The following is a 72,089-nucleotide window of genomic DNA, read 5'->3' as shown; positions in this document are numbered from 1 at the left end:
AATGAGTATGGCTGTGTTTCAATCAATTTTGCTTATAGATATTGAAATTTTAATTTTGCATAAGTTTTATGTATCATGGAATATTATTCTTTTCTTCATTTTCTATTCAACTATTTTAAAAATCTAAAAATCTTGTTTAGCTTATGATTCATACAAAAACAGGTGGCAGATCAAAGTTAGCACACAGGTCAAAGTTTGAAAACCCTGCTCTATTCTGTTGTAGTCTGATTCCACCTAGCATTTAGTTCTGACACCTAACATTTAGATAGAGGTGGATACATTGTTAGGTCTTCAAATGGAGAGAATACCATGTGGATAAGACCAGAAGGCGTGTTACATGAAGAAAAGTAAAAAGAATATGGGATGTCTAGTTTGGAAGATAAAGGAATTTGAACCACATGGTTGTCACCTTTAAATATTTGAAAGTAATTAAAGAAACTATGAAATAAAGAAGCAGTGTATCACTGTGTCTTCTGGCATGAAATTTGGATTCAGAAAGACCTGGATTCAAATTCTATCTCTGCCATAGAATGTGTATGCTCTTTTGGACAATATACTAAATATTTGCCTGCCTCATTCTCCTCATTTATAAAATAAAATTATAACACCTACTCTTTGAATTAGCCTTTGTTATATAAAAAACACTCCAAAACTTCGTGGCTTAAAACAATAATATATTATTTCTCTAAGTTCTGTGGATGAGCAGGCCAGATTTTCTGGTGCCTTTGCCTGGTCTAACTCATGGTGTGGCATTTGGCTGGAGTGTTAGCTGGGCTGGAACATCCAAGCTGCATTGATCCATATGTCTGATAATTGGTGCTGGCTATAAGGTGAGGTGCCCTACATTTTTTCCACTTCACCTCTTATCTCTCAGTAAGCCTAGGTTGACTTCCTTATTTGGTGGCCTCAGGGCAGCATTCCAAGAAAGCAGAGAAAGATCTTTTAGGGACCTTAGAAGCCTAAGGATATAGACCACGCTCATTGTTACTTCTGCCATAGTCTGTTTCTCAAGATATGAGATTAGTCCCAATTTAAGTACATAGGAGAAGAAGTTCCCATATCTGAATAGGAGGAACAGAAAGGCAAAAAGCAAAGGGGTACGGCCAGAGGGATTAGTCATTAAATATTGTCATGAAACAATATATACCTACATACTGCACTGTTGTGAGGGTTGAAAAGGATAATGTGTAAAGCACTTAACATAGTCCCCCAACCACAGTAATCCTTTGATAAATGGTGGCTATATAGATTTTTGGATCAGATAGATTTTTGGATAAAGCAAGGAATAAAGAATAGAGTTAGAGATGGCCCCCTTTGGAATGAGCTGCCTAAGGATATAGTACCTTTGCCATCACGGCAGGTATTGAGACTGGCTGGATTTAAGATGAGAACTCAGAACTGGATATGCAGCTACATAAGGGAATATTCAAGATTAAGTATTCAAAATTAATTTTTTAAATTTTTTATTAAATGTGACAAATTATATATATTTATGGGATACAAAGTGATACTATCATATATGTATACATTGTGCAATAATTAAATGAAGCCAATATATATATCACCTCAAATACTTATCATGTGTTCCCCCTGTCTACCTGAAACTTTGTTCATTGATAACATTTTTTCATTTCTTCTGGCCCCCATCCCTTGGTAACCACCATCCAGCTCTCTGCTTCTATGAGTTCAGCCTTTTTAGATTCCACATATAAGTGAGATCGTGTTGTAATTGTAGTTCCATGGCTGGCTTATTTTACTTAACATAATGTTCTCCAGTTTAATCCATATTATCACAAATGGCAGGGCTTTTTGAAGACTGAATAATATTTCATTATGTATATGCCATGTTTTCTTTATCCATTCATCCATTGATGACCATTAGATTGATTCTGTATCTTGGCTATTGTGAATAATGCTGAAATAATCATGAGACTACAGATATATCTTTGACATACTGATTTCAGATGCTGCGTTAGTCCATTTCCATGCTGCTGATAAAGACATACATGAGACTGGGCAATTTACAAAGGAGAGAGGTCTAATGGAGATCCCACAGTTACACGTGGCTAGGAAACCCTCACAATAATGGCAGAAGGCAAGGGGCAAGGAGGAGCAAGTCACATCTTATGTGGTGGAGGCAGGCAAAGAGAGAGCTTGTGCAGAGAAACTCCCGTTTTCAAAGCCATCAGATCTCGTGAGACCCACTCACCAACAGGAGAACAGCATGGAAAAGACCCACCCCATGATTCAATCATCTAGCACCCGGTCCCTCCCACAACACATGGGAACCATGGAGCCACAAGATGAGGTTTGGGTGGGGACACAAAACCAAACCACATCATTCCACCCCGGCCCCTCCCAAATCTCATATCTTCACATTTCAAAAGCAATCATGCATTTCCAACAGCTCCCTAATGTCTCAACTCATTTTAGCATTAACTTAAAAGTCCACAGTCCAAACTTTCATCTGAGACAAGGCAGGTCCCTTCCACCTATGAGCCTGTAATATCAAAATCAAGTTAGTTACTTCCTAGATACAGTGGTCGTACAGGCATTGGGTAAATACAGCCATTCCAAATGGGAGAAATTGGCCAAAACAAATGGGCTGCAGGACCCATGCAAGTCCGAAATCCAGCAGGCCAGTCAAATATTAAAGCTCCAAAATTATCTCCTTTGACTTCATGCCTCAAATTCAGGTTACACTGATGCAAGAGGTAGGTTTCTGTCATCTTGGGCAGCTCCATCCCTGTGGCTTTGCAGGGTACAGCCTCCCTCCCAGCTGCCTTCCCAGGCTGTTATTGAGCATCTACGGCTTTTCCAGGTACACAGTGCAAGCCATCGGTGGATCTACCATTCTAGGGTCTGGAGGATGGTGGCATTCTTTTCACAGCTCCACTAAGCAGTGCCCCAGTAGGGACTCTGTGTGGGGGCTCTGACCCTGCATTTCCCTTCTGCACTTCCCTAGCAGAGGTTCTCCATGAGGGTCCCACCACTGCAGCAAACTTTTCCTGGGCATCTAGGCATTTCCATACATCTTCTGAAGTCTAGGTGGAGGTACCCAAACCTCAATTCTTGACTTCTGTACACTCACAGGCTCAACACCATGTGGATGCTGCCAAGGTTTGAGGCTTGCACCCTCCAAAGCCATGGCTTGCACTCTGCATTGGCCCCTTTCAGCCATGGCTGGAGTGACTGGGATGCAGGGCACCAAATCCCTAGGCTGAACACACCATGGTGATCCTGGGCCTGGCCCACGAAACCACTTTTTCCTACTAGGCCTCCAGACCTGTAATGGGAGGGGCTGTCACAAAGAACTCTGACATGCCTTGGAGAGATTTTCCCCGTTGTCTTGGGGATTAACATTAGGCTCCTCATTACTTATGCAAATTTCTGCAGCTGGCTTGAATTTCTCCTCAGAAAATGGGATTTTCTTTTGTATGGCGTTGTTAGGCTGCAAATTTTCCAAAATTTTATGCTCTGTTTCCTGTTTAAAACAGAATGCCTTTAACAGTACCCAAGTCACCTCTTGAATGCTTTGATGCTTAGAAATTTCTTCCACCAGAAACCCTAAATCATCTCTCTCAAGTTCAAAGTACCAAATCTCAAGGGCAGGGGCAAAATGTGGCCAATGTCTTTGCTAAAACATAACAAGTCACCTTTGTTCCATTTGCCAGCAAGTTCCTCATCTCCATCTGAGACCATCTCAGCCTGAACCTTATTGTTCATATCACTATCAGCATTTTTGTCAAAGTCATTCAGTAAGACTCTGGGAAGTTCCATACTTTCCCCCATTTTCCTGTCTTCTTCTGAGCCCTCCATACTGTTCCAACCTCTGCCTGTTATCAAGTTCCAAAGTCACTGCTACATTTTCAGATATCTTTTCAGCAATGCCCCACTCCCAGTACCAATTCACTGTATTAGTCTGTTTTCACACTGCTGATAAAGATATACCTGAGACTGGGCAATTTACAAAGGAAAGAGGTTTAATGGAGAATTTACAGTTCCTTGTGTGTGGGGAGACCTCATAATCATGGCAGAAGGCAAGGAGAAGCAAGTCAAATCTTACGTGGATGGCAGCAGGCAGAGAGGGAGCTTATGCAGAGAAACTCCTGTTTCAAAACCATCAGATCTCATGAGACCCACTCACCATCAGGAGAACGATGGGGGAAAGACCCTCCGCTATGATTCAGTCATCTCCCACTTGGTCCCTACCACAACATATGAGAGCCACAAGATGAGATTTGGTTGGGGACACAGAGCCAAACCATCAGATGCTTTGGATATACAGCCAGTAGTAGAATTTCTGGATCCAGTGGTAGTTCTATTTTTAGTTTTTTGAGGAACCTATATACAGTTTTCCATAAGGGCTGTATTTATTTATATTCCCACTAACAGTGTGCAAAGATTCCTTTTTCTCCATATACTCTCCAACATCTATGTTTTATCTTTTTGATAATAGCCATTTTGAGAGGTGTGAGGCAGTATCTCATTTAATTTGCATTTCTCTAATGATTCGTGATGTTGAACATTTTGTCGTATATCTTTTGGTCAATTACACATTTGTCCATTTGAGTATTTTCCCCATTAAAAAATTCTGTTATTTGTTTTTATTCTATTAAGTTGTATTAGTTTCTTATATATTTTGGATATTAACATCTTATCAAATGTATGGCTTGCAAATATTTTCTCTCCATCTGTATGTTGACTCTGTTAATTGTTTTCTTTGTTGTGCAGAAACTTCAGTTTTATGTAATACTATTTGTCTATTTTTATTTTTGTTGCCTGAGCTTTTGGAGTCAAATCCAAAAAATTATTGCCCAGACCAGTGTTGTGGAGCTTTTCCTTCAAAATTCTTAATTGGAGTTTTTTCTTGTTTGTTGTATGAAGATCAATATCAATGGGGCACAATTTAAGGCAAACTGTGTGAAGAAATATGTATGGATTTTATTGCCAGTCTTAAAAATGAAGTTTATAGGAGGATCATGCAGAACCATTGTGAACTTTTCCTAGAGATGGCAGTGAGCCATTCAGCCATTCAGTGTTGTATTAAGTGCTTTTGGTTTGTATTAGTCGTTTTGCCTTTTAAATTTCAAGAAGAAATAAGAAAGGATCAAGAAACCAAGAATAGAAATATTTTGAAAAATACCTGGTACACATAAGAAAAACAACTTTATCTAAGATATGAGAGTATAAGAGAGAGAAAAAATTTTTTTCTCATTCTCCTTGTTAGAGTTGTTTCCTCATTGCTGAGATGAGGAAAGGAAGAGTTCCCTGACGAGCAAGGTGATTACAAAGGAACATCTGAATCTTTCAGTCCCATAATGAATATGGAAGAATAGAGAAAACAAGGCCAAACAGATATCTTATTCACATAGCTGTACCTACTTTGAAAGGTAGATTTCTTAATATTTTTTTCAGTTTTTTGCATGTGTTTTTGGAGGCCAGAGTTCACACAGGAAAACATTACCTACTAAATAATAAACAAAAGGCAACTTCAGTCTTATACTAAATAAGTAAATAAAAATGAATGAAGAAGCAAACAAATGACTGTTCTAGGTGTCATCAGTTTTGTACAATGTAATGGAAATTTTCATTTGTTCCTTAAAATCCATTCTCTCAGTCTTTCTTTTTGCCCAAGGAAATTGTCTGTACAGTCTGTAACAACAGGCTCTCTTTTCTCTGTCTTCTGATTGGGTTTAGTAAATGAAGATCACAGTTAGCAAACTGACGGGAGGGAAGACAATGATCTCCCGTCCACTCTCACTGATATTACTATCTCTTGTGATTTCTCTATACTCGTCTCACTACTGTGTAAATCCTTTCTTATTAAAATATCTTCAAATTTACCCAGTTTTAATATGTCATCTCTTTTCTGCTGATGTACATAGAGTTCCTAAAATATCTTCTAGTCCATCCAAAAACTAAAAGTAATTTGTGACAGCAGACAGAAACTATAAAGGAATCAATCACTATAGCAAACATCAAACCCATAAAACATTTTATTCAAATATTTTCGATCATTTATCAAAAAGTATTTTTAAGTGTCTCCTATTTGCTCAATAGGCTAAGCTAAATAGGGTCTGTGAAAGCAGTTCATAGTCCAAATGTGTAGGTGGTCGTCAACCAATTAACCACACAAAGAAATGTATACAATTTATCAATATACTCTGGTAAATGTCACGCAGAGAAGATGTGCCATAGCAATCTAGGGGTGAGGGAAGGTAAGCCTGCACAGATTGTATTTTAGAGGAGATTTGATGGATTGTAGTCATTAACTACATGTGGAGGACTAGAAAGGAAATTCCAGGCAGGAAAAATATATGATTTTAGAGGTGAAGAGGTCACAGTCTGAGGATTGAAAGAAGGTTAGTATGGTCAGAGTTCAGAGAGCAAGTGAGATCATAGTGTTGAACAAGGCTAATGGAGTCAGGGCCAGATCATGGAGGACCTTGTTAATCATATTGAGGATTTTGGTTTGTATCCAAACAACAGCAGAGAGTCTTATGTCTAAGTAAAAGAATGATATGGTTTTTATCTTTAAAAGGTTGTTCTGGCTAAAATGTGGAAACAGACTGAAAGATGGCAAAGCGAACAGGAGCATTAATTAGGAATCTAGCCCAGAGGCCCAAATGAGAAAGGATAACAGCTTGAACTAGAGAAATAGTAGAAAAGGTAGAAGAAAGATGACAGATTTGAGAGGTATTTAGAGGTAAAGATGATAAGTATTGGTAATTGTCTTAGTCCATTGGGCTGCTATAACAAAATACCATAGACTGGATGGTGGATAAACAGCAAAAAACTATTTCTGACAGGTCTGGAGGCTAAGAAGTTCAAAATTAGGGAGATGACAGCTTCAGTGTCTGGTGAGGGTGTGCTTCCTGGTTTGTAGACAGAAACTTGCAGTTATGTGCTCACATGGTGGAAAGGGCAAGGCAGCTCTTTGGGGCTTCTTTTACAAGGGTACCTAATAATCACCCAAAAGGCCTCACCTCCTAATTCTATCACCTTGGGTGTTAGGACTTCAACATATGAACTTTGGGGTGTATAATCATTTAGATCATAGCAATGATTGATTAGATTTAGAGAGGTGAAAGACAGAAAGATGCCATGAAATGTCCTTAAGTGTGTGATTGGCTGAGCTAGAAGAGATGGTTGTGCCAAGTTATAGAAACTAGACGGAGGCCTAGAGCTCTTAGGAGAATTCTGTATTGGATATGCAAACTCATCTGTATGAAGGAATCTATCAGGTCCAGGTATATAATTTTGATGCTATAGGAAAAATAGAGTTAGAAGAGGACAGAACCCTGTGGTGTCGCAATGTATGGTGGCAGAGGAAATGAATATGAGCATGCAAATAAGACTGAAAAGGAGAATCCAGAGAGGTAGGAGAGAAACCAACAGTAACATCATGGAAGCTAAGAAAAGAGAGTGTCAACAATAATTAATATGCAAGGAAGCAAGTAAAATGGAGCAACAACAAACATTTTATTCTACTTACCAATATTAGGTAGTTGATAAGAGTATTAGTTCATTCTCATGCTGCTAATAAACACATACCCGAGACTGGGTAATTTATAAAGGAAAGAGATTTAATTGATTCACAGTTCCACAGGCCTGGGGAAGTCTCAGGAAACTTACAATCATGTCAGAAGGGGAAGCAAACACGTCATTCTTCACATGGCAGCAGCAAGAAGTGCAGAGTGAAGGAGGGGAAAGCCTCTTACAAAATCATCCCATCACATGAGAACTAACTCACTATCAGGAGAACAGCACAGAGGTAACTGACCCCATGATTCAATTACCTCCCACAGTGTCCCTCCCATGACAATGTGGGGATTATGGAAACTAGGATTCAAGATGAAATTTGGGTAGGGGCAAAACCAAACCATATCAATAAGGGAGCTGAAATCAGTTTGAAATTAATGAAAGGTGGAAAAGTAGATCATATACATATATAGAACATTCGTTCAATGGCTTTAGATATTGAAGAGAGAGATGAGGTTTGCATGATAAGTAATGTGTCATTGAAGGACGATTTTTTTTTAATTTAAATTTCTTTTCCAACTTTTAAGTTCAGGGGAGTATGTGTACAGATTTGTTCCATGGGTGGATTGTGTTACACCAAGGTAATGAACATAGTACCCGATAGGTAGTTTTTCAATCCTCACCCTGCTCTCACCTTCTACCCTCAAGTGGGCCTGGTGTCTATTGTTCCCTTCTTTGTGTCTATGTGTACTCAGTGTTTAGCTCCCACTCGTAAGTGACATTATGTGGTATTTGGTTTTCTGTTCCTGTGTTAATTCTCTTGGGATAATGGCCTCTAGCTCCAGCCATGTTGCTGCAAGGAACATAATATTTTTTAATGGCGCACAGTATTCCACAGTGTATTTGTACCATGTATTCTTTATCCAGTCCACCACTGATGGGCACTTAGGTTGATTCCACATCTTTGCTATTGTGAATAGTGCTGTGATGAACATATGTGTGCATGTGTCTTTATGGTAGAGCAATGTATATTCCTTTGGGTATATACCCAGTAATGGAATTGCTGGGTTGAATGGTAGTTCATTTTAAGTACTTTAAGAAATCTCCAAACTGCTTTTCACAGTGACTGAGTTAATTTACATTCCCACCCACAGTGTATAAGTGTTTCCTTTTCTTTACAACCTCACCAGCATCTGTTATTTTTTGGCTTTGTAATAATACCCGTTCTGACTGGTGTGAGAATTAGATGGTATCTCATTGTGATTTTGATTTGCATTTCTCTAATTACTAGCAATGTTGAGCATTTCTTCATATGCTTGTTCACCACATGGATGTCTTCTTTTGAGAAGTGTCTATTCATCTCCTTTGACCATTTTCTAACAGGGTTGTTTGTTTCTGTTTGGTAACTTAAGTTCCTTATAGATTCCAAAAGAATCAATATTGTTAAAATGGTCATACTGCCTGAAGCAATTTACAGATTCAGTGCTATTTCTATTGAGGTACCAATGACATTTTATAAAGAATTAGGAAACACCATTCTAAAATTCATATGGAACCAAACAAGAGCCTGAATAGCCAAAGAAATTCTAAGCAAAAAGAACAAAGCTATAGGCATCACACTACCCAATTTCAAACTATACTGCAAGGCTATCATAAGCAAAACATCATGGTACTGGTACAAAAACAGACACATAGACCAATGGAACAAGTTAGAGAACCCAGAAACAAAGTTGCACACCTACAACCATTTGGTCTTTGACAAACTCAGCAAGAGCAAGCAACAGAGAAAGTACTTCCTATTCAATAAAAGGTGCTGGGATAACCTGCTAGCTCTATATAGAAGACTGAAACCAGACCCCTTATTTGCCATATAAAAAATCAACGAAGGAGGGTTAAATACTTACATGAAAAATCTAAAACTATAAAAACCCTAGAATAAAACCTAGAAAATACCATTCTGGATATCAGCCCTGGCAAAGATTTTATAACAAAGACTCCAAAAGCAATTGCCACAAAAACAAAAATTGACTAACAGGACCTAATTAAACTAAAGAGCTTCTGCACAGCAAAATAAATTATCGACAAAGTAAACAGACCACATATACAGTGAGAGAAAATATTTGCAAACTGTGCATCCAACAAAAATATAATGTACAGAATCTATGAGATTTATTTTTTTAAGTGGAAAAATGAGCATCTTTAAATTGTGATGAGAAGAATAAAGGGAGAAACGTAAGGGTTGAATATAAAAAAATATATAAAATTCAGGGAAGGCAAATGTGACAAGATCTAAAATCTAAAATGTAAGTAGAAGAAATAGCTTCCTTAAAATATAAATGGAAGGATAATATTTTATATCATCTGATATATAACGAGAATGAGGAATTCACTTATATAATTTCAGAACAGAAGATATACATAAAAGATAGTTACAACATAAAAACAATTAGAGATCATGTAAATAAAAAAATCACAGCTGCAGTGAAACAGAAAACTGAAAAGTAGACTTGATCCAGTTAAATAGTAAACTAATGCTCTGAAAGATTGAGTTAACAATTCTCCCAGATAGCAGTGCAAAGAGAAAAATGGAAATTATGGAAGAAAAGTTAAACGCTAAGGAGGACAGATCCAGAATTTCTATATCCATCTATTTTAAGTTCCGCTAAGAAGGGGACAAAAAAAAAATGAAGGAGAATCAATATTTAAAGAAATAATGGCTGAGAATGTTCCAGAACATTAAAAGACATGAGCCTACAGACTTAAACACTCCAACAGTTCAAATAGTGCTGAACAAGTCCATATGCATGTGCACATGCACATAGACGACTGTGCATACATGCACATAGATGACTGTGAATGTTCACAATTCAGGGCATTTAGGAAACTAAACATGTACAGAAGGAGAAGACAGACTTAACAACAAATAAATACAAATTGTAGGCATTTGTCATTGATCTGGGTCCTAAGAGCAGAGTAAAATAAGGTACCTATCCTCTTGGCCTTTACTAGATACTAAGAGGTACTGACAAATTCATAAAAAAGCAGCATGTTAAACTGTGATGAGGGGAGAAAGATGCAAACCCAGGATATAGAAGTGCAATTTATTCAGTGCTTTAAATTTTAGAAAGTTGATTTTATTCACACATTAACAAATAGTTATGAAAACCTTTTTATCTGCAAAGAACTGCTCTTGATCCTCAGGTAAATGACAAAAGTAAAGAATGATATTTTCTGCGCTCATGGAAATAATATCTAGCATGGGTTCATTGTACACAACTTAGCCTGCTATAGGATATCTTCAAAAAACATGGTTAATGACTACTTTATAGAAAACAAAGCCACCTTTTAGTATTTACAACCAGGTAAAGGAGAAAGTAGCTCAGCTTTTGTCACTACTATCTCTAAATGCTCGCACACTGAGTTTGGACCACGCAGCCTGGCATTCTGAACATCTGTGTTTCACTTACCTGCTTTCTTATGTTAAGGGCACTTTTTCCGATGTGCTGAGGCCATCTCAGAGTATTGTGTGTTTATTTACATGGGTCTAGCACAGGGCAGTATTCAAACAACTGCAATCACATGACTAAAAACACAGATGCATTGAACAGTTCATTTAAGTTGTTTCTTTCAAATAACTGACATTTAAAACTTTTACCTAATAGACAACAAAAAGCATATTTCCCCTTATATGAATCTTCAATAAACATTACAAGTACCATTTATGGAGCACCCATAGCATACAGAGAATCTTGTTTACATATTATATGCATTATATTATTTAATTATCATAACTCCCGACATTGTTTATTTATTTGAGAAATAAAAATAATGTATTTAAGTTACACTACCCATTTTTGGCAGAACTAGAACCCAAGCCAACTTCCTCATGAAGATTCCCTTTGCTTTTTTTTTTAATACATTGCCTGTGCTCCCAACTTTGTACTTTTCAAAGTGCTTTTACAATAATTGGTTCTTATAATTTGCATGAAAATATTTTATGGTTGATATTGTTCATGTCATTTTGCCAAGACAAAAACTAATAATACATTTGGGAAGTAACATTTATTTAATACCAGTTGTTCAACATTTTGCTTTCGTTTTGTTGTTGTTATATTTTTGTTTCAAGGTCATTTACTATATTCTCACACTCCTCACTTTCTTAGGTATTATGGATACAAAAATTAGACCATGTTCCCTTTCCCAATTATTCAAATAAATATTATGTTAAGTACATACATTTTAAACATTCTTATTTCTATTTGTTTCAGAAAATATTTAAGCTCTATCTATCTATCTATCTATCTATCTATCTATGTATCTGCTATATCTCTGGAGTCATCCAAAAATGTATAATTCTTTCAAAGAATGAATGATTTTGCCTGCCAATTATTTTTTATATTATAGCTAGCAAAAATAAGAGATGTTATAGAAGGGGAAAAATAAACAAATATTAAAATCTGAGGCTCAGAAACGTATGGCTCAAACCTGTCATTCTTATTGCATGCTTCTTTAAACCAGGTAATAGCATCACTGAGTTCTGCCTTCTCTCTGGTCCTTTTCTCCATCTAAAAGAGATTATTCTGTAAGGCTTGAAGAACAGCAACTTAGAAAAGGATGTATAGACAGACTGCTCCACATTGAGCTCCTGTCTGGCTACAGTCAGTCCACTGTGGACAGGCACTGTGCCTTTGCTTTTCTCTCCAGAAGGGCCTCCTCCTCCTCTATCTTTTGACAGTGATTGACAGCTACAACAAGTTGTTGTGTCAAAGCTCCTGCAAGTCAATTAGGAAAATGATGTGCACTTGCTTAAAGATGATTGTAAATTGCTTCTGGCTGATCAGAATAATGAGTTGCAGCGATGCTAATCAACATTGGGCATATATAGTACCTTGTTCCCTCTATCAGGTTTGCAGCTGCAGCTAGTTCACCTAAATGAGAGGGTTTTCAAATTTCTCATGGGCTGAGGCAGGATGCTCACAATGAAGAAATCAGGAGAAGAGGTGAGGTTGGCCTCAAGAAAAAAAGGTAAAAGAAAGCAACAATCATTTTGCACAGTTGTATAAGCCCGTTTCTATCAGTCACTTATGACTCTGGTTTATGGAAGCAGGAAGGAAGCCAACATTAGATAAAGCCAGATCCTTTACATATATGTAATGATATGTGATGGGTTTTTTCATTGCACCTTCACGGAAGCTCTGTGAAGTGACTATTAATGAAATTGAAAATTTGTGCATCTATTCTATGAAACTGGCAGGTGTTACCAAGCCAATGGGTAAGCAAGGATTTAAATTTCACCTGTTTAATTTCAAAGCTCAGTCTATCCTACCAGTATTACCAAAAAATACTATCTATAGAACATCTGATTTAAACAATCCCCATGTACTTGTTTAAAGTGCAACTTGCTTGGCCCCACCCCACACATACTGGGTCAGAATCTCTGCGGGATGCATGTCACAAGTTCCAGGAATATCCAATTCTAACAAGTAAGTCCAGGTTGTATTCATATACACTAAAGCCTGATAATAATTTCACTTCACCTTGAGTATTCTTGCTCTCTCTCAAAATCTCAAAATTATATAAGACTCACCACAGTTAAGCATTTCAATTCATCACAAAGACTTACTAATTTGGCTTTATTCACTATATCTGAGAGGGTTTTTTCTTTAGAAAGTGGAGAAATATCATTTTAGTTTATTATTGCATAACCTGGAACTTTCTTATTCTGTCCTCTCTCTTACAAATTGCTTTGTGTATCATACTGGGTCCTTTTACGCAGTTTAAATGAGGCTTGGAACAAAATAAGGTGAAAAGACCTAAGCAACATCATCATACATTGCAATGTGCTTCTTTCAGAAAGTTATAGGTGGAAGAACACATGACTAGAGGTTAAAAAAATAAATTTTAACACTGGGCTTCTCACTGTTTCTGTAACCTGTTGTCAATCCCTCTGGTTCATCTTTTTCTAATAATAATAAAAACCATAATTTATTAAGCTTACAAAATTAACTTTCTTTTCTACTTCGAATGAGGCATTGGCTTGCAAAAGCCAATTCAGAAATTGTTTGGCATTTCCTCCAAATATTAAACATATATGCACTCAACAACTTGTACACGTTATTCATTATTTCAAAAAATGGAAACAAATGTACATGAACTGATGAATGAAAAAGTAAAGTGTGGTATATCTATACAATAGGATATTATTTGACACCACAAAAGAATGTAGTATGGATACATGATAAAACACGGATAAACATTTTGCTTAGTGAAAGAAGCCAGTTCTAAAAGATCACAAATTGTGTGTTTCCATTTATATGAAATATTCAGAATATGCAAAGCCATAGAGAATTAAAGTAGGTTAGTGGTTGTCTAGTTGGGAGGGGGATGACAGAGTGTGTGCTAATGGGTAGAGGGTTTCTTTTTGAGGTGATAAAAATCTAAAATGGACTCTAAAATGGTGGTGGCTGCACAACTCTACAAATATACTAAAACTAATTGTACATTTTAAACAGATGAATTGTAAGATATGTTAACTGTATCTCAATAAAGCTATTTTAAAAAGTAAGGTATTAGAAAATAATGTATTAGGCCAGGCGCAGCGGCTCACGTCTGTAATCCCAGCACTTTGGGAGGCCAAGGCAGGCGGGTCACAAGGTCAGGAGTTCAAGACCAGCCTGACCAATATGACGAAACCATGTCTCTACTAAAAATACAAAAATTAGCCTGGCATGGTGGCACGTGCCTGTAACCCCAGCTACTCAGGAAGCTGAGGCAGAAGAATCGCTTGAACTCGGGAGGTGGAGGTTGCAGTGAGCTGATATCGCGCCACTGTATTCCAGCTTAGGTGACACAGCAACGCTTCATCTCAAAAAAAAAAAAAAAAAATAGACTATACAGGAATTGTGCCTATGTTGTTTTTACTTGAAGCAGTTGTTCACAGCATCAGTAAGCTCTTTTATTATTTTTAGAACAGAAACTTATTAGAAGAGCAATTTACAGTTGTTCTGAGTGTTGACTAAGAAGTCTGGAAATTGGAAAATATGCTAATAAAAATATCAGGGTCATTATATATGGTTTTGGAATCTAGGCCAATCAGTATTGGTGTGATGTAAGTCAGTTCTGGAATGCCATGATAAAGGAAACTGAAGAAGGTCAATCTAGAATGATACTTGCTGGATGGATTGAAAAAGTGAAGCTTTAGCAGCAAGTAGAAAAACTGAAGCATCAGTTGCAGTAACTCATCCATTGAGTGAAAAGGTTCTTCCCATGTCCCTACTCTCAGAAATGCATTCTGAAATTTCGAAGAAACAAGACATTACACAAGTACATGGCTTCACTACCAAGGGGAAGGGCAAAAGACCATCTTTGATTTAATTCCAGGCTTCAGTGTCTAATTCTGTGGCAAAGATAGCTCATGAATTCTTTGTTCCTCTGCCAAGCGCAACAGGGATAAGTAGCCTTGCTCTGGGAATATGAGTTTGATGATTGGGTTGCATGAACCCTGGAAGCCTGGAATATTCATCTATTTTCACATTCTTCTGTCCCTCCTGACTGCAGCACTCCCCAAACCTACATGGAAGAGCTAAAATCAATTCTGGTAAATCTCATCAACTTCTAGGACACTGTGGTAGATTTCCTTCAGTTTAATCTCTAGCATTAACTGGAAGAAACATTTTCTTACTCAGTCACTACATTTGTCAAGAAATAATGCTATGGTTGAACACTGCACGAAATGATAGAGATTAACAGTAGCACAATACTAGACATTTCTTTTTTGCTATTCTACTTAATGCCTGATGTAACCTCATGAGGTGGATGTTGTACTCCTGACTTTAGAGATAAGAAAACTGAACTTTTGGGAGGCTAAATAACTTACTTACAGTTACATAGTCAAGAAATGGAGATGGCAAGAGTTCAGGCCTAGGTTTGTCTGATTGCAAATACTACATCCTTTCTATTGCTTCACTTTGTTTGGCTTTAAAGGTAAGCTTCATAAACAAGCTCATAACAACCTTAAACTTTCAGAAAGAGTCTTAGCAAATTATGGTTCAGATAGCAAGAAGGGCATGAATAAAAGTTTTGACACTGAAAAGAATGCTAACATGGACTAAACACTAATTAGGTGCCAGGTGATTTCACAACAATAACAATTGTGAAAGTTAATTTTTGTTTAGGCTACAGATGGGGAAAATGAGGCACAAGATAGCAAATTAACTTGGTAGTGTTTGCTTTTTTGCTTAATGGTATTCTGCCTGTCCCTAGAATCTATGTTCATTCTAATATTCATGCTGCATGTGTAGAAAAAGAATGAAAAGACTTGAGTTGGAAAAGAAAGAATTACAAATCTAAGTAAAGCCGCAACAGTTGATAGGGTACATATTGCTAACAGTATCAAAGGCCAATGTGAAGACCTTTAATTTTAATTTGTAAATACCTTTTCAAGAAATAAAGGGGTTTGATCTGCCAGAGTAGTTAATGTATTTGAGAGTGTAAAATTTATGTTGGATTCACTGCCTCCAGGAATTCTACAAATTTTGTGATTCCATGCTCCTTATTCTACACATTTCTTTGTAGCAGATACTGACGTGTTCAAGAGCTGAATTAAAAGCCACATACCATTCAGAACTATGTACCATAGTACCATAGGAGATAAGATTCTCATTCAACCTGAAGGGTAATGTGTTTCTGGGAGACCTTCTGGTGCAGACCATGTCTTGGCTATAACTTCAAGATCCAGTCAAAATTAGTAAGGTCCAAGACAGGGGATGGAGGGAAGATGATAAGGAAGGGGAGGAGTGTAAGGAGATAAGATTATTGTTTAGTTACAACTTTACTCATCTATCAATAGGAGCTTTCTGGTCAAAAAAGGGTGGCACCATTTCCATTAAGATAGGCTTTAGAAGGTGGAGTAATTAAGCAAGTCATATTCAGATAAAAAAGTAGACAATGGCAAGTCAAAGAGACTTATAATTATTGACTCAAGAGAAAAAAGTATGGCAATATTTTCCAAAGTGGGTGATGTATAAGGTAATTTACAGAGAATACATGAGTTTCCATGCTCAAATAAATTAGGAAAATTTATAGCTAATCAAAATTAAACTGGTTTCTTGACTGTATGCCTTTTTGTAACTTTTATTGCCCTAATATGCATTTTAAATCTCTAAGGGAAAAACATAATATGCAGTGTTTATTAAATTTATTTGATCTCAGATCACTTTTTTTTGTAGAGCAACCTAAGGAATTAATATTCAAAGGGACAGAAATTTGGGAATCACTCGTTAAAAGAAAGGTCTCTGATATCTAACAATATTGGGCTAAATCCCAACCTATTAGGCATGACTGTAAAATCATGGGACAGTTACTCATACCTTTACCTGATTCCCCAGCTGTTAAATGAGAATGACCATAATACCCCAGAGAACTTCTGTGAGGATTAAATGGATATGCAAAAGCTCTCGACATAATACCTGGCTCAAGGTAAGCACTCAATACATGGTTGCTGCTAGTATTATTGTTAACATATTTCAAAAAAAGAAACAGAAGCTTATTGTTATATTCAGTGAAGTGACATTAAGGAGAAGGGTATGAATCTTATAAATATTCATTTTGCACAGATGCTATACATCATTTTAATGCTAGCAAATTTAAGGTAGAGAAGTGAAGGAAATTGTGTTGAGATTCAGAAGGAAAAAAAGACAAAAAAAACAAAAAAACAGTCTCCCAGTAAGAGGCCAGCCAGTAGCTGCTTTCTTACCAGAAGTGCTGAGGTGGTTAAATAGTGTCCCTATTATTGCAGAACTTAGTGCAGTTGGTGAAAAGACATCTAGATAATTAAGATGTTATGTTTTAATCAAGAACAGGGTGAGTGCCAGAATCCACAACTTTAAGATGTCATTTCCAAAGGCTGACCAGTAACAGCTTATAGAAAGTGTGGCAGGAATTGCTGGTTTTCTCCTTACCAACACTCTTTCCTCTAACCCACCTCTACTTCTTTTCCTCACTTGGATTGGATGGCATTGAAGGCAGGGCTTTATGCCAGGGGATAACTCTTGGATGCGTTAATTATACTTTATCTTCTTGAAAAAAAAAGATGGATAGAGTTTGATGCAGCAAAGATAAAAAAATGATGGTTCTATATAGACTGAACATTTCTTTATGATTTCTGGATTCATTGCTTCTATAGTATTAAACAAATGAAATCAGTATTCTACCTTTAATGTGTGTTGATTACTAATTTGAAAATTACAATATTCTAACCTGAATAGTCTTCGATCCAGGAAATCTATTATCTGTTTAAAATTACTATTTACTGGTTCTCCAGTTTCATTGCATTAACTCTCTGACTTGTTCTCTGTTTTTTTTTCCTACCCCCATACTTTCAACTGAAAGTCACTGGATTAGTAGGCAATCTTTCAAGGACATACTATGTACATTTCCAATCCTATTAGTGCTCATATGATAATGCTGCAGTGTGTACAAGAGCTCTTTCAAACCAGAGGACACACATATTTTTGAGTGTTCAGATCTGTTCCAGGAGCTACCCCAAGAATGCTACATTTATATATCAACCATTATCAATATAAGTTCCTTTTAGATTACTGCTTATTTATTTTATTTTTTTATGCCTGTTACCATAGTTTCCTTTTTATTATAATAAAGATCGCTTCACCTTGGAAAGTTTCTTAGGATAGCCACTCTATGGGCTCAAATCCATTAGCGCTGTTTGTTAATTTGGAAATGGACCAAGTTCTTGGCCATAGTTTCAGCATTAAAAGTGCATCATCTTTGATGGGGAAGATAAAAGTAGTCATTGCTGTGGCTTTATAAAGTTGTTAGACTAGAATATCAAACTGTTTCACAGCTATTCTATTACAATCACAGACTAAAAATATCTTCTTCTTTCCTTGTTCTAAATGTTTTGATAGGCAGTGATGTTTTCACTAATGCACTCTTGTTTGATGGCTTTACTTTTACTTGTGTCAGTCTTGGAAACAGAAAAGGAGAATCAGCATATTTCTGTATGTATCATATGCCTGTCAACTTCTACACTATGACTCCTTTACAGACATACAGTTTAAGAATTTTAGAATTCATCTATTTCTGTCCCTTAATTTTTTCCTACTCATCACCAAAATAAAATTCAAAACCTTTAGTTCGAAATTTCAGCTTATTCACAATGTAGCCCTTCTTCTGCCCTCCATCTCCTCGTATTCCATGCTACAGACAAATAGAATACCCCCTGTTTTCAATACACACCATTTAGTAACAGCATGCCTTTACAACTCTGTTATTTTGGTCTGAAATGCCTTCTACTGCCTTCTTTTGTCTGACTAAAATCCTACTGAGCTTTCTTACTCGAGCTCATATAATAGTCTTACCCAAATGAGCTCAGTTGTTCCATCTTGTGTTTCTTTTCATGTGTGTGTTTACATACCTGACTCTTCAACTGGACTGTATTTTATTTGAAAATAAAGATCAAATCTTGTCAATTCTTCATGATCTGTCTCTAGTTCTAGGATGGAAATAAAATATTTCCAAATTTAAATCTCGGTTCCAATACTTATAACACTTATAACACTTATTCTATGTGCTTTTGAAAAGGATCACTGAACCTTCTCCTCCTCTGTAAAACTGAGGTAATATCTAAATTGCCAAGGAACCCTTTCAAAAACCAGACTTTCCAGTTCTCTTAGATTAAAAAAGACTCATTATTCCCTTATGTGTAGAGATCAACTGTCATAAATTCTATGATCTTCTCTGGTTATAAACCCCAGCTTTGTAAATGCTATCCTCCTGGTTCAGATCCTTAAAGAACTACATAATAACTGTGTTAAGGCTCTATAATAAATAAACTGATTATCAAATGGATTGGCTAAGTGTGAACTGTCTATTAGAGATTAATATTTATTAGCAAAACTACTAGTAAAACAAAGACATTTTAGAGTAATTAATAATTTACTGAAGATATCACTTTGTATCATTATCTAGATTGTTTTTACCATCATACACTAAGATGTTCCAATGGATTTAACTTATTTGGATTGATTGTTTTCAAGAGAGACAGTACTGTATACTAGATAAAATCATGGGTGCTGAAATTAGGCCTCGGTGCAAACTCTTGCTTAGCCACATTGTGGCTTCATGACTTTAGATGGGTGACTAAAACCCCTGAAACTTCAGTTTTTTCATTTGTAAAATAATAATCCTTATGATTTCTATTTTATAGTATGTTGTGAGGATTATAAAGAACATATAATTATAGAATTCAGAGTAAGTTGAGCACTCAATCCACTGTTAGATTTCCTGTAACAAAGTTCCTTCTCAAGCTCCACATTCATCAACTGAAGTTTACGTTGCACCAAACCAAAGATACATATGTGTGTGTGTGTGTGTGTGTATATATATATATATATATATATTTTTTTTTTATGGCAACCTTTATCTTTTGTTTTGTTTTGTTTTTTCTTTCTCTTTGAAGGACTCTGTTACACAGAAGGCAAAAGCATAAGATTAGATTTAGCCCATCCCTTTCCAGACCATAACTCAAGAGTTGCCAAGATCTGCCAGTTCTCCTTTGGCCAGCTCTGCTCCCGCGCAGTAAATCCAGCCTCTGTGAGCAGTACCATATCAGGACCACCTGTCATACCTCACTTCGATCATTCTCATACCATCAGCCTGACACTGCATTCTACTCCCTCCCTTTCAAATCAGCTTACATCCTACCATCAATTATATATATTCTGTCTCACAAACACATTTCTTCCTTTTTTTTTTTTTTGCCTTCTATGTTTTTACTTATTTTGTCCCTGGAGATTTCAATTTTGTCCTCCCATCCTCCATGCTGCTTATCAAAAATATGAATTCTCCTGTCTTAAGTTTTAATCTTTATTGAGTGTTTGCTTACTTTGTGTCAGCAGGTGTGCTAGGTGCTTTGACAAATGCTATCTAGCATATCTGCTTCTCACAACCACCGAAAACTCTCATTAGGTGAAAATATTATTATCCCTTTTTGACAGTGAAGAAATCAAGGCTGCAAGAGGTTAAGCACTTTGCTAACAGTCATAATAGCTGTAAAGCTAGGATAAGTCCAGGACACTCTAATTCAATAGTGCTGTCTCTCAAGCTCTAAGAGAAACTGCTGTATTGCTCAGGATTCTCTAAAGAAACAAAACCAATATGAGATACACACACACACACACACACACACACACACACACACACACACAGAGAAAGAGAGAGAGAGAAGAGAGAGAAAAATAATTATTTTTGGAACTCTAACAATTGGCTCATGTGATTACAGAGGCTGAGAAGTCTCATGATCTGACATCTTTAAACTGGAGAACAAAGAAAGCTAGTAGGGTAATTTAGTCCTAGTTCAAAGGCCCAAGAACCAGGAAGAACAATGTTCCAGGATAGGAGAAGATGGATATCCCCACTCAAACAGAAAGGAAATTTTCTCTTCCTCTGCCTTTCTGTTCTATTTAGACCCTCAAAGGATTGGATGCTGCCAACCTCATTGGTGAAGGTCTTCTTTACTTGTTTACCAATTCAAATTTTAATCTCTTCCACAAACACCCTCATAGACACACCCAGAAATAATGTTTTACCAGCTATCTGGACATTCTTTAGTCTAGTCAAGTTGACATTCAAAATTAACTATTAATACTCCCTTGCCTTGAGTGACTTGCTCAAATTTTCCTTTTCCTGATCTTCTCTGACAACTTTTCTTTTTTTCTGTATGTCTGTAACCAATTTATATATATTTTACAGGACTTGTCATATCTTGTTTTCCAGTGCAGCTTTTGCATGTATAGCTAATCTTTTTTACTGTGTTTTTAATTTGATGAGAACCTACACCATTTCCTTTTCAACTTTTATTTCTTGTGGCATCTTGCACAATCTTATATACAGCAGGTATTCAGTAAACGTAGAATTGAACTAAAATGAATTACATTGATTGCATTGATGCAGTGTTCACAGTTATTTAAAAGCAGAACCTGGAGTTGAACTCAGGTTTCTCCTAAAACACATTGTCCTTAAAACCTCATACTGTGCAGAGAAAACAGATGTGGATTTTGAATGTACCTCTGCCACTTAGCAGGACTGTGTCTTTGGGTGAGCCACTTCACCTTTCCTGATACATAAAATGGGAAAATAATACCTATATTGCAGGCGTGCTGTGGGAATTAAAATAGAAAGCATATGTAAAGCATTTAGCATATACTTGAACCCTCCTGGCAAACAATAAATGATAGTTGCATTCAGTCTCGCCTTTGTATTGCATAACTATATAAGAAGTAGAAACCACAGCCTTGTTTCCAGTGATTTTTTTTTTTGAGACATTGAAATGAGAATGAGAAACTCTGAGTGAACAAACAGAATTGCTTGTAACTAGAGTGACTGTCAAGTCTTCTGTGAAGCATCAGTGACCTTAGAAAGCTCTCCAGGTATATTGGAAGAACAGTGAGGCAGTTATAAATTACAACTAAGACTGATAATCCCCAGTTCAGTTTCATTCCAATTAAGCTTTAAGTAGTGGTTGACAGAAAATGGTTGGGAAAATAAAATAAATAAATAAATAATAATTAAAAAAAAAAGCTTGATCCAGAACAGAACATTAGCGTGAACCCAAGAGCATTGGGATTCAGATATGTGAGGCTGCCTGTGAAGTGGCCGTCTTATGAAGAGTGACACAGACCAACTCTAACCATGAAAGACAAAGTGGCGACTAAAACAGGAGATAATATTCAGAGAAGGACATTCACAGAAGAGCCATCCCACTCTGTGTTTTACCCTGGCACATGAGGCACTTTGGTCTTCTCTATGAAGTAGGTATTCCGGTCTTCTGCCCCCTAAATTTTATAAGAAAGGAAATAGAGCAGATCATCTAATCTCTGCTAATAGGATATCCATAAAGATGGCTTCAGGTAGGGACTATAAGTTTACATTTTAAACAAATGAACAGTGCACTATGGAACAGAATAATATATCAGATGTAACTTAGAAATCTACTAAAGATATATTTATTCAACAGATATTTGTTGTATTAAAGTATCAGAGGAACAGACTCTGATTTATCAGAGGGACAGAGGTCATAGCTATTGAATATATACCAGGTATCAAAAATAATGTTGTAAATTTAGATATAGTATTAAAAAATATACCATGTTCTCAAATATCTCGTGGTATGTAGGAAACAAAGATAAATGAACAATTATAAATCAGTGTGAGAAGTGAGAAGTCCTCTGCTACAGAAAATTACTAAAATACCTTTTTTTTTTTTACATTATCTTAGGTATTATAGTAAAGTTTCTCTTTTAACCCATTTAATTTTTCTCAAAACTTTATTGGGTAGGTACTATTGTTTCCCCTAGTTTAAGATAAGAAATTCAAACAGAGAAGGGAATCAGATTTTGTATAAGCAACAAGATATCAGAGGTGAAGTTTGAGCCTGGCTTCAAAGTCTGTACTTTTAAATTCTATATATACCATACCCTTAAGATGCTTTTGGAAATAGCGTTGCAAGAGAAAATACAGTATATCAAACTAAATTAAATGCAGATAAACAGCGAATAAATTTTAGCTTATGTATGTTCCGTGCAATAGGTGGTTTATGTTTATATTTAAAAATATGTGATGTTTTGCTGAAACTTAAATTTGATTGCATAGTCTGTAGTTTTATTGGCTGAATCTAGCAACCCTACTGGAATTATAAAGGAGTCTTGCCATGGCATAGGAGAGACCAAAGATAGAGATAAAATGTTTAAGCCACTTTATTTGATTTGAGAGTCATATTTTTCTTTGATTTTATTCCTTGGTTGCATTTTAAATTTATGTGGTAAAGATCATGTTGCACCACGTATTGTTTTCTGCCTGATTTCATTATTATTATATCAAAAGCATATTCTTATGCCAAGAAAATTGTGTAAAAAAGAAAGATAATAGAATGAAGATAATAGAGCATGTCTCATTGGTTACTCTAAATTAAATGATGTAATGTACCTAAAGTCTGGCTCTAATGTATGGCATCTAGCAAGTCCCCAGTAAAAGGTGATATTGGATATAGTGGAGTTGTTATGTTGGTCATGAATATTAATGTTTTTGCTATAGTTATTACTGAAATAGTAAAGTGATAGTATTGATTCTCACAATAAAATCCTAATATAGCCAGGGCTGAGAAAATGATGATCATTTTCATGATGAAAAACTTATCAGAGGAACAAAAGTCATAGCTGTGACTCAGGTCTTCCCCATCCTAATTCAACTCTTAGTCTTATTATCATAGATTTAGCATATATGGATATAATGGTTAATTTTATGTGTCAACTTGACTGGGCTATCTCTGGGCTATATCTGGATGCCAGATATCTGGTTAAACATTATTTCTGGGTGTGTCTGTAAAGGTGTTTCTGGAAGAGGTTAGCATTTCAGTTGATAGACTGAGTAAAGCCAATGGCCCTCCCTAATGTGGGTGGGTGTTATCCAATCCCTTGAGTACCTGCATAGAACAGAATTGTGGAAGGTTGAATTAACTCTCTTGAGTGCTTGAGCTGTGACATCAATCTGAAGCTATCTATAGTGGTCTTGTTCTCAGGCCCTCAGACAGACTGAAATCTATACCACTAGTTCTCTAACTCTTAGGGCTTTTAATTACACTGCTGGCTTTCCTGCTTCTCCAGCCTGCAGACTGTAGAAATTCTCAGCCTCCAAAATCTCATGAGCCTGCATCTTACATTAAATTTATCTATCTATCTATCTAATCTATCTATCTATCTATCTAGAAACAAGTAAAAAGTCAAATGAACAAAACCCAAACTATCTATACATAAATTACACTGGATTTAATATGAATTATTCCTATACTGACAGATTGTTTACTAGTAAAAAACTGGTCAAAGTATAATAAGCCTATTAAATTCAGCTGATCCTGAAATAATACATTGTCTCACAAAAATTCGAAGAGAATGTGCGATAGATATTAAAGTAATCCTGGGAAACATTTTATTAAAATTAGAATGTTTAAGTGAAAATTCACTCATTCAGAGAATATATTTGAACATCTTTCTGTATTAAAAATTTCATTACAAATGGGACCTGTACACAGAAACATCAGTTTGGTTTATTATCCTTGAGGAATTTATAATTGGAGGAACGGAGAAACATGTAAAAGAAATAATCATGACCTCAAACGCTGCAGCTTTCCAAGTACTCTTTCCTTAGCTATCCTTATAGTAGTCCCAGTACTCTTAGGTAGTCTAGTTCACCCTTCACATACTTTCTGAGGATCCTGAGACATTCGTACATTTTCTGTTCTAGAAACTCAAAATCCCAATAATACTAAAATATATGCAGCTCCCTGGCAAAAAATGGCATGCCTCAGAGCCTTTGCTTATACTGTTTTGTCTGTCTAGAAAGCTCTGCTACTTGGCTAACTTTGTCAATAAAGTCTTACTAAAGCCATTTCCTTTTCTTAGCCCATTCAGTCATTGCTGTCATGATTGATTTTTAGTTATTATTTATCAGATAATATACGTAAAAAGTAGCATGAAACAGGCGGGAGGATATAGGCTTAAGTGTTTACTCATCAGTGTGCCTATCCAGATGATGTTAATTACTATGTAGTTTCCCTAAGCCTAAGTTTTCTTATCAGTAATTTAAAAAAATATAATTCTATAGAATTAATATATTAATAATATATTAATATTTTATAGAATTAATATATTATTAATATATTAATTCTATATAATTATTATGAAATCAAATTAGAAAATCTGAAATGCTCCCATGAGGTGTATAGTACAGATTAATTTAATAAACAATAAGTATTATCATTTATTTTATTAATGAAGTCTGATGAGGAAGCTGATTGAAATTTATAAAATTTTGAATAGGCTGAATTTTAAGTAAAATGATTTTGTAACATTCATGTAAGGCATAGAAATTCTTCTGAAATTGGCCAACAATCTAATGGTAGCTCTTCCTACAGAATAAACAAAACTCTCTTGTTCTAGTAATCTATTGCTCTGAAGCGAATCATCTCAAAACTTACTTGCTTTAGACAATACCAGTCATTTATCTGCTCACAAATAAGGTAGAGTTTGGCTGAGACAGCCCTTCTTGGATCCACCAGACATCTGGGGAGGCATTCAACTGGGACCTGCAGGATTCGCTTTCAATGTGGCTCACCCACATGGCCAGGAGTGCAGACCAGGACCAGCTGTTTCTCTCCACATGGGTTTCTTCAAGGACTTCTTGGGCTTCTTCAGAGCATGCCAGCTGGATTTCGTGAGTAAGCATCTTAAGAGACAAAAAATGGAGGCTGCCAGTTTAATAAAGCCTGTGCCAGAAACTGGTACAGCATCACTTCCTCCATACTCTTTCAGTCAAGCAGTCATAGGGCCCAGATTCAAGGAGAAACGCATAATCCCTACCTTTTGATAGAAACAATTTTCACTTGAAAACTTTGGGGGTATGTTTTAAAAGTATTACATCTCCCAAACCTCCTGGCAGTCAATGCCAGAGCCAGGATTTAACTGCAGGTTTATTTGATGACAAAGCCCATTTTACAAAGACTAAAACAGACCTGAAGAGAAATATAGCAGGTTTAAGTAATTTCCCATGGGGAAATGAAAACTCTGAATCCAAAGTCCTTAAATTAGCTACTACACTATGGTTCACAAGATGAAATGCACTGGTGCATGGCAGTGCATTTTTAAATTGTGATGCTTTCTATCAATAAACTCTTTGTAAGTAAAAGTAAATTCTGATGTAGACTTGTGGTTTTAGCCGTACGGTCTAGACTACTATTATGAGCTAGAGAGGTAGTTCCAGTGTCCTTTGTGGTTAGATTGGTCATATGACTGAATTGTAGCTAATAAAATATGATCAGAAATGATATATACAACTTGTAGCCATGAACATAAAACAATTCCACATGTTCCTCTATGGGTTTTGCTCCTTTCAACTTGGGAAAGGAGATGATCTCAAGGGCAACCTCGGGAACTATGAACTGAGGATGCCAGAGCTGTCACAGTCTTGAGGAATAATCAAATGGTAAAAATAATAACTTATGAGTGGCTAAATGATATTCAGGTTAAATCAATTCACAGTCATCTGTTTCTTTGCAAACAATGACTGTTTTGCCTATGTACATGTTACTTGGATTTAGACTTCATTGGGTTGTACTCTTTCTACAATTATAGCACCTGGCTTCTCAGTTAAAATGGATTTTTCAGTGCTAGGTCATTGACATGGTTTGGCTGGGTCTCCACCCAAATCTCAACTTGAATTGTAATAATTCCCACATCTGAAGGGTGAAACCAGGTGGTGATAATTGAATCATGGGCGCAGTTTTGCCCATACTGTGCTCGTGGTAGTGAATAAGTCTCACAAGATCTGATGGTTTTATAAATGTGAGTTCCCCTGCACAAGCACTCTTGCCTGCTGCCATGTAAGATGTTCCTTTGCTCTTCCTTTATCTTTTGCCATGATTGTAAGGCTTCCCCAGCCATATGGAACTGTGAGTCCATTAAACCTCTTCCCTTTAAATTACCCAGTCCCAGGTATGTCTCTATTAGCAGCATGAGAACAGCCTAATACAGTTCATGTATGGATGGAGTGTAATAGACAGTTATCTATGGTTGGTCTCTTAAAGATACTAGGCTAGTGTGTGAGGCAACTTATAAAAAGAATAACTCTCAATAAGGTTTGTAAAACTGGACAAAGAGAAGAAAACTGGGATCTGGTAATACCTGGTGGATTTGAGAGTTTGGTTTGACTCTGAGCTTCCTAGCAGCTAAAGCGAGAGAGAGAAAAAATAGCTCTTTTATTAGAAAAAAATCATTTAAAGAATAAGTAACTATTTTGAATCTATCAGTTCAAACAACTTCTCCTTTTTTTGTCCACGAAACTAATAATATCAAAATATTAGTAATGTAGAAATGATCCAATTATGTGATTTATTCAATATAAAAGCTATAGAATTTGCTTTAAAATTATTAAGTATTCTGATCAACTTTGGATGTTTCATACAAAGTACATATTTTGAAGTGAGGTAAGGGGAAAGATTTGCTATAATATTACGTTAAAAAGAATGCTATGTTAAAGGCTTTTAGGGTAACCCCCAACCCCACAGTGGGTATTCTTTGGTACAACCAACAATAAACAGTAATATTTATTGAGGTATGTATTAAGTACCTATTATAAGCCAAAACAAAGTCAGTTTGTTAAACATTGCCTTCCTTACTAGGTAAGCATTATTCCCCTTATGCAGAGGAAACGGAGGTACACAGAGTTTAAGGGGATCGCTCAGTGTGTTGTTGTGAGCTTTGAAGGGTAAGCTGTGGAGTAAGCTAGATCTTCCTCCAGAACCCACAGGTACTTTTATTTTGTGTGTACACAGCACCCCTTTTCTACCACAGAGCATAGAGTACATGAGAGCATAGAAGTCATAAGAAGAATGAAAGAGAGGAAACAGGACAAGGAGTGACTTAAGATGGAGAGGAAGGACGAGTAGTGTATTTGCAAAGGAAGCCAGAGCCTCCTTCTTATCCCACACTCTTAGAGGGCTGTGTTTTCCACCAAATCATCAGTCCAGAACTCATCGCTCCTTCTTTTCTGGGATTATTTCCAGGGTCTTACCTTGGAGGTACTTCTCAGGGAGAGCAGCCAGGTGGAATCGGCTGCTGGCTGTGTGGCTGTGTCCTAACTAGCCATGAGAGCCCTTTGGACACTGTGTCCCCTTCAGTGACATGAGAGTCCAATGAGGCAGTATTGCAGCCTTCCCCACACCATCTTCCCTGTAAACCCACATGTTTACTGTCTGCATCGACTATTTAACTCTTGGCTTCTGCTGTCTTGTATTACTATTGCACTGGGTAAATACTTCTACCTCTCCCCTCCCTTTCCCTTAGGGAGAGATCATGGCATAATACATATATTGCTATGTATTCTTATGTATTCCTATGTATTCCTGAACCTTCTAGTATATACACTCCATGTAGTAAGTGCTCACTGGGTGGAACTGTGTAAAACGGTACACAAGCAAGACAGGATTTGAAGACCTTAAGGTTTCCCATTTCACTATTCTCTCAGCATCAAAATGTGAGGATTCACATAGTGTTTTAGAATGTACAAGTGATTTCACTTTAATAATTTTATGCGATCCTTACAACAATCCTGCCAGGCAAGCCATAGTGATTATATCTATATTACACAAAGAGGAAACTAAATCTTAGTGTGGTTAATTAACTTGGCCAAGGTCCCATAGCTGGCTTATAAAACATTTCTTGCATGAATGAAGGAAAGAAAGAATGAGGCACAATTAGGACTTTAGATCAATTCTCTGTGACTTCATATTCAGTGCTCTTTCCAATACGCTGTTTTGTCACTTTGACATCTTGGTTAAACTAATTTCACGGAAGAATTTATAGCTTAAAATAATTTGAAATGACACAACTCAGTGGTGGTAGGAGGGACAAGGAAAAGAAGAAAGCACATTTTTATTTCAGGAAAAGATACTATCTTTCAGGGAGCACAGATGGGGCAAGCTGGTATGAGGCATATGTTTGGCAACTGGAATGTACATGCTGTCACACCCTAAAAGTAACACAGCATTGTCACTGCCTCCTCCACTTATTAGGTCAGCCTTTGAAGAACAAATTTTCTATTTTCCTTATTTTCCCCTCATTAAAATCCTTGTAAATATAAGGTGAAAAGTGCCCATAAACAATTTCTGATCTTTCTCCCTCTCTCAGCTCTATGAATAGAATTGTCTTTTCCCTAAGCTTTAATCAGTGTCTCACTGAGTAAGTAGTGATAATCAAACCGATTTTTAATACTTTAACCCATTATACTTAATTGGGCTCTTAAGTTACAGGAATAAATAGAAACGGATGAACCTTTAAATCCCTCCGCACTAAACGCTGTTTACCTGACTCACTTCAATGAATCAATCTCCCCATGTAATTCTCCCCCTCCCTGCAGCCCCCTTGAAAAAAATAAGACCGCAATTAAATGTACGGTGGTGGATCATTTCTTGCTGGCAATAATTATATGGGAGAATTTGAATCTCATCAGAAGGTCTAATTTGAAGTAATAAACCTTCTTTACCTAAAGTCAACGATCCTGCTCTAATGCTGATGATAACGCAGCAGCCTAAAATAACAGACCGAGTGAACGAAAGATAACCATCACTCGAACTTATTTCTGAGCATGGGTATAAAACGCACTTATGAGGGAGACTGTTTCTAACTCTAAACGTTAGAAAAATAATTTGTTTAATGTGTTGAGTGTTAGAAAATATCACTGAAGACCCCAGACTAACCTTGAAGAGGTAGAATCTGGGCTGTGGTAAGTGACAGAAGTGCAGCTGGCGGAGACTGATGGTGTTCCAGGCAGAAGAGATGGCAGAGGCCAAGTCAGCAAGGTGAGAGGCCACACGGGAATGGTAATGAGTCTTACAGGACTCAGATATCTGAAGGGAAAATGAATTGAGGTGAAGGCAAGCCTTCTCATTTTCTCCACTTTTAGAAGGTTGCCTGAGGTGTTTCAAAGATTTGGCTGCAGGGCTGAAATGCCTTGGGTGATATTTTTTTTTTTTCTTTCTTAATAATAAGAACAATTAAATGTGGCCCAACTGGAGAATGATATGAATAGATCTGTGCTTTATACAGAGCTGCTTTGGCTATAGAGTATAGCATAGAGAAGATAAAAATTAGAGTTGGGAGGAAACTGTTGCAATTATCTGAGAAAGGTGAGAGGCTATGTGGAAGAGTGCCTACTATGCTGTAAAGTTAAAATTCTCGAAAATGAGTGAATACTCTGTGAGAATGGAAGAATTTTTGGAACCAGAAAATGATCACAATTTCAAAGAGGAAGATAATTGCCTTTCTTATATACATAAGAGGAGAACCAGGTTGGAAAAGGGGGCAGTAAGAGGATTTGTCTTTACCAGAGTGATGTAGAAGAATGTTTCCACTCTCATGCAGAGATGTCAGAGGATGCTGGGCAGGTGGTGTTAGTCATTATGAAGAAAACAGGGCTAGTTGTCAGTGGCTACTGGGAGACTAGAACAAAGCTGTGAAACCAAGTCTATGTAGAATTATGAGAGAAAAAAGGGAGAAAAAAGTATGCCGCCTTGAGAAGTGTCTAAATTTAAGGGACTGACAGAAGAAGAGGCAGGGAACAAGAAGCTTTCGTTTTCTCGAGAGTTAGGGAAGGGACCAAGGAAAGAGAAAGAACTTCCTGCCAAGAGTTCTGGTAAGAGAAAAGATGAGTAGATTTGGCAATTAGAAGACCACTTATCGTAAAATTTAAAAGAGTAAAACATTACAAAGGGAATTTTAGAAGCAAAGGCCTGCATGTTAAGATTTGAAACATGTCCTTTAGAAAGTTCATAGTGAACTTAAATCATTTTTACCAGATGTTCGACAGTGAAATGGAAAGTGATAGACCAGTGCTGGTGAGGCGTGTGGGAGGTGCAGATTGCAGGGCAGATTTGGTTGCTATTTTGATTGCTTCCTTTGTTTGGCTATTTAATAGGATATTTAAATTGGTATATAAGACAAAGAGAATGATTTAAAAAAAAAGGGATTGGAAACAACATGTATTACACATTAAAGATGTTTTATCGGTTAGGCATTTGTATTGACTCTCACATAAACAACCCAATTTAATCCTGACAGTATCAAGAGGAGTGTAGCACACACATGTTACAGCTGAAAATGATGCGCTGTGATGTCAAGCACTTTCCCAAGGAGATGCAGCTAATAGTTGCCAGAGCCATAATGATATTAGGTCAGTAATCAATTTTTCCTCTTATTTATTCAATCCACAAATTTTCAATGAGTACCAATTATGAGCCACATGCTGTCCTGGGCCCTAGAAGTACAGTGGTTAACAAGGTAGAAATCATCTTTGCTCTCCTAATAAGTTAGTCTTAAGGGACCGCCAGAGGGTAAATGCACTAGCTACCTCTTGGTTATTCTAAGGTAAATAATTCACACAAGACAGGTTGAACCTGAAGGTGTGTGACTGAAATATGGCATGGGAAGAGGATGTTTTCAAAGAATTATCTTTCTAAAAGAACCATTGTTACAGCTGTGACTCTGTGGCCTCAGAACTTGAAATACGGCCCATCTTTCTCCACCTTCATATTCAGTTTTAGTTCTCTGAACCCTTCTCTCCTTCTCTTCTCTCCGCCTGCACTTGCATAACTCTCTGCTTTGCTTCTTTGCAGGTGTTGTTCCCTTTGTCTGGGACGCCCTCTCCGTATGTATTAGTCTGGAAAACTCCACTTATCCCATCAGCCTCAGCTCTCACCTCTTCCGAGACCTTCCCTGACATCACTAGGCAAATATAAATGAGCCCTCTGACCATCCCCTTTGTGCAAGACTCAGGTTAAAAAAATGACCCCATGAGAGAGTGTTAATATTTCTTTCCTCAATTAGAATCTTGAAGTCCAGAACTGTGCATTTCCATCCTTATATCAGAATGTCTAGCACACAAGAAGCACTGGGAAATATGTGTGGAATAAATAACTGAGCATGTTGATAAAGGAGCATATATTTTTAATATCCATAGAAGTGCAAATCTTTGCTGGGTAGCGTTGTAGGAATGTTTTTCCACATGTCATGACGACATTTGTTTTGCATTTTAGTCCATTACCATAATAATAACTCTCCATTTGCAGCTTATGAATTTGAAAATAAATTGCCTTCCCTAGGAAATAGGAGAAAATACTATTAAATGGCCATAATTGTTATTACTTTGTCACCTGTATATTATGAAATCTGAATAGAAAAATTCAACTAAAAGAACTGAAATGCTTAGTTCATTATTGAGTATGCTTTCTTGGTGGGATAATATTTTTACAGAAAATATTTTTCTATTCCATTAAACTGTATTTAACAAGAACATGAATATACTGAGGTAGGCTTAAAAATATAGCAGAGCAAGTCAAATGCCAAAAATTATCCCAGCTCTGGAACTAAAACTACACAAAGAAGGGAGTAATGACATTGGGAACAAGGGCTGGATGTGGCTTTGATTGCTCTCTGATACACATCAGTGCATAAAAACAGTCCAGTATGTTTAGAATGTCTTCCTTTCCTCCAAAAACTTGGCTAATTCCCCTTCCACCTATTCCTCAAGGCACACGTATTCTGTGAAGCTTTCCTCATATTCTCTCGGACAGTACTTCTATTATTTTGCATCTATCTCATTTTGCTACAATAACTTATAGGTCTATACTTTGTATTAACTGATGAGCTTCTCGAAGTTAGGGACATAGTCTTATTCATCCTTATATTCCCCAGTGCCTGGTATATTGCCTGCTCTATGGAATATGCTCAGTAAATATTGAAGTGACAAAGCCCAACCATGGTGCTAATGATTGGAAGTAACTCAACCATCATAAAGTTTCTGACCTTATTCTGAATTATGTATTTGGCTGGTTATAAGAAAACACTATATAATACATTTTAAATTCCTTGGAAACGGAGATCATATCATATTCAGCATTAAATTGCTATTACTAATTTTTTAAGAAAAGAAAGGTCCTCCCTGTACCATGTACAACTATAACATCTATAAAATATTATTAATACTGTAGAAGAACTTTCTCTTTCTCTCCTGATTTTCCGAAACTCCTACCTCTCTATTTCAGTTGGTAAGTGAATTGTATTCTCACATAATGCATATATATGAAGAAAGATATAAATATTCATTTTTCTTCTTTTTTTAGTATTTAAGAATTGTGTTTTTGGAAGCACCTACTATGTGCTGAGTATTTTGCATAAATTACTAGTTTTCACAACGCTGCAAGGCACGTATCATTTTGGAGGTTGAGAACTAATGGCTAAGAGATGCTAAATAATTTCAGAATCTGAAGTGTCAAAACACCTCTGAAAGAATTCAGTATTGAATTCAGCTGTGAGAATAGTTGGTAATACAAATACTAACAATTGGTATGGTAGAGATATCAACAAATTACAATAGAATGCTTTCCATCTCAGGGTTCTAGAGCTAACCTTATATCATGAGGAGGTATGGGGTATTGAGAGAGGGTTAGGCAAGGCAACCAGAGTTGGCATAGGCCACTCAAAGTTCTTGAAGCAGGAGATATTTACCAACCTACAATATTTAGACCATACATATGTGTCCTACTAAATATCAGTTATGGTTAAGAGAAAAAAATAACATGTAAATAACTTGTAGGTAATATAGAGGGAAAGAGATTTCTTTTCTCATCTAGGTTCATAGCTGAGGCACCAAGAAAAAAGGCAGATTAACAAGAGGAAAGCATACACATTTGTTAAATATTAGTAATATGGTTTGGCTGTGTTTTTACCCAGATCTCATCTTGAATTGTAGCTCCCATAATTCCCACATGTTGTGGGAGGGAACCAGTGGGAGATAATTGAATCATGGGGGTTGGTTTCCCCCATACTGTTCTCGAGGAAGTGAATAAGTCTCATGAGATCTGACGGTTTTATAAGGGGCTTCCCCTTTTGCTTGGCTCTCATTCTGTCTTGCTTACTGCCATGTAAGACGTGCTTTTTGCCTTCTGCCATGATTGTGAGACCTCCCCAGCCATGTGAAACTGTGAGTCCATTAAGCCTCTTTTTTCTTTATAAATTACCCCGTCTTGAGTATGTCTTTATCAGCAGCATGAAAACAGACTAATGCAATTAATTTTACATAAGACAGGAGCCTTCAAAAATGAAGACCTAAAGAAATAAAAAAAACTGTAGGTTTTTATATTAAGTTTGATGAAGAGTAAATGATCATATCGCTGTTAATTGGAGGACAAAAGGGTATGATCTAATGTAATAAGCTGGGAGGAACTTGGCAAGGCCTGTTCAGATTTCTCTTGGGGTCTCTAAGTCTTTGACAATAAGAATGTTATTTTCCTCCAGATATAGGAAGGAAACCTATGGCATGAAGGTTTTCTTCAGAGAAAATTCAGAAAATTCTTTTAGGACCTGCCTCCGGGGAGAAAATGAGAGCAATTTTCTTGCTTCTGCTGTTTCCTCAAATGCCATGGTGCCAAATTTTGGGATAGTGTGTCCTTAACTCCATCAGTAATTAGGCTACCCCCAACTTCTGAGTGGTAGTCATTTGAAAGCAGTCAACATCTAGATTTGCACATATCTTTCAAAAATTTTTATTCTCTAAGCTATCTTGGGGAAAAACTGAACAAAACAACAAAAATATATCGTACTCAAAAAAGAGCTCTTCAAATCAAAGGCCTAGAGATAGTAAGAATCTGATAATTCAAAAATCCTGAGGACAACTATGGCAACATTTGACCTGACTTGATTTAAGAGATTGGTACTGTTTTTTTTTTTTTTTTAAAAAAAAAAAAAGGAAGAGAAGATAATAAAAAAAATTACTTCACATATTCAAACTTGTACACCTACACTGTTACGCAAAATTTATCCCTAGAGAACTCAGAAATTTTGAGCTATTTACCGTAAGAGAAAAAATAGCTTAATCATGAGACAGTTGTTTGTCTTACATGTTTTTAATAGAATCAGGCAAATCTTTTTACTGGCACCTTTTCCATATTCTACTCCAAGATCTCTGGTTGGGAGTTAGAATCCTTATGATCTAGCTCATAGCTTTTTCATTAATAAATGGTATAATTGTCAGATGAACACTACCAATTTTAGCCTCAGTATCTTTCTTATCAATAATTCAAAGGAATGATTTAGACAATCTTGCATTTTTTTTCTGGTATGACATTTTTATTCTTTTGGATTTTTAAATTTTCCTCCTTTTATTCCAGGAAATTCCATCTTCATTATCTGTGTTAGATATTCTTCCTAGTGCTACGAACTGAGAAACACTACAATGATGTAGACAGAGTCCTAGGCTGAGAGTCACATGACCTAGGGTTGAGTTCAAATTTTACAGAACAACAAATGTGCAGATTGGAAAACTATTTCTAAATCAGCAATGTAGAAGAGCATATGCAATAGTCAATGCCTATATGTAGGAAATTTTAAGAATATTCTTTATCGTTGGCTAATAAGAGAAGGTATATTCTAATAGCATAACTTCATTGTTTATTAATTGCATGTGCATTTGGAGCATGCTATCTAATGGGGGAGGGAAAATAAAGCTAAGGTTGCAGTCCAGTATGATAATTCCCAGAAACATTTTATGCACATAGTCTTCTGGGATTATATGGGGATGTCTAAGGCCTTTATAAACCAGATATCAGAAGACAATGAGTTTGAAGAGTTCCAACTGGAATGTTGTACAGAGCTTGGAAGATGACTAAAAGTTCACTGGATAGGTAAGGGAGGAAATGGCATTCTGGGAGAATACCTGCAAAAAATTGGAAGTATGAGACAATTCTGAGTTCAGGAGACATAAAACATTTTGAATATTTTGGATGGCAGAATCATGGGATGGTATAGGAGTGTGACAGGAGGTAAAGTTATACTCCAAAGAAAATTCTAAGCCCTTTATATAGCCAAAAGTATTGGATTCTATCTTGATGATTATAAGATATTGAAAGATTTTAAGCAGAAAAGTAACCTGATCTGGTGTTTCAAAACAAAAACTACAAAAGGAACCTGGTTATGTCTATGCCTGAAAACTCTCCCCCCTCCATTATTAGATAGAAGGAATGTTTTATAGTTCCATATTCAAAATTAAAAAAAAAATTGTGAATGTTTTGAATACACATGAAAACATTTTAATATATTCATGTTTAGGAATAAGAAGAGTTATAGAAATCTCCCATACAGAAGAATTCTGCCTAATTTTTGTAGATACTCTGCCCTCATGGAGGTGGTATAGAACTCCCCATTTCTTAAATGTAGGCTACACATAGTAACTTCTTTCCAAAGAGTACAGTATGGAAAGGAGGGGAAGGAGAGAGTCACTTTACAGTGAAGAAATCTGACAAATGCTACCTCAGTCAGGTAGTCAAGGTGATCATTAGCAATGATAAGTCATTTGATAAACATATACCTTTGATATGATGTGTTGAGAGAATGGTACTTTATCTCTGTGTTCTTCCTCTCCCAAAGCCATAACCCTGTATCTAACTATGAAAAACAGCAAAAAATCCAAATTAGAGAACATTGGATGAAGTATCTGACAGGCCTCCTTAAAACTGCTAAGATCATCCAAAACAGGTAAAGTCTGAGAAACTGGCACAGCCAACAGTAGCCTAAGGAGACATGACAACTAATTATAATGTGACATTCTGGATGGGATCCTGGAACAGAAAAAAGACCATTAGGTGAAACGAAGATAATATGAATAAAACATAGAGTTTAGTTAATATTAAAATATAGATATTGGTTCACTAGTTCTAACAAATGTATGATACTAATGTAAGATTTTAATAGTAGAGGAAACTGAGTCTGGAGTATATGTGAACTCTGCACTATCTTTGCAACTTCTGTAAGTCTAAGGCTATTCTAAACTTTCATTTTAAAAAAGAGAGTTGCACGTGGACTTGGTTCACCGAAACTCTAAGTGCCATTTAGTGATCCATTAATGGATGAGGGAATAGAAATTATTATCAAGAAAAACAAAATTAGCATTATGAAGTGCGGCTGTAGAATATTGTATTAGAATGTGTCTTTTTTCCTGAAATAAATTTTTAAAATTGTGGATGCTCAGGGCTTTTCTAAGAGCATATACTTTGTGTGAGATAGACACTAGACCAGGAGTCCCAGATCTTACACTGAGTGGCCTTGAGAAAGCTTAGTTTATAGTTTATATGTAATATAGGGATGAGAAATTCTCTGTCCATCTGAAAGTGATCTCATGTCAAAAAGTAGACCTTAGAAGCACTATGCCTATTTACAAAGAGCATTTGAGGCAAATAATTTGAAAACCTATGTAAGAAGTTTACAAATTGTAAAATGCCAAAGAGATATAAAAGGAGACCGTCTAGATTTCAATATCTAACTGTCTCACAGACACCTTTACCAGTAGTTTGAATATCCAAGACGTAATCATCTTCCCAAATCAAATTCTGTATAGACTGTCAAAATAGGTCCCTCATTTTCCTCGTGCCAACTGCATGCTTCAGAATTTGTTAAACTGTCATAGAAAATAATATTACATTTAATTTAATTTCAAGGAGATCTTCTAGTCTGCCTGAAATTAGGCCCCTCTCCCTCTAAGGTATTCCTACCTAAGAGGTGCACCTTGGGCCTCATGTGTGCTCAACACTAGTTGCTCAGGTTTGCTGTCCTTGCTGTCTGCTCCCTGATGACCCTCCTTTATGAAAATGAAACTCCAGTGTACACAGAAGTTTTTCTTCTTCACTTGTTCCAGTGAAAGGATGCAAACCACCCCAAAGAACCAAAGATCAGGTTGTAATATTAATAATTATTTTATTGAAAGTCTGACCATAACAGAAAAGGAGTGCGATGCAGGGAATAAGTTACAGCTCAGACCCAAGCCAGGACACAGCTTGGCGTGCCTTCCCCACTCGGACTTTCTGCCTCACCCCTGACCTGCTTCCAGTGGCTGGGCCTAGTTTACCAGCTTTTTCTGAAAATGCCTTAGAAATCCCAATAGCTCAGAGTGAAAGTCAAACTAACTCCTGGCTCCAGAAGGAAAAGGTGACTTTTCTTCATTTTAATCTGGAGCCTTCTTTATCAGCTTGCTAGGGCCATCATAATATAATACCGCAGACTAGGTGGCCAAAACAACAGAAATGTATTTTCTCTCAGTTCTGCGGCTAGAAGTCTGAGATCAATGGACTGGTTTCTTTTGAGGTCTCTCTTCTTGGTTTCCAGGTGGCTTCCTCGCTGTGTCCCTACCTGGTTATCCCCCATTCTGTTTTCTGTGTCCTAATGGCCTCATCTTAAGGGACACCAGTTATATTGGATTAGGGCCCATCCTAATGATGTAATTTTACCTTAATTACCTCGTAAAGGCTCTGTCTTCGTATACAGTAACATATCTGTGGGGACACAATTCAGCCTGTAACACCTTTCTTCTGAGTGTTCATTTTCTGCGGCAGGACAGTTTTTGCTAGGATGTCTGATAGTATTGATAGGAATAGCCATTCCCTTCAGAGTTGACCTTATCCTCATGTATAGGAGTATGCTATAGCTCTGTAGTTTCAATTAAAAAAAAAATAGCCACATGATAGAAATAAGTATGTTATCCAAAGCTTCCAATCTTAACTGATAACACATTTTGCTACAAATTGCTTATTTTGGCTGCACTACAGGCCATGTAGTGTAGGCCCGTTTCTACACATGTAGGCCCGTTTCTTTTTAGAGTTTCAATTTCAAAGTTTTGTAGCATCTCCAGTTCACCTCTTCACCGTTGCACTTATCATGTAATATTGTAAGTATCTGTTTACTTGTGTGTTTTCTTAAGTAAACTGTGAACTCCTTTAGTGAGACTGTGTTAAGCCATTCTTGCATTTCTGTAAAGAACTACCAGAGACTTGGTAATTTATAAAGAAACGAGGTTTAATTGGCTTACAGTTCTGCAGACTTTATAGGCAACATGGTGCCAGCATCTGCTCAGCTCCAAGGGAAGCCTTGGGAAGCTTATAATCATGGCAGAAGGCAGCGGGGTAGCAGGCACATCATATGGTGAAATCAAGAGCAAGAGAGAGAGAGAGGAGAGGTAATGAGGGAAGGTGCCACACACTTACACAGCCAGATCTCAGAAGAACTTCCTCACTATCACGAGGACAGCACCAAGGGCATGGTGCTGAACTCTTCATGAGAAATCTACCCTCATGATCCAGTCACCTCCCACCAGGCCCCACCTCCAATACTGGAGATTACATTTCAACATGGGATTTGGGCGGGGACAAATATCCAAACTATACCAGGGACTGTGTTTTATGGACTGTGGAGCACTTAATGCAGTGTGCAACCCACAGTCGGTGCATAGTAGGTGCTTAGTGGGATCACAACACAGTTCACTTAATGCTTCATTCAATAAGCGCATATTGAACACCAACTCCTTGCTAGGCAGCATAATAATGGAGGAGAAAAAGCAACTCATCGTTTACCTGCCCTTATCTCTTACAATACTCAGTCTAACAACCCCAAGACAAGTTAATAGGTACTGTCTCCTTTTCTATCTGTGTTTCCTCATGGCATTAGAATTGTCATAGGTATCAAAATTCAGTTTGAGTGGCATAAAGGACAGAGCTATCAAATTAGAACAAGGAGATTAACTATTTGAGCTAGCTGGACCATGAATCTCTAAATTCTAGTCTCCACCTCTGCAGATTTAGGAACTAGCCATCTTTTTTTTTGTGGCTTCCAGCTTGGACATTCTGTATTATATAGAAAAAGTTGACATTATTGTGAGAGGAAGTTCTTGAGCAATTTCATACGTATCACCTGACTGAGGGTCTGAATGCTAAACACTAAACTATAGAGGGATTCTTACAATAGACTAGTACCCCAGCAAGAGCCCACAGGTTTTCTTCTTTTAATTGAAGGTATTTCACAATTTTCATGCAGTCATTTGTTTCACACCTGAGTGATTTAGAATAACTCTTTTTGGTATTCCCAAAATAGGAGCAAAAAGAGAAACAAACAAAAAATCCTCCTCTGCTTGTTCTATTGAACAATCTGCTCCTATTATACACCAGAAAGAATCAAAGACTATATTATTATTTAATTTTCAGACATAAATTTTATTATGCAGTTTTGCATAAGATGTCTATAACTTTTAGGGTAGACCAATCTAAACCAGACTCCAAGATCTTTCCTATCAGGTCTTCTGAGGTTGGCCTGGATTCCCTCTTTCATATCACCAGGCCCAGGTGGTTTGAGGTACTAGAAGGTTCTGGTCTGAGTTGGAAGAACATCTGCCTTGTATTACCCTGGCTTCAAAAGATATTCAAGGGGTCAGATGTCAGAGAAAAAGCATGAGTTATGAGGCCTGTGTGACAAACCTATAACTCTAAGAACTAAGATAGAGAACTAACGATAATCATGTTCTGAAAGTATGAGACAAGATTTGTGGGAGATAAAAATATGACCAGCTTAGGAAGTCTTAAAATAATTAGGACACTGGCATTTTTTATTCTACCCCCAACTTATCCCCCATAGAGCAGGTTCATCCATAAAAGTCTGTGATCCGTATTATAAATCACTTGTTTTTTATATATATCCCAATGCTTTTTTCAAGAAAATGGTTTGCTTTTTGGTTCGCAAATAATGTTAAACTTACAGAAAATGTGTAAAAAAAAAAAAAAGGTAGCACAAAAAGCAGTCAATACCCTTTACCCAGGCTAAGCTATTGTCAACATGTTACTATAATTGATTTATAACTTCTGTATACTTTCTGGACTTTCTGGACATTTATAGATAAATCATACAAATTATGGACCTTTAACCCTAATGATATCAATATAGTTTTCTAAGAATAAGAAGATTCTCTTAAATAATGACAATACAGTTATTAACTTCTATAAATTTAATAATGATAACAATATTCTTATTTACTTTCTATAGTCCCCTTTTTTCAAATGGTCCAAGGTCAGCTTTGATAGTGTTTTTTCCCCATCAATACAATTTTCAGTCTTGAGTTGGATATTACATTTAGCTATCACGCCTCCTTACCTCTCTTTCAATACCTTTCTTTTAATAGAGGGGAGGATACTCCCCTCTATTAAATAGAGTGATTCACTATTTGTTATTTATCTAATGTTTTCTCATGATTAGATTCAGGTTATGTGATGTTTTGTCCTTCTCAGGGTATCATGTCTAGAGGCGTGTAATGTCTAAATTCTCATTAGTCATATTAATTTTGACTACCTATTCAAGGTATTTTCCAGTTTCCCCCATCGTATGATTGCTGTTTTCTTCCTTTGCAACTAATAAATAGCTGGTGAGGACATTCCTTAGGATCATAAAAATACCCTGTTTATGATAATTTTCACCTAGATTTAGCATCCTTTGAGGATTCTTGCCTGATACAGTTTTTTTTTTCTCCCAGTGATGAGTGTAAAATGGTGATTTTGAAATGCTAGCACTTTATCCATATACATTAGTTGGCACTCAGCTTTCTACCGTAAGCAAAAGTCTTCCCTTTTCTTTTATGTGTCTACCATCTATCTTATTTTTGTATCTATCTATTTAAATGTATTTGAACTTAAGTGCCCTCTCCCTCTAGTCCATATTATATTATTCTTATATCAAAATGCTGACTTATTTTTGAAAAAGGAAAAAGCTTATTTTTTTTTTAAAAAAGAGCTAGTCAATTTGTAATCTAATTTATACATTAATTTGTTAATTAGCTCATTATTATGGTAATTAATGTGCAGTTTATGCCATGAAGTGACTTTGTGCTATAGATTGTGCTTTCAAGGAGCTCACATTCTAGGGAAATACATAAGTATTCTAGAAAATAATTTACCATCACCTTGTGTTTTTATTAAAGATCAATTAAAATACATGGCTTTTAGACTATTGTGTCTGACTTAATAGGAAAATATTGATATTTCTATATGGGTTGAAGATCGTATCCGTAATTTTCATAGATAAATAGAAACATTGCAATCAAACTCATCCTTCTCCACGATGACGAGGGAAAAAATGCTCACTGATGTCTTTCTGTATCTTTCTTAAACTATACAGTCATGCACTGTATAACAATGTTTTGGTCAACTATAAGCCACATGTATGATAGTAGTACCATAAGATTATAACACTGTATTTTTACTGTAACTTTTCTATGTCTAGATGCACAAATACTTACCACTGTGTTACAGTTGCCTACAATATTCAATACAGTAACATGCTGTAAATGTTTATAGCCTAGGAGCAATAGGCCAGACCATATAACCTATCTGTGTAGTAGGCTATACTATCTAAGTTTGTGTAAGTGCACTCTATGAGGTTTGCAACAATGATGAAATTCCCTAATGACACCTTGCTTAGACTATATCCCATCATTGTGCTATAGCCCATCGTTCTGAATACATGACTGTATTCAGAAAGAAGAAAGCTCCTAAATAAGATACATGGATGATAAAGCAGCTGCGTGTTAGTAGAATTTATCTTGATAATTTACACGATAGAAATTCTCTTTATGAAAGGGGTAAATGAGTTAAGAATCGGACACATACATTTTATAGACACTATTTCTAAAACGTTGAAACTGGGCATCTCTGCATTTTTATAGCTGTGACCTTGACTAGTGCTGCCTTCCCATCTTCCTGGTTATCTAATGGCTTAGAACATTGGCGTAGTAGTGTAGAGTTTTGGAATTTGGGATCAGAACTAACATAGACTGAGCAATTCTGAAATGCTAGACTTCACTATGATTTCTTCTGCAACTATGTGAGATAGACATTTGTACCTATTACAGAGATGAGGAATCCAAGGTTCAGAGAAAGAAGTGACTTGGCAAAGGTTACAGAATTAGTAATTGACTTTACCCAGGACAGACTCAGTTCCTGCAAGAACGCTGACTTTTCTTCACTACAGAGCTGTATGAGATTTGGTATATAAATCCATGGTAACTAGATATTAACTCTTTTGCACCTGTCTTGCCAAGACTCCAGGCATATCATCAGAGAAGAGCCTATAGATGAAGACTATCAAGGGCCACCTGTCCCAATTCCAGAGACAAGCCTAACCCAAGGCTTACACATCAGTGATCAGTGTGTATTGCACGTTATGCTTTCAAACTTCTTTCACATTCATCATTTAATTTGATCAGCAATGACTTTTATTAAAAAGAAAATTGTTTTATTAAATAGTTAACTTGATTTGCTTTCATTAAACTAATAGACAAGAGGAGAGCACAGAGGATAATATAAAACTCTACCAGGCTAAGGCCCTGGCTGGTTGACTCATTCTGTTGCTTTTGATCTACTACTTTTTGAGCTCCCCCAAAGCAATCATATTAAGCTGTGCTGTGTGTGATGCCTTGAGTCTCTCAGCTGCTGTAGCCAACCAGGTGCCGCCTGCCACTTGATAATTGGTCCACTGTCTGCACATGGGGCTTGACAGATCCAGCCTCATAATACGGTAGCACTTAATTTCAATGAAAAAACAAACTGGCAGCCAGTTTAGACATGCAAGGGCTGGTCTCTCTTTGGTAGCAGCTGCTTGATAGAGCCTGTCAGGAGGTAGATGGCATTGGCATTTGGGAGTGAAGTCACCTTCTGGAGAAGTGGCTGTGTTTTCTCCATATGAGGCCATGAAATACTGGCATGTAGAAATGGTTTACAGAAACTACTTTATCTTTATGCATATGATATTTGTGATATAGGAAACATTTATTTTACCTTCATTGGAAAAGGAAAATAAAGTAAAAGAAAAAAATAGAAAAATTAAAAGAGGGTGTGAATACTTTCTGTGGTTATGTTGTTATTTTGAATATGTTACTTACATACCAAATGCCATGAAATCTGTTTAAAAATGTTCATTTGACAGCCATTTGGTTTTAAGATGGTACATGTTATTAACAACAACAAAAAGCAGCAATGTCATAGCAGAAGTTTGGCTAAGTGTTCTAACCCGTACTCATTGATAAGTGGGTGCGCTGTAGTCCGGGCCTTAGGGGACAACACTCTTCAGAGGCTAGATTCAACCCTGAGGATCCAGAAACATGGTCAGTATATCCAGTGATAATTATGTTCATGAATATTTGAGTCACAGAAACCAAGTTTATTTCTTATAAAATAAATAATGTGGTTAACCGGCTATACATATATCCACACAGGGCTAAAACTGTAAAGTGTCCAGAATTCATACCAGCTAGTCAGAGCAATGACAGCTCCTCCAAATATTGCTTAAGATGCAACACCATTTTTTTATTTGATTTTTAAGTTTCCTTTTGGTAGTTCTTGGCAGAACACTTTCGTGACATTTCTTCCAATGGGGTACGGTGGTAGTCTATTACATCCACTGACTGTGGAGTCAGAAAATATCTAAATTCTAATTCCTATTCTGCCAGTTATTAGTTGTTTCACTCCAAGCAAGTAATTCCAACTACTTGAACTTTAGTTTCTGGAGGACTCGAATGGAAATAATATTTTAGGTATTTTCAAAGCTGTGCAGATAATGTATGTAAAACATCTACTACAGATCCTAGCACATAACAGGTATTCAATAAATGATGGCTATCCTTATCACCCCTATCATCATCATCATCTTAAAAGCTTTAGTCTAATTTTAGACATATCTTCGTTAGATTTTTAGATTCTACCTTCCTATTCTAATTTGGGAGACATTCTATCCCTTAAGGCAACTTCTGCTAATCTAAAGCATTATATATAGACTTTACAAACCTAACTCTCAGAGGGAAATGCATCACCTAGTTATAGGAAACCTTAATGTAATTAGACACACATATATCGGCCTATGTAAGGAGAGACAGAGAGAGAGATAGAAACAGAGTCTTATAATGGGAACTTATGCTGTTTATATTGACATTCCTTTATAGTAGATCAAATGTGACCAGAATCTAGGCATTCATTCACTTTGGAAAGAGTAGAATAACTGCTGTTTATGTACACTCCTACCTGCTATACATGCTACCTCATTTTAATCTTCACAATAGCCCTAAAAGATTATTTCAGTCTTACAAATGTAAAAATGAGAATAAGCAAAGTTAATTAAATCTGTAACTTCATACAATTAGAGTATATTAAAACTGGGATTCAAACCCTAGAAAAGTTGCATTGTAATGCTTATTCTGTTGATGATCTCTTCGAAAACACAACCATGAAGCTTCGAGGTGCATAGTTAATAAAGGGTCCTCATTTTTAACAATAGAGTCCAAAGAGGCTTCATTTCAGTTTGATATCAAGATATGTTGAAACGTTGCATAAGTTCCCATGTCACCTCTGTGAAATAGAATACTATTTGTCTGTATTATGGATTTGGATCTGAGGGCCAGCTCCACAACCCTTACAATGTAAGCTCTACTGAGAGATTGGCGAAACTAATAGCCTTGAAAATGTTCATTATATTACTAACCAACTAGTGGCAACAACGAAACAGGAAATACAATTCTTGTCAAATAACCATTGAATATGACTTTGTTGTAAAAGAATTGATGTTTCCGTTAACATAATGACAACTCATCCTATGCTTTATATCAACTGTTCTTTATAACGAAGAGCCAGAATTGCAGTGTATCTCTTTATTTGTTTGTTCCCTGACAAACCAGTAATATTTTACAAGTAGGAATTTTCTTTTCAGATCTTAAAATGAAAGACGATTTTATGAATATAGCACCATTTTAATAATAACTCTAGACTCTTAAGTGAATAGTTTACTTTCCCAAATAGAACAGTTTATACTTATTAAATGTGTGATCTAAAGAAAACATGGCATTTCCCTCTGAGACAATTAAAAATGCTATTTCTATGGTCATACCCAAGTATAAGCATATCTAGACCAATGACATATAAAATCACTTAATGTTTTTGATGTGCAAGGCACTGTCCTAGGGACTGCAGATTCAAAATATGAATAAAAGATTGTGTCTGATATTAAATAAATCATACTGCAGTGGGAATAAAAATTAATTACAGTATAATATAGTAATTGATATGCCAAAGATAGCTTAAGCTATAGTGAAATATATAGAGGAAATCATGAGTTTGGAATTAGATATTTTGGTGTGAGTTCTTTTGAAATAACCAAGTGTATTAAAAAAAACGGCCGTTGACTATAAAACACAGGAATAAGCAATACTTTCATTAAGACATTTTGGGGAGTGTTATTTATATCAAATTGAGAAGGTTTTTAGAAAGAAATAGTTTAATTGGAGTAGCATCTAGTATTTGTTGAACACTTACTGTCCGTTAAGGACTGTGCCAAGTGCTTATTGCACATGATATTAAGTCATTGTAGCAGCCCTGTGGAGGGAGTGTTTTTGCTGTTTGGGTACAGGAATATTAATGTTTCATAGCAAATAAATAGAGAAGCTGAGATTTCAACACATACCTGCCTGAATTTGAAGTCTGGCCTTTAAACAAGGTGTGCCAATGCACAACTTCAGATAGAGGTAATGGTTCTGGATGGGAGGTTTGGAGGCTAAGAACAGGTTCGCTAAATTAGGGCTTCATGTGACTGCTTAGGATTCCTGCAAACATTGACTTTGAAGCAGCATCATCACATCATATTCAAACTTTGCAACTTGCTTACTGTGTGACCTTGCCTACCTTATTCATTGTCTCTGAGCATCATGGTTTTATCTATAAAAGAATGATAATGGCTGGGCACAGTGGCTCACACCTATAATCTCAGCACTTTGGGAGGCTGAGGCGGATGGATCATTTGAGGTCAGGAGTTCAAGACCAGCCTGGCCAAAATGGTGAAACCCCATCTCTACTAAAAATACAAAAATTAGCCAGGCATGGTGGTGTGCACCTGTAATCCCAGCTACTTGGGAGGGTGAGGCAGGAGAATTGCTTGATCCTGGGAGGCGGAGGTTGCAGTCAGCCAAGATCGCACCACTGCACTCCAGCCTGGATGATAGAGTGAGACTGTGTCTCAGGAAAAAAAAAAAAAAGAAGAAGAATGATAACAGCATACACTTTATAAGAACACTGGGTGGTTTAAAGTAAAATGTGTATCAAAGCACCTATCCTGAGCTTGGTACATAGAGTTGATCTGTAGATGTTTGCTTCTTTCTAAGTGCCGTTTCCTGAAGATAATTCAGAAAAAGAGCTCTCTGCCTACTTCAGTGACTATGCCAAGGGTTTTAGAGCAGAGCATCTCAAATTCAGGAATCCCTTGAGAATTTTGTTAAATGCAAATTCCAATTCAATAGGTTTTGGATGGGGCCTGAGACTTTGCTTGTCTAATGAGATCCCAGGAGATAGTTATGCTGGTCTTCTATGACCACATTTTCATCAACAAGGTTTGTATTGTTTATCTTTTGTGCTGTTATTAAGTACCTCCAGTTCCAAGTCAATTTCTTCCTCCTTGCTTTTATACCAAACAAAAAACAGCTGTTTTCAGAATCACAGGTGGTGGTGATATTGGACACCTTCCCAACACACTGAATGCTTATTATTTAAAAAAAAAAATTGAACAGGAGAAAAAACCTATATAAACAATTACAGTTACACTAGTGAGCATGCCTCTACTGCTTTAGAGTTTACAGTGTGCAATCCCAGAATATTATAGCAGATATTCTTTGAAAGTCTACTATGTCTAAGGCAGTGAGGGAACAGAATCTCATGATGCTCATAAATTTGCAGGACAGAAGAACAGGAAATTTAGTGACAACGGGATTATTTAATAGCATCTATAGTAGTCGTATAGTCAAAATCATACTACTAATCAATTAGTAGGCTTATTAATCAATGATTAGGCTACTAATCAATTGACCTTTAGTTCACGGAAAGGGAGATTACTTCATTAAATCAACCAAATCTAATCACATTATTCTTTAAAAGCACAGAATTGTCTTTAACTGGTAGCAGAAGAGGAAATCAGAGAGATCCAAAGAATGAAAAATACTTGCTATTGTGGGTTTGAAGGTGAAGAGAGCCATGTGAGAAAGCAGCCATTCACAGTATCTTTTAAAAGATTGTATTGATATGACTCAGCTCAGGATTGAGGCACTCTACCAGGAGAGGATAGATAATATGCTATCTACCTATACTGTGCCTAATAAATCTTACAGCATCATCACTCCCTTCATCCTGTCAGTATCATTATTTAACAAAGATCTATAGTGGAAGTATGTTCAAAATCATACAGTAACATAGAGGTGGACATTTGTGTCTCCTGCAGAGGTAAGAATGAGGTGAGGGAAGACTTTCCAGAGGATATTATATCCTCCCAAGCATAACCATCATGATTATCTTTGTCATTGTCATGCATTGTCACCATCCTTACAATCATCAAATAGCATTATTTGACAACTTACTGCTTACCAGGTACTGTGCCAGGCAATGATATGCGTGATCCCAAACAATTCCCATAACCTCATCATGACTTTAGTACTGTTATTATCCCCATTCTATAGACAAGAAAATGATGCTTACCAAAGTAAAAGAGTTTGCTTAGTGTTAAACAGCAGGTCCTTAATTCAAACCCAGCACTTACCAAACAGCCTATGATCTTAATCATGATGCCACTACTACCTCATTTCATTTGATTCAAGATAATTGATCATAACAAGTTTTATAGATATGGCTGGAATGTTGTTTCCATTTTACAATTGAAGACCCTGAGGTTGATATACATTATTTTCCCAAGTAATTGTGTAAAATGTGAGAGCCATACTCAAAGGTTTCTAACTTCAAGTTTTACATTTTTCTATCACATTTTGTAGATCCTCAAATAAAAGTAAGATAGGCAAGTTATGAAGTCCATATACACATGCATTTATATTTGACATATGCATGCCAGAGAAACAGATCCCTTCATTTCACAGCCCACAGGTCTATAAATATTATTCTGCTCATTTCAAGTCTTTGAGTTAGTAATAGCATGGTCTGATTTTTATCTTTGGTTCCATTTTCCCTTTGAGCTTTATTTTTATTTCTCCTGCTTTTCTTGATTTTGGGGAAAGATTTTTTAACATTATTAACTCTACAGCTTTTACTCACCCTTTGAAGAGGTCCTACTGAGTAATGATCTTCTTTCACCTTCTGAATGCTGGAGAAGAAATTTTTATAAATATTATTGGCTGGAAGGGATGTTTATCTTTAGCTCAGGAAAGCATTATCACCTGTACCTCTTAGTTCTTTTAACTTTCTTTCCTCACTCTTTCTACTTCTTTGCATTGTCTTTCTTCTCACCTTTTCCTGTCTCTTTTTTTTTCTTTCCTCCTCACCATCGTCCCTTCTTTCTCCCTGACCTCTCTTCCTCTCTTGAATTTAGCAGGTAAACAGTGTATTCTCATTTAAAATTTCACAGTTGGTTTTCTGCATTTCTAAATAGTGTTGTGTAATGAACTGGGCTTTGCAGTCCAAACATAACCAGCTAATATTTTATCTTTACCTTTTGTTGACTTTGTAATCCTAGGCAAATTGAAGTCTCTTAGACTTAATTTGCCCTTTTAAAAAATGGAGGTAATAATACCTTTTCCATAATACAGATACAAATCTAATATTGCCTGAGAGAAGGTACATAATGGAAAACTCTCTTCCAGTTAAAGAAAATATTTTAAAACTGGGGCCAGGCATGGTGTTAGGCATTCCTTTTTGTGTTTGTCTCCATGAATTGGTATGGCTCAATCTTGCATTAGATTGTAAAATTCCTATTGGCAGAGACTGCTTCTCAGTCATATTTTGTCCCAGTTGCCCAACACAATATGTGATAGATGCTCAGTAAGTAGGATGTTTGTTAAATGGAGCCAAAAGTGAGGCCAGATCAAGCCGAGGATGCAGACTTTACCATCAGACAGCCTGGGTGCTCTCGTTTCACTTTCACCCCCAGAGCAGCCTCTGCTACAAGGAAAGCATCCAGGTTGGTCCCTCTGCTGGTGAGAGATTGTTGGCAGCATTTCCCTCTAAATTGGAGAGTAGAAGAAAAGACTGCTCGACCAGCTGTCATCAACAACTTAGAAAACTTAAATGTTTAGGCAATTATAAGTTTCCCTTGGTGTTCTCTAATGTTCTTTTCAAAGATACTATTTTTTTAATCAACTGCACAAAAGCCTCACAAAAATAGCACAGTGCTGTACTCCAGCCCACAAAGATGCAGAAGAACATGGTTATGCATTTCCACTCTGGAAACTTCTACATTGCTTTTGAGGCACTGCTGCCCACTCCTGACATGCTGATGCACCCAGGGTCTCTGCCCTGTGTTCCCAGAGTCTTGCTGACTCTACATTCTCTCCTTGAGCAAACAACAGTCATTCCATCTGACACCTCACAAAACTCTACACTTCTGATCTGGCTGTCCAAATTTACCCTACCTACTCATCACCTTTTAAATATTTTACAAATGTCTGACAGGCGCCTGAGTTCATCACAGGAATAAAGTTTATATTACCCATCTAAGCTCGTTCTCTTTCTGTATTTCCTACCTTAGAGAGTAGCGTAAGCAGCCACTTAATTCTCACAACAGTCATATGAGAAGATATTATTATCTTTGTTTTGCTCAGTAGAAACCTAAAACTTGAAGACATCAGTTAGATGTAAAGCAAAAGAGCCTGCCTTCAATCCCAGATCATCCTACTCCAAAACTGTGTCTCTTCCAGTAAGCTTTACTAGAAAGGGAAGAACAGAGAAGTAGAAGGAAAAAAAATTTGTTCATCAGTGGAGCAATTAAGATCCCCTAGCTATTGCTTCTAGTATCACTCAAATGAACCTATGTCTTTTCCTGGATCACCCACCCTGCTAAATAAATAGCATAAATTTAATGATATAATGAGATTGAAAATAATTGAAGTTATTTTATTTTATTCAATCACATTACATACCTTTTGAGATTACATCTGCAAGTACTCTCTGCTTCAGCCATTGCTGAAACAATTCCTTATTAATAGAAAATAATTTCATACTTCTAGCATGGTATAATCAAAACTAATAGAAAGAGGAAGTGACAAATTGACCTTGTACTCAAATAAGTACTAATTTGAGAACTTCCTATGAGCAAAACACCATTCTTGCCTTACATGCAAGGCATAGATAAAATAGCAAAGAGATTTCAATATTATTTATAAAGATAAGGCATTTTAAAAGTACATTGAACTGCTATTATCCTCTTTTTGTCATTGTCTAGATCATGAATGATGTTAAGGTTAGATGATATAGAGTCAGCCCAACATGGTACACTTAAAGGGAAGGGGGAAAATGTTAGGAGGATTTATAGGGCTTTGTTTGTGTTGCTAAGGGGTTTGTCAACTGTAAGAGACTATCTTGCCTTTTTGAGGTGGTGATTAATTTTTTGAAGACTTCTCTATTATCTAGGATTGCTATAATATTCATTATTTAAACTATTAAGTATACCTATCTTCATAAACTTTGTATTGAGAGTCTGATGGAAATAATTATTCAAAAATCCAAATTGACTTTATGTAATGCAGAAAGTAATGGGCAATATTTGCTCTGCATAATCTGCCATAGGCAAAAAGGTGCCTAGTAAAGGGAGAGGAGCTGCAAGACACTCAGATGGTTCTTCCTACAGACAAAACCATGAACGAGATCTCCATTGCCAGAAAGTTTTCTGCAGCTTTGAAGGTTCAAAAACATAGATCAATGGAAAATGTATGGGATTGAAAATCAGGTAGATCAGGGTTTGGACTTCATTCTGTACCCCTTTCTAATTAGTTACTTTGGGCAAGTATAATCATCTTTATGCTTAAGTTTCTACATTTTAAAAATAACATAAAACTTTATCAGTGACAGAGTTGTTGATGTTTAAATACTTGTTGTTGCTATTGTTAAGACCTTACCAAGTTCAGTGCTTCATACATGGAAGAAACTTAAGAAACTTAATATGTGGAAGAAACATAACTATAGCTCTTATGTTGCTATTTGTCTGTCAAATTCACACTGGCCAAGCTTGAGAGATTACTATATAAAGCAGTCAAGGTATTAAATAGGGGCATATCCCAATCATGTAAACAAAATTTATTGTCTTTTATGCAAAATGTTTTCCTCCCCAATGTAGAGATATAAGCCAGGTTAGCAAACATATATAAATTATTAAGCATTAAAACAAAGCAAGACAGACATTGAAGTCCAGTTCCTAGGTATTTACTCAGGAGAAATGAAAATATGTGTCCACACAAAGACTTGTGCTCAAATTTTCATGACAGATGTATTCACATTAGCCAAGCCAAAAAATACAAATGTCTATGAACTGAGGCATAGAATTTATAAATAAATTTGGTATATCTATACAATAGAATAATATTCATTGAAAAGAAACTAACTATTGATATACACAAAGCATGGCTATAACTCAAAACATCACGCTAAATGAAAGAGACCACACATAAAACTTTATGATTTCGTTTATATGAAGTTCCAGAAAAGGAAAAGCTGCATTGACAGAAATGATGCCAATGGTTATCAGGGCCAGGGGTGGAATGGGAATATATTGACTGCAGAGAAACATAAGGGAAGGTTTGGGGTATTGGAAATACATATTAATATTCTCTATTATGACTACCATTACAGTACTATCTACACTTGTTAACATTTATCAAATTGGACACTTAAATCATTGAATGTTGTTGTTTATAAAGCTTATCTTAATAAAGTTAATGTAAAAAAAAAGAATAAAAATTTTAAGTGACTTTTTAAAGTCAAGCTCAAAGGTATTTTATTTCCTATTTTTCTAGTGACCAGATTGTTCTAATATGAGCAGATGTGGCCAAAACACAGAATCTCTCTGACATCATATCTCATGCCAGACTGGCCTTCTAGTGCCTACACATTATTGCCCTAATTTGACTGATGAGGAAACTAAAACTTGATGAGGCTATGTAGCTGAAATGTAGAAGAGCTGGCTGGACTGCAATCCCAGTTCCTCTCACTCCAAAACCTGTCTCTTCCAATAAACTCTACCAGAGAAGAAAGGACAGGAAGAAAAAGATGAAAAGTGCTATAACAAGAAATACACACACACACACACACACACACACGCACACACATACACACACGTGGAATGCTGTAGGGATAACTTACAAAACCCTATTTGACCCCTAATATATTCCTTCTGTAACATTAGCTGATCTACAAGTAGAATTTCTTTTGCCTAAGTTGGTAATTAATGATGTTGGCAAACCCTTTCTCCTGTTTTTCCCAGAAACACAGCCAAGCTACATTTCCCAATGTCCCTTATGGTTATATTGGTCATATGACTGAATTATAGCTAATCAGAAGTGATACATACAACTTATAGGCATGAACATAAAACCCTTCCACATGTTCCTCTGTGAGTTTTGCTCCTTTCAACTTGGGAAAAGAGATGATCTCAAGGGTAACCTCGGGGACCACAAACTCAAGATGCCAGAGCTGTCATAGTCTTGGTTCAAGACTGGCTGTGTGGAGAAGAGCTTCTCCCTGCAAAACAAAACTCACACAAACACTACCACCAACTAATTCCTGTCAAACTAGGGCCTGTCATTAATATGAGCAATAAACAAACTTCTATTGTGTTGAGCTAACCACATTTAATTAGATCTATTTGTCACCATAATCTAGCCTACCCTGACTAATATAAATAGGTTAGAGGCAGTCTGCGTCCTAGTATTAACAGAAGAAAACCTTAAGCAAGTTAAGTTTGATAAAATTTAATGGATCAGGGAACAATTCACAAACCAGGCAGCCCTCAGAACCTAAACAGGTTCAGAGAACTCTGGTCTGCAACGTGGTCAGACAATATTTATGGATAGGAAATGGAAATGAGGTACAGAAAATGAAAGTGAGGTACAGAGATAGCTCGATTGATTATATTTCAGCGTTTGCCTTATTGGAACATAGTTTGAACAGTTGGCCGCCTGCAATTGACTGAAGTTCAACTGCTGTGGTTGGCTGACCCTCAGCTGTTTGTTATAAAAGTATGCTCCTAATTTAGGCTTTCAGTTTATGCACTAAGTTAGGTTTCAGTTTGTTATGTCAGGACTAGAGTATGGAGCATCCTCAGGCCAAATTTAGTTTGATATAACACTAGCATCATAGCAGGCTGAGTCTTTTAATTAAGCCCTTGCCAAATCTTGGATTGTATTATTTCAGTTTCAAATTATGGCCCACTCTGAACATTCCATTCATAGTGAAGGAGATAGTTTGCCCTAAATCCTAGAAGTATCTGGATTTTGGCACTCATCCATGTAGAATTAGCAGCCCCTGACCCAGGATTGTCTTACTAATTTTGTGCAAATAAATTATTTCAAGGAAGAGTAGAAGAACCCTGATAAAGACTTATTCTTAAATTAAGTCTGTTAACGCTCTATCTCCTAGAAAATCAAGTCAATTCAACGTTCTTAAATGTGACTGCCTCTAGTAGCAGGCCTCTTCCTCAAAAGGAGCATATGTAATATGAGAGGATTGGACTGCAGAGGGACACTAAGCTCCTCTGAGACAATGCTCACATCACCCAGATTCAATTTTTCTTTCCTTAGACACTGTCCAGATACGCATTGCAAACATTGGTTTTCCTCTCTCTGCATTTTTCTCAGCTGCTGTTGCTGACAACCTATTTTCTCTTAACATATTTTTCTTCTTTAGCTCAGCTGATATCAATGAGTCAAGTCTTGTTCTGGCTTGGGAACTATTCATTCTCTTTGAAGAGACTCTTCATATTTCTAAACCCATCCATTATATGTTGATTGTATCAGTCACACATTCTGTGTTCTCTGGAGACATTCAGACATTATTCAGCCAATGATTCATGCCAGCTCACCAGTATATAGATTAAAACATGTATACACACAACAAGAACTTAAAAAACAAAAGCCTCACCTGATTCAGTCTGTGTTACAGAAGTAATCAGCAAATGATTTGCTTATGTTTTCCTTTTGTTAGATAGTGTAATATAAAAGAAAAAGCCAGTTAGATCTAGGTTCAAAGACTTGCACAAAACCTACTGGGGATGTGCTACTTGAATCAATTTGTTTGGACTCTCTTACCTATAAAATAAGAAAATTAAAACCATATGTTTTGGGTAATTATTAAATGTGCTAATTTCCTCTTTTCTCAGTTCAACAGAGGATAGGCCACATTGAGTTTCCCATCCCTGTGAGTACATTACATTCTGTACTCTAGGTATTAGGTTGGTGCAAAAGTAAAAGCAGTTTTTGCCAAACTTATATTCATTTGTAAGGCATTTCTAGATGGTTCTTAAGTATCAGATAAAATCTCTGATGAAATGACCTATTAAAATCCCTTACAAATTTGAGAGCCTGATGGGCTTTTGATAAATTTCACAGAAGTAGGCCAAGTATGAGAGCAACCTGCAATGTTGATCTTGCTAGAGTTTTCAGATTGTGGGTGACATTGAAATGACATGCCTATAACTAAAGAGCCAATGGGCGAGGGCCATGATTCATCATGGCCTGTCAAATCCACAGTGCAAACAAAACTAATTCTTTTCTTTTCTTTTCTTTTCTTTTGAGATGGAGTCTCGCTCTGTCGCCCAGGCTGGAGTGCAGTGGCGCAATCTCGGCTCCCTGCAAGCTCCGCCTCCCGGGTTCACGCCATTCTCCTGCCTCAGTCTCCCGAGTAGCTGGGACTACAGGCGCCCGCCACCACGCCTGGCTAATTTTTTGTATTTTTAGAAGAGACGGGAGTCTCACCATATTCACCAGGATGGTCTTGATCTCCTGACCTCGTGATCCGCCCACCTCGGCCTCCCAAAGTGCTGGGATTACAGGCTTGAGCCACCGTGGTTGCTGCATTTAACATTGGAATACTGGAACCCTCCTTACAGAATTAAAGGCTTTCTGTGGAAGAGGGAGTCATTGAGACTATATTAATTCAATCTTACAACAAGCTGTAATTTTAATTCCCATTGAAGAACGTGTTTTACAGAATATCTGATAATAAATCATACTAAGTACACAGAAAGCTTTCTAATCCTGGAAGTATATAAATAGGACCTGGATGACAGTTTCTTAGGGTAAAAATGGAGACGTCACGGTTAAAAGATAGGACATCACCTTGTGGCAAGGCTGTTCTAAAACTAATTGTGTGACCTTGTGAAAGTCACTTAACCACATTGACTTTTAGTTTTATTATCAATAAGTCACATTCATAATCCTTACCACAGAAGATTGTTATAAGGAATAGAAATATCTATAAGGTACCTAGGCAATTTGTGTAATATAGCAGGCAGTAAAATATGGTGGCAGTAGTTATTATTAAAAAAATATTTCGGCCGGGCGTGGTGGCTCACGCCTGTAATCCCAGCACTTTGGGAGGCCGAGGTGGGCGGATCATGAGGTCAGAAGATTGAGACCATCCTGGCCAACATAGTGAAACCCCGTCTCTACTAAAAATACAAAAATTAGCTGGGCGCGGTGGTGCGTGCCTGTAATCCCAGCTACTCGGGGGCTGAGGCAGGAGAATCGCTTGAACCCAGGAGGCGGAGGTTGCAGTGAGCCGAGATCATGCCACTGCACTCCAGCCTGGAGACAGAGCGAGACTGTGTCTCAAAACAAAACAAAACAAAATTCCTGCACCGAGGTGTGTCTTCAGAAAATCACTACCTCTGAGATCCTCTTGATTGAAATGATGGTAATGTCATCTGCTCTGTGGTGTTTTCGTGTGCATCAAAAAGACAACACAAATGCAATTGCTTTGCAAACAACTGTAAACATTCTGTAAACCTAAACAAGTTTTGCATTATACGTGTCATTATTATTATCATTATTGTTGCTTTCAATTCTAAATTTGTAATTTTGGATAAAAAAACGAAGGAATCACTGATTCACATGGGAAATGATTATTTCCTCCAAGATTAGAGTCTCCTTTCATTAAAAAAGCAAACAAAATATTGAGCCAAATCGTAAACCAGCCAAAAATCTTGGCGACATCTCTCACTGCAGTTTTCAAGGAGTAATCTATACTCTAATCTTCATGAGCAGGTTAGGTCACTTCTGCTCACCTGCTGAAAAGTCTCCACTTAATAACCCCATCATATTTCACTTGTGATACTTATCGAATCAGTCTAAATATCTTTCCCCTCCTCCTTTAACATCAATGCTTAGCAAATACATATAATAGCCCTTAACCAGTGTAGCTATTCTGGTATTTTAGTCTTTGGCAGTTTATGTTTTTTTCAATTAACATGTGTTTGTAACTTCCCTAATGTCTTATTTCCTGCTTAACAGAATCTTTGTTTCCTTATTTAGAGATGATTTTCAATATTCTTCATGCAGTTTCATTGAAGCCTTAGGGGATGCTATCATGAATATATTAGCAGTAAAGCAGTTTTATTTCCTATGGCGTCAAATGTATACTCTATTCCCCAACATTTTAAAAAGTGAATATTATAAAGCAGAACAATAAGAAAAGTCAATTGATTTTTGTAAGACTCAATCTTAATACATGGGCCCTAATGTATTAATTAACATGAGAGCAACTTATCAAATGAGGGTTAAAAAGAGAAATTTTAAATACCCTTGCCCAGTCTGTGGAGTCCTAATTCAATTAATTGCTCTGCAGATTTTAACCGACCAGTAGTCATCTTTGACATTTTTGAGCCCACAAGCTATAAACAAATTTAAAAAACCCAAAAAGCTATATGAAAAATTAAAAAACAAAAACAAGAAGAACAGTCCCTTGAGGTTAATATTCATTTAGGATATTGTGAAATATGAAGTGTTCTCAACTGAGAATTCACTTCTCTGTAAAAAAACAAAACAAAACATAACAAAAAAACAAAGAAGAAAGAGGCAAGCTCTCCAGAGAAACAGGTTAAACCAAGGCTGAGTTGAAATCTTCCTTTTTCTCCAAAAGAAGGGTCTCATTGATGACCTCCTCATGGCTTGTGTGTCCCTTCATTACTAGAAGCCTAAGATGTGAAGGGTAAATATTCCCTCAGGCAAGGAATGGAAACAGAACAGAAAGCCATAGACACTTGCCATTGTCTCTCTACACAAACTGTTTTGTTAAGCATACCTTACTCTGTCAAGCAGGGGTGTCCAATTGTTTGGCTTCTCTGGACCACACCAGAAGAATAAGAATTGCCTTGGGCCACACATAAAATACACTAACACTAATGATAGCTGATGAGCTTAAAAAAATTGCAAAATAAAATCTCATAATGTTTTAAGAAAGTTTATGAATTTTTGTTGGGCTGCATTCAAAGCTGTCCTGGGCCATAAGTGGCCATGTGCCACAGGTTGGACAAGCTTGCTGTAGGGCTTTTCTGCCTCATTGTCTAGAATAATGCATGACTGCAGCCTGTCAGTTTACCATCACCCATCCCTCCACCCATTCTGTCATCATGTATTCACTGAGAATCTACTGTTTGACAGGCACTGTAGGTAATGGGGATATAGAGATCCAGAAAGGATAGTACCTGTTTTAAAGGGTATACTTTGAGATATCTCAAGGGTAACATTTTTTTTGCATATGCTCTTACAGAGACCAAACAACAAATATGTGGTTAGGCGTACTATGTTGTAAAAAATGTAAGAGTGGGTAACAAGAGAAGTGGCTGAACATGTGTATATAGAATTAATTATAAGATGCTTGGGCCAGACCTAGTCAAGCAGGTTTTCATATGGCTCAGTTTTGCAAATATTTTGACATACCAATTGTTTAAAGGAAGCTAAATACACAACATTTCCAAGCTTACTGAACAATGGGAATTTAGTTTGTTTTAAGTTTACTTTTGTTTATCATGGAGCAGTGACGAGGAATTATTTGGAAATTAAATTGCAGATGATAGGAAGCCATTGGGTGATTAGAAACTAGGGTAGATCATGCACAGATTTAAATTTTAGCAAAATACTCTTACTTCAATGGCAGAATAATTGTTATAAATAAGAGCAGTTAGAGAGGAGAGTAGTTAAAGTATCTAAACATCAGTCCAAACAAAGAACAAGAAAATTCTGCACTAAGGTAGTGATAGTTGAAAGAAAAGAGAATACATAGAGTGTTTATTGATTTTCAGAACTTCTGGTAAGGTTGAACTATATAGGAACTAAGAGGACCAGAAAGAAAATAGAGGAAAACAATAATGTGTGCACTTGGACACATTAAATTTGATGAGCCTTGGGTATGAATGTTCAGCAGGACATACTGGCATTCTGAAGAGGTGTAGGTAGAAGTGAAAATGATGGTAGTAGATGTTATTTTCTGGACTTAGAAAGGCAAGAGCCTAAACTACTTTGTGATTTTTGCAGAGTATTTAGGACTCTGATTAAGGAGTCTACCTGTTATACATTGGGCATTTATGACATAGTGTCTCTAGCTGTTCCCTTGTACAGGTGCTTTATCAAACTCACCTCCCATTCCACATGTGCAAGAGGGGAAAAAGAGCTCATACATCACTTAACCATTCACTCCAAAAAGCAGAATAAAAGGCTAGGTGCAATGCAAAAATCATTTTATAAGGTATAAAGCATACTATCTCCATATGTTCATGTTCTACTAAAGTTTTTCTTATAAGACGATCTTGAAAACTTTTTCTACATAGAGTAGGCCCTCTGTATTCACAGATTCCATATCTGTGGGTTTAATGAACCATGGATCAAAAATATTTAGAAAATTTGCCTCTGTACTGAACATGTATGATTACATCCTGTTAAGTATTATAGGTAACCTAGAGATGATTTACAGTATAGGGGAAGATGTACATAGGTTATATGCAAATACTCTGCCATTTTATATCAAGGACATGGAACATCTGTGGATTTGAGTGTTCACGGGAGATCCTGAACCCAACTGCCCACTAATACAGAGAAACAAATGTACTATAAAGTCTAGGGAAGAAACAAGAACAAGAAAAATGTTTCTACAGGCAAAGGATCCTTGGAGACCTTTTTTTCAGTGACATATGAAACTTGTTTTATAAACATCATATTTTGCTATGAATTCAGATTTCAAACAAGTGTTTTATGTTAACTAAAAAGATAAATTTTTCCTTAAAGTTTCGCCTGGCAAATGAGTTAAGTAAAACCGAGCATCAGAACGTAACAGGAATATTTGACTTTTAATTTATCTTCCTTGCTTTTATTTTTCAGTGAATGCCTCCAACTGCAATTTATGGTGGTGATGAAGGAAGAGGTGAGGATATGATTTCTAGCACAGGGGCAAGTTGGATTTGTAGAAATAGGAGCTCCAAGCTGCCAATATATTTTTGCAGTAGTGGAATGAGGTCTATTTATATTTTAGTGTTGCTACCAACTATCGGTATGACGATAGTAGAGTTCCCTCATTTCTCTAACTCTTACTCCCATTATCTGTAAAATATTAGACTACAAAGGCCCCTTCAGCTTTATGCTCATATAATTTAAACACAGCATATTTTCTTTAAGGCTTCTATAAGTATCCCTGAAAGTTGGTTTAGAAAGAAATGTGATCATACTTAAAGGGAACATACTTAAATGTGAACATACTTAAAGGGAAGAAATCTTTCTAATTCCTAACATTTCTCATTCAGAACACAAGACCCTACTGTACTTGCATCTATGGACCGCACCTTTTGTCTTAATAGTATTAATCTGAAGTAGTACTGACATTCAAAATATCCATCCCAGCAGAGCCATTTGCATTTTTTCTTAAACTTCCATTAGCATATTTCTGGTTATTATGATCGTTGAATTGTACCTTTCTAAAGCTGGAGTATAGACATTATTGCCAAGTTCCTACCTCAGTTTGTTTCACCTCCATCATTAATTATAATTCTAATTAAATCAAAACAAACTGACTTACTATATAAATTTTAATTCTTATCTGAACATTTTCTTGGTTAAGTCTTTGATAGCATCAGAAACATACTGTGACATTAAAAATTACTGCAGACCCCTTCTAATAGTTCCCTTTTTTGTTGTCTGTCCTCTATTGACTGCATACTGTATTATTTATGGCAAAAGGAAGGCTCACAGTGGAATTCTTGATTGTACTGTACCAATGTATAAGGTCAGTTGAACATCTGAATGTTTCTAAAATCCTTTGAAATTATGTCTGCCACATCAAAGGAATGTTGCTTGAGAAAAATGATAGTACCTATCAATAAGCACCAACATTCAGTCCCCTTTTAAAGATTTTACTTTAAATTTTCTAAGCAAAATTTGGTCTGCTTTTATAATACCAGAAAATAATCGCTGAGTCAGAAGAGCAGGTGGAGCAGGAAAACACTCTGGTTGTGGGGTGGGGGTAAGAAAATATCTAATAAGGTATGATTGGCATTATTACGGAAAAGGGGTAAAAGTTGGAGAATTGTGGGGGTGGATGTTGAGAGAAATGACCATTCTCTTTTCCCAAGAACTTTGGCCAACTGGGTAATAAATGAATCACAGCTGGTGGCTGGAAGGAATGTTCTCATATGTATTTTACTGAGAGAGTTCTGTTTATCTGAAAGAGCATATATTATTGAAAACGTTATTTTTATACCATCTACAGCCCCTACACACATACATCAAAGCTAAGAGGGAAAAAAAGGAGTTAGTCTTAATCTTCAGAAAAGACAGACAAAATAAGAAACAAAATTAAGTTGAAAAAATAACTGTCTCTCAGATGACAATACTTTCCTGTTTTCTCAAATGCATTTTTATTTGGGGTTAGTGCAATTAATTCATGCCCTTTGGTCTGAAAATACTCCCACACAAACTGAATTCCTGAGTGACGCAGAACTGTATCAAGTATTTAGTCTAAATTCATTCACTACTTAAATATCATCTAGCAATAGGTGTTGTAGACATGTTAATGGGTATTGGACCCATTATAGATTTTGTAAGCAAGTCTTATTCTGAGTTTAATTCCATTTTATTACCTAACTTTCTGTGATTCATGTATTTCTTGATCTTAATTGGTTGTGAGTTGTTTGAGGAAGGGGTCTTTTCCTTCACTGGTCCTGTGTCTCCAAGATTAACCAGTGTCTGGCACCTGGGGTGGACCTAATAAGTGTCAGTGGTATTCATGCACACTAAGAATATGGTACACATCATCTGTATTTTTACCTCTTTCTGTCGTACATAGAAGTAATTTATTTTCCTGGTATTGGTGACCAAGAATCTGTAAGCTACAAAAATTTTCCCTCAAGAAAGTGAAAGGAAGAAAAAAATGCTGAGCACTTACTGTCTGTTAGATTATGCCAGGGGTTATCAAATCTATTTTTATATTTAAATTATCGCAGCAACCTTGGCAGGGAGGTATTATCACTCTAGTTAACAAATGAGGAAAAATGAATTCTCAGAAAGATGGATTAGCTTACCCTTGACCTTTAAATTCTTAAGTGGCAGAATCAAGATATATGTCACATGCAGTTTTCAGACTATGTGGCAACATAGCCATAGAAACCATCATGAGTGTGTGAGTGTGTGTGTGTGAGAGAGAGAGAGTGTGTGTGTATATATGTGGTGTGTCTAGAGACAGAGAAAGAGATAGAGTTAGAGAGAGCAGCTATCCTTTATGAAGGTCCTTGAAGTGATTTTGTTCCACTAATGGTCGGTCAACCAGTGCATCCTGTACTGATACTGATCCATCATGCTAGAAGAGAAATGAGGCCATCATCATGTCTTTCCAAATAGCCCTGAAGCAGTCTTCCTGTGCTCAACTTCTGGAATACTAGGGAGGACACAATCAGATGCTACCTAGCAGTTTAGACAGTCCCATAAATTCATGTCTTTTTAAGATGTTAAGTTCAGGGGTACCTGTACAGGTTTGTTATATAGGTAAATTTGTGTCATGAAGATTAGTTGTACAGATTATTTCGTCACCCAGGAATTAAGCCTAGTATCCGTTAGTTGTTTTTCCTGATCCTCTCCCTCCACCCTCCGATTGGCCCCATTGTCTGTTGTCCCCCTCTATGGGTCCATGTGTTCTCATCATTTAGCTCCACTTATAAGTGAGAACATGGGGTACTTAGTTTTCTGTTCCTGTTAACTATTCGTCCGTTTGCTAAGGATAGCATCTCACACCAGTCAGAATGGCTATTATTAAAAAGTCAAAAAATAACTGGTGCTAGTGAAGTTGTGGAGAAAAAGGAACACTTATACACTGTTGGTGGGCACATACATTAGTTCAACCATTGTGGAAAATGGTGTGGCAGTTCCTCAAAGACCTAAAAACAAAAATACCATTTGACCCAACAATCCCATTGCTGGGTATATACTGAAAGGAATACAAATCATTCTATCATAAAGACACATGCATGCATATGTTTATTGTAGCATTATCCACAATAGCAAAGACAGGAATCAATCTGAATGCCCATTAATGGTAGACTGCAGGTTGATTATTCTTCACTCAAAACTTCACTCAGACACATTGTGGTATCTTCATTTAAGAGGTTCACTCAAAATAGAATGTGTCCTATTTCCCCTCCACATTGAAAAAGAAATGCCTGTTTATCCCTTAAAACGTCTCTTAAATATGATCTTCCCATGACACCCTCCCTAGCATTCTCATAGTGTTGGTCATTTCCTCAGCACTTTGTATTGGTCTCTATTGTAGCATTTATTACATTCACTGAGAATATTTACTTGTTTACCCCTCTTCTACAAGACATTCTGGCATGATGTTTGAAAATATTCTTTCTACTGGGTAATATTTTCTGAAAGAAAGTGAGGACTGGTTAGGAACTCAACTTGATAAGGAATGGTCAGTGATCAGCATTTTATTAACTTTTTCCTTAGGCATGACTAACCCTTATGTAAGTCTCTATCTTGGTCTTAGGAAAAAAAAAGAAAAATTAGTATGAAAACTTCTAATCTCATTCTTACTACTAGAAAGAAAAGTTAAGGCTTTTATGCTTATTTCTTCTTCCATGTCTGGAAGAATGAAGGAGCTGAAATAAAAAGTGTTAATATTAAGAAAATGAAAGAAAGAGAGGTTAGAATGGAATTGAATTCCAATCCTGACATTACCATTTAATGAAACTGGGTCTCTATAGAGCATACATAAAAATGAAAATAAAATAATAGTGGGACAAAATAATATGTATCTCACTGGATAATCAACCTTTACATAACCTAATATATTTAAAAGGCACTGACTTCAAAATTTGAGTTGAATGAAATTTTACTTTTACTTTTACCTTTTCTTTGATTCACCCTTTCATTCTTTGGCTCAGTTTCTCTGATTCAGCCATTTTCTTCTCCTTTAAAACACAACTGAAGGATCACCTCATTCCAAAAGTCATTCCTAGCTGAACTAATAGAGTTGGTGGGCGTAGATGGCAGAGGGATGGTCTTCTCTGTACAGCTATATGCCCTAGGATTCCTTCTGAAATATCGTCTTGTGCAGTCCTAATAGCTTATTATTTCTTTTCTCTAAAATCTATCTGATTGGAAGAACTGTATCCTAAACTACCACAGTTCCTAGAGCAAGGTAATTATTGAATCAATATATGTTAGACATAACTAAATTCTGAGCCCCCACAATGCATTTTATCTTTATAGAGACACTTATGAACCACCTCAAATTTAACTTCTTTTGAGTATTTTGTTTCTCCCACAGTGTTTCCTAAATTACCCAACACAAGGTTTATATACTATGGCTGATCAGACAATGTTTACTGATGGAAAGAAATTTAGGGCGCTATAATCAAATGAGTCACTTCTTCAAACTACCAAAACAGATTGTATTCTTAACCATTTTATTCCATATGTCTTGATTTTTTTTCATTTTACAAATAGTAATAGAAGGCTTCAAAGTGTTTGAATTTTGAATTGTAATAAAGCAAGAATCTGAAGATATATACTCCTGGCCCTCCTCTACGCAATTCAACACCACAAGCATTTACTGCACAGTTACAGGATGCAACTGTCTACATCCATAATTAATTATACTTTTAAACAATTTGAAGATGCTTAATCAAATGACAAACTAAGTTATTAGTACAGAAACCATTTTTTTCTCCCAAGAGGATCACCTTTACCAAATTCTACTAGGTTTTATCATGACTAGCATGTCATTTTTTTCATATAAATCACATGCAGTAATAACCATCTATAATCACAATTATTCACATTTTTATCCTGCTTAGTTGTTAGCAGAGCATTTTCACATGTGTTCAATCTTTTGAAGGAGAGGGATTCCTTTAGTTCCATTTAACAGATAAGGCAAATGAGTCTGAGGTACAGTTCTTTACAGAAAATTACTATGAATTTAGAGAGCAGTGTCACGTTGGAGATCTTTCTTTAAATAATCTTGCTGAGATCATAATCTACTTTAACAATAAGTGAGTATCTTACTGTTTCTTCAACAGTAATGGGAGCATAACTACACAATTTTGATATATGTGTCCAATTTTTCTATGTTAGAGGCTTTCTTTTTAAATATCATTTTATTTTCAATGACTTTTTCCTGTTGAAGATTGACGTATGTGAACGATTAATTTTGTATCAATTACTGTCTAATATCGTTATTGAAAATAACCATTGTTTAAATTATAATTATTATCTAAATAAAATACTCATTTATTCCACACACAGTTGGCTAAAATTTTGCTGATGCAGTGCAGTTGCAGAAATGAAAATCCAGGGTTGTCCCTTCAAGGAAGTAAATTAATGCCTCAATAGCAAGTCATTATTTCATTTATCATGACCATCTCTCATTACTTAATAGTAGCTCCTGTTGCACTGTGTGAGGAAGAATTATGAGGCTGTGTTTAGTCTTAATAAGAAAGGAGGTTATAATCAACTAGTAATGTCTGCAGTGGGAAAAGCAGGAGAAATAATGGAACATAGGTTAAAAAAAATGCCTGGTATAGTGGATAATAATTCCTTGGATTTGTTGGTAATTTTGTTTTGGTTTTCACAATAAAAACGTGCATATTTAAAATTTTCTAAGTAATATGTGCTCATTGAACAAGAATATAAAATACTAACTATGTTTAGGAATAAAATGGAAACATATTCCTCTGCCACATTTCACTCTGAGATGTCTACCATTCATGTTTGGTGATTATCCTTGTATAGTTTATGTCTATAAACATAAACATGCAAATAATATTCATACACTTCAGATTAACATAGATTATATCACACACATATACTTATCTTGGATATAGATAGTTTTTATTTTCTGGAAATTGTTTTGTAAGTTTTTTGGTTTGTTTGCTGTTCCAATGCTAACCTTTTCTCTTCTTCCACCATCCCTACTTTACTTGGCCCATGTAAGCAATGCTGATATTTATCTGTGCTGATGGAATTACACCAATACATATCTACAGATATATTTAGATGTAAATATATAGATACAAATATATTATATAAATATATAAATATATTTTTATATATGGGTATATGTATAGTTTTTATCATTACTTGTTTAAAAACAAACTTTTTTTACATAGTTCACTACATATCAACATTCTTTATTTAACAAAACAACTTGAAAATACCTTCCAGTTAACGGCTGAGCTATATTCTTTAAAGGCTTCTTGATACAGTTTACAAAGCGCTTTGAAATCTAGTTTTTAATTTACCTTCAACAGACTAGTGAGGTAGTCAAACTAGATACTGTTGTTTCTTTCTTTTTTTTTAATTCTTATAATGAATAAACTATAGTTTGGGGGGATTAAGTGACTTGTCCAGGTGAAACAAATATTAGCTGATACGAAACAAAGTTGTATCCAGGTCACCCTTTCCCAGGCCCATTGCCTTTCCCATTCCTATAGTAATTGCCACAGTTAACTTGAGGACGCTCAAGGGAAAGAAGGAAAGGTTCTGCATGAGAAACTTTTCAGGGAACTTATCCAAAGGTCACTGTCAGGATGATCTATGTGGGAAGTACTGTTCTATTCATATTACAGAATAAGACTCTGAGATCAAAGTCTATAGAACATGCTCAACTTTTCCTACAAAGGTAAAGGCAAGTACTAAGCCTACTGTGTGCCAAATCCTACATTCTTTTTATTATAATATATTAAATTTGGGTCTGAACATTACATGTCGTTTACAATAGTTACTTAAAAATAACCACCTAAGGCCAGCATTTTTATAATTATTTACCTTTTTACCTCCTTCTGGGAAATAAAGTTTTCAGAAACATAAATGCAGCAGAGATAGAGATTTTCTGAGTGATTGGCCCTTGGTGCCATAGAAACAATAATAGTACTATTGATGAGACAGAGCACCATCCATCCTCACATTGTAGTCACCTTGGATCTACACTGAATTAACAAGAAAATATTTGTGGTCCAGAATTAGTACTTCTACGACTAAAGATAGTACATTTTATCTGTGCTCTCCTGATTTTTAAAGACCAGGCTGAGTGAGACTGAGGCAAAATCCCTGGGCAACTGCAATAATATCATTTATTTACAGCATATGAATAATTTTTAAAAAGCCACATGTATTATATAATTCTATTCATTACATGTAAGCCATATACAATGATACAGATTTTCTGCACATAACCAATGTTACTATGTCAATTTTTCAAGGGCTTGTTAATAGGTGTGTATGTTCACGGGTATATGTGTGTAATACCGACAGACATTCTGGCTTTGTATTAGATGCCTGTGTTTTGTATTATGTAAAATTTATAAAATCCTAAAAAATAGTGGATGGGTGGTAAAAATAAAGGGCTGCTTCACCAAGAAAAAATGTTCTGAACCTTAGGCTATAGGTAACTTAACATATGCCGCTATAAATTATAGTCTGACCAATTTTTAAAATGAGATATTTTAGACCTATAAACAGCATAAAATGTGCTCTATTGTATTTATTGCTTACCATCAACAGAGTACCCAACCCCGTAAAAAACATAAAATTACAACAAACTGCCCAATTGTGTATAATAGAATGTGAAGCTGAGTACAAGTAGTTGTGCTAGGCATTATGTCTGTGTAAATAGGTCAACAATATAGTGTTCAAACTTTCTTCATTTTTTTCTTTACTATTTAAATATACAAGTCTACATCCACAAAAAGGGTAAAAGTGGTAGTATTTATGCATATACTATTTAAAACATTTATTACTCTGTTACTTACTGTATCTAAGGCATTAATCTAGGTGTTGCCACATGCATTATCTCATGTGATGACAATATTATCTTCATGAAGTGGTCATTATTATTATCAGATTACCAAAGAGTTAACTTACTCTTCCAATGACTTGTGGCAGAATTAGGATGCTGTATAACTCCATTTTCATACTACTATAAAGATATACCTGAGATGGGGTAGTTTATCAAAAAAAAAAAACAAAAGAGATTTAGTGGGGTGCAGTGGGCTCATGCCTGTAATCCCAACACTTTGGGAGGCCAAGGTGGGCAGATCACCTGAGGTCAGGGGTTCGAGACTAGCCTGGCCAACATGGTGAAACCCTGTCTGTTCTAAAAATACAAAAAAAAATTATACAGGCATGGTGGCAGGCTCCTGTAATTCCAGCTACTTGGGAGGCTGAGTCAGGACAATCATTTGAACCTGGGAGGCAGACGTTGCAGTGAGCTGAGATCATGCCATTGCACTCCAGCCTAGGCAACAAGAGTGAGACTCTGCCTAAAAAAAAAAAAAAAAAAAAAGAGGTTTAGTGGTCTCACAGTTTCACCTGGCTGGGAAATCCTCACAATCATGGTGGAAGGCCAAGGAGGAGCAAAAGCACATCTTACATGGCAGTAGGCAAGACAGCACGTGCAGGGGAACAACCCTTTATAAAACTGTAAGATCTCTTGAGACTTACTCACTATCACAGGAACAGCAACAGCCAAACCTGCCCCCATGATTCAATTACCTTCTGCCAGGTCCCTCCCATGACACATGGGGATTATGGGAGCTATAATTCAAGATGAGGTTTGGGTAGGGACACAGCCAAATCATATCAGTTGGGAAATCAAGTTTACCTGATTCAAAGACAAGTCCCCTGTTCTACACCTTAGCCTGCCATTCAAAAAGCCCTAATTGTTACATCACTGACTGCTGATGTGAAATTGTGGTTATTCTAAAACAAGTGCCCTGTTCTACACCTTAGCCTGCCATTCAAAAAGCCCTAATTGTTACATCACTGACTGCTGATGTGAAATTGTGGTTATTCTAAAACATGAAGGGTCATCCCTTTCAGATACAAATGTAATTCCTAAATGCACTTTTTTTCTCTCTCTCTGCAGGGGTAGGGGACAGAAGATAATAAGGCAGTTGCAGTTGGGTAACATTATTAGTAGGTTGGATGTTTGACACAGCCCCAGATTCCTGGGAAAATTCCAACACAACCCTCATATGCTCCTTGGTAGAAACAAATTATAAGTAATTTTTACAAGTTTCTATAAGAGCTAGCATTAATTGAGCCATTTCAGTACATGTAGTGGTTCAGGATTATATTCAGGATCTTTAAATGTTTTCTTTAATATACCTCCTTTTTAAAAAAGTATCTAAGATTTAGGGATTTTTGAAGTTCTGAACTTCATTGATAAGGCTATTTTTTCCTTTCCAACTTTTAAGCTCAGTGGGTACACGTGCAGGTTTGTTGCATGGAAAAATTGTGTGTCATGGGGGTTTGGTGTACAAATTATTTTGTTATCCGGGTAATAAGCATAGTACCCAATAGGTGATTTTTTGATCCTCTCCTTCCCTCTAACCTCCACTATCAAGTAGGCCTTGATGTCTATTGTTCCCTTCTTTGTATCCATGTATACTCAATGTTTAGTTCCCACATATAAGTGAGAACATGTGGCATTTGTTTTTTTGTTCTTGAGTTAGATCGTTTAGGATAATGGCCTCCACCTCCGTTAATGTTGCTGCAAAGGATGTGACTTCATTCTTTTTTATGGCCACATATTATTTCATGGTGTATACATACGACATTTTGTTTATTCAGTTCATCGTCAACATTGAGCTTGGTTCCATGTATTTGCTATTGTGAATAGTGCTGTGATGAACATATGCATGGGTGTGTCTTTATGGTAGAACAATTTATATTCTTTTTGGGTACATACCCAATAATGGCATTGCTGGGACAAATGGTGGTTCTGTTTCAAGTTCCTTGAGAAATCTCCAAGCTGCTTCCCACAGTGGCTGAACTAATTTACATTCCCACCAGCAGTATATAAGCATTCCCTTTTCTCCACAACCTTGACAGAATCTGTTATTTTTTGACTTTTTAATGATAGCCATTTTGACTGGTATCAGATAGTATCTCGTTGTGGTTTTGATTTGTACTTCTCTAGTTATTAGTGATGTTGAACATTTTTTCATATGCTTGTTGACAACATTTATGTCTTCTTCTGAGAAGTGCCTGTTCATGTCCTTTGCCCATTTTTTAATGGGGTTATTTGGTTTTTGCTTGTTAATTTGTTTAAGTTCTTTATAGATTTTGGATGTTAGACCTTTGTCAAATGCATACTTTGCAAATATTTTCTCCAATTTTGTATGTTTTCTGTTTACTATATTGATAGTTTCTTTTGCTGTTGAGAGCTCTTTAATTTAATTGGGTCACACTTGTCAATTTTTCTTTCTGTTGCAATTGCTTTTGGAGTCTTCATCATGAAGCCTTTGCCAGGGCCTATGTCAGGAATGGAATTTCCTAGGATTTCTTCTAGGGTTTTCATCGTTTTAGGTTTCCATTGAACCCTTTAATCCATTTCAAGCTGATTTTCTATGGGGTGAAAAGACAGGGTACAAGTTCAATCTTCTGTATATGGCTATCCAGTTATCACAGAGCAGCCATTTATTGAATAGGAAGTCCTTTCCCCATTGCTTGTTTTTGTCAACTTTGTCAAAGATCAAATGATTGTAGGTGTGCAGCTCTATTTCTGGGTTTTCTAACCTGTCCCATTGGTCTCTGTGTCTATTTTTGTACCAGTAACAGGCTGTTTTGGTTACTGTAGTATGGTTTGAAGTCAGCTAGTATGATGCTTCCAGCTTCGTTCTTTTTTGCTTATGATTGCTTTGACTATTTGCCCTCCTTTTTTAGTTCCATATGAATTTAAGAATAATTTTTGTTCTAGTTCTGTAAAAAAAATCATTGGTAGTTTGATAGGAATTTATAGAATCTGTAAAGTGCATTACAGAGTATGGCCATTTTAACAATATTGATTCTTCCAATCCATCAGCATGGAATATTTTTTTCATTTGTTTGTATCGTCTGATATTTTTTCAGCAGTGTTTTTTAATTTTCATTGTAGAGATCAGATGCCTTCCTGCTTAGCTATATTCCTAGGTATTTTTTTGTGTGCCTATTGTGAATGGGATCGCATTCTTGATTTGGCATTAGCTTGGATGATGTTGGTGTATAGAAATGCTACTGATTTTTATACATTGGTTTTGAGTCCTGAGACTTTGCTGAAGTTGTTGATTAGATCTAGAAGCTTTTGGGCAGAGACTATCAAGTTTTCTAGGTATAAAATCATATTATATTCAAAGAGAGATTGTTTGACTTCCCCCCTTCCTACTTGCATGCCTTTTATTTCTTTCTCTTGCCTGATTGCTCCGGTTAGAGTATTAAGTTGAATAAGCATAGTGAGAGTGGGCATCCTTGTCTTATTCTCATTCTCATAAGGAATGCTTTCAGCTTTTTCCCATTCAGTGTGATGTTGACTATGAGTTTGTCATACACAGCTCTTATTATTCTAATATATTTTCCTTAAATGCCTAGTTTGTTGAGGGTTTTAAACTTGAAGAAATGTTGAATTTTATCTAAAGTCTTTTCTGCATGTATTGAGATGGTCATGTGGTTTTTATTTTTTAGTTCTGTTTATGTGATGAATCACATTTATTGATTTTTCTATGTTGAACCAACCTTGCATCCCAGGAATAAAGCCAGTTTTGTCATGGTGAATTAACTTTTTGATGTGCTGCTGGATTCTGCTTGTTAGTACTTTGTTGAGAATTTTTGCATCTATGTTCATCTTGAATATTGGCCTGAACTTTTATTTATTGTGTGTCTGCCAGGTTTTGGTATCAGAATGATTCTAGACTCATGTGATAGGTTAGGGAAGAATCTCTCCACCTCAGTTTTTTGGAATAGTTTCAGTAGGATTCTTACCAGCTCTTCTTTATACATCTGGTAAAATTTGACTGTGAATCTATGTGGTCCAGAGCTTTTTCTAATTGATAGGTTTTTTTATTACTGATTCCATTTTGGAACTC

The 72,089-nt window shown here is 36.3% G+C and overlaps 2 long non-coding RNA genes across 2 annotated transcripts; one reads left to right on the top strand and one right to left on the bottom strand.

Annotated features, from left to right (window-relative positions):
- The first annotated feature begins 14,642 nt into the window (after positions 1 to 14,642).
- Positions 14,643 to 26,246, top strand: LINC02720 (long intergenic non-protein coding RNA 2720). The gene is made up of 3 exons (NR_120570.1): positions 14,643 to 15,468; positions 16,872 to 16,962; positions 25,616 to 26,246. It is a non-coding gene; the product is annotated as a long intergenic non-protein coding RNA 2720 (long non-coding RNA).
- Positions 26,247 to 40,246: 14,000 nt separating this feature from the next.
- On the bottom strand, positions 40,247 to 68,190 carry LOC105369409 (uncharacterized). Its single transcript, XR_001748502.2, has 3 exons — positions 68,110 to 68,190; positions 49,037 to 49,085; positions 40,247 to 40,331 (listed from the first exon to the last, which is right to left on the bottom strand). It is a non-coding gene; the product is annotated as an uncharacterized LOC105369409 (long non-coding RNA).
- Positions 68,191 to 72,089: the final 3,899 nt, after the last annotated feature.

Source organism: Homo sapiens, chromosome 11, assembly GCF_000001405.40.
Source record: "Homo sapiens chromosome 11, GRCh38.p14 Primary Assembly".
Lineage (NCBI taxonomy): Eukaryota > Metazoa > Chordata > Mammalia > Primates > Hominidae > Homo > Homo sapiens.
This window is presented reverse-complemented; position numbering and strand designations above follow the sequence as displayed.